The following is a 71,907-nucleotide window of genomic DNA, read 5'->3' on the forward strand; positions in this document are numbered from 1 at the left end:
ACACAGTCATATGCCATATTTTCACAGTGTTTGTGGCTGCATTTCCATATAAGGTTAGAATTTAATAGTTGCAACAGAGACACATTGGCACATGACTGCTAAAATATTTAGCCCTTTTCTGAAAAAGTTTTCTGACTCCTCACTTAAATTGTCGATAAGGGAACAGGACGAAGCAAATTTGAGACTGAAAGTAGGCAAGTCCAGGGGAGAGAGATGTGGGAGACCTATGAGAAGGGACATGAAATGTATCATCTTTGAAGAGTACATTAAAGTTCACCAGAAAGCATCAACCGCGAAAGAGACATGAAACAACCAAGTGGACCAATAACTCAGCCAGTAGATATGAACAGAAGTCTGTCTTTCATTCTTCCAGTTTCTGTGGAAGGGGGCTCATGAATGGAGTAGCCATGGTAGTGGGTACACTAGGAGCCTTTCATGAGTACAGTGGCACCATTTCTCTCTCATGTAGGCTCACCTAGCTATTAATTTGCCAACAGTACAGGCCAATAATTATCCCTGCATATGGTACCATTCCTTAAGGAGTCCCAACTCACCACTTTAAGTAAATTGATTATATTAGATGCCTTCCATTTTAGAAAGGGCAACATCTCACCAGGATTACATCTTCCATGTGGATTTGCCTCAAATCGCACCACTATCAAAAGGCTCCAAAAGTTCCTGACCAGTAACATCAGGATCCTACACTACATTTCTCCAGATCAAAGATCCACTTGACAACAAAAGAGATGGGCACAAGACCCTGGGATCCATTGACCACAACAACTATGACATCATTCAGATCTGGCAGCTGACAAGAACATTAAAGCAGTTATTATAACTATTTTCAAATGTTGTAAGAAAGTGAAACTATAATATAATGGCTGGTTAGATATTTAAGAAACAATAGGCATATGTTTTCATCTTCTCTTTTAGATATTTTAATAAATAATCATTTACACAAGATATAATAATATATTCTAGGCTTTATAACATATGTCCAAGTAACAAATATACAATATCATGTTGGCTGAGAGAGGACAAATGGAAGCACATTGTAAGGCATAGCTACAGGAACTATCCAAAATGAAAAACACAGAGAAGAAAAAAACAATTGTAAAAATGAAAGAACATCAGTAAACTGTAGAACAACTGTCTTTGCTAATTCTAACACCTGTGTCTGCTCTGAGTTGGTTTCTATTGATCAACTCTTCTCCTCATAATGAGTTGTGTTTTACAGTTGCTTGACATGTACTCATTTATTGGATGCCAACCTAGTTGGTGTTTCCAAAGGACAGTAGGAGGTGACATAAAAATGAATAACAAAATAATAAAATAAAATAAATAAAAAATAATAAAGTAAAGCAAATAACAGTAAAAATTTTCCAAATTTGACAAAAAATTAGCCCACATATCCAATAAGTTTAACATATGCAAGAAACAAAGAAAACTACACCAAGGATAGCATAATTAACTTGGTCAAAATCACAATTAATGAGAAAAATCTTTAAAGCAACCAGAGGGGGGGAAAAAGACATTTTATGCGCAGAAGAATGAAGATAAGGATAACAATAGTTTTCTCTTTAGGAAAAATGCAAGTGAGAAGACAATGGAACAAAATATTTAAAGAACTACAAGAAGAAAATTGTAGCCAAAAATTCTGTGCTGAGAAAAAATACTATTCAAAAACAAAGACAAAATAAAGATGCTTCCAAGCATACAAAAGCTGATAGAAAAAAAACAAAACTGATAGAATTTATCACGAGCAGACCTGCACCACAAAAAATACTAAAAAAGTCCTTTAAGACAGAAGAAAAATGATACCATATGGAGATATGAATCTGTACAAAGAAATGAAGAGCACCAGCAAAGCTAACTGCATGGTTAAGTATATGATTTTCTTCTTCTCTTTTACATATTTTAATAAATAATCCTTTACACAAGATAACAATGTATTGCGGGGTTTATAACATATGTAAAAGTAAGAAATATGAAATATCATGTAGGGTAGAAGGGGAAAAATGGAAGCAAGCACATTATAATAAGGATTTTCTTTTTGTTTGTTTGTTTTTGTGGAACCAGGGATCGAACTCAGGACCTTGCACTTGCCAGGCAGGCGCTGGCACTACTGAGCTAAATCCCAGGCTGCAATTCTTCTATTTTCTAGCTATGTAACTGGGAAATGTATTAAATTTCTCTGGGACTCAGTTTCCCCATCTGAATAGTAATGACAGTAAAAGCATCTGTCTCACAAGGTTGTGGAAAAAAAGAAGTTTGTATGTGTAAAGCACTCTGGCCCAGGACTTTCTTTTATTATACATACAGAAAGCTGACTGAATAAGTAAAGATGTTTACTATAACCCTAAAGAAACTTCTAAAATAATAAAACAGAAAATTATAGCTAATGAGCCAAAAAAGGAGATAAAATGGAAGCAGTCCAAAAGAAAGCAGAAACAAATTACACCTCACATGTATTTAATCACATTAAATATAAATGTTTTATATATGCCAATTAATGTCAGAGAGTGTCAAATTGGATGAAAAAATAAGGTGCTACTATATTCTCCCCGCCAAAAAAATGCATACTAAATATAAATACACATGTTTGATAAAAATCAAAGAATGAAAAAATATATACCATGCAAACAGTAATCCAACAAAAGCTGAAGTGACAATATTAAATATTACATGAAATAAAGTAGGGAACATTACCAGAAATAAAGAAGGACATTTCCTAATGAGGAAAGGATCAATTAATCAAGGAGACATAACAACCCTAAAAATTTTTCTTCTAATAAAAGAGCATTAAAATACGTGAAACACAAAGATGATACTGCAAGCAGAACTAGACAAATTCAAAACTGTAGTTTGAAATCTCCATACTCTTCACTCCATAATTGGCAGAGTAAGTAGAGAGAAAAACCAGCAGGGATGTAATAGACTTGAACACACATACAAACAATTTGACCTAATTGACATTTATAGATCAACTGTCCCAGTTTGCATGGTAGAGATTTCCTGGGATGCAGGCTTTTCAGTCCTAAAGCCTGAAGAATCCTAGGGAAAGTGGAATAATCATTCTACATCGATCATCTCACAACCAAATCCACGTTTTTCTCAAATGTACATACCACTTGGACCAAAATAGACCATATTCTGGGTCTTAAAAATGAGTCTCAAAAAATGTAGAGGATACCAGTGAATAAGAAGATTCTGAAAGGTGGAAAGAAAAAGGTAGACACTCTAGGGACCCCAAGGCTTGAGGTAGTGAGTTCTGTCAGTGCCTAATTCCCTTCCATATCGTCCAGACAAGGTAACCAGATGCCTCCAAACCAAATCCCCAACAAACACAGAAGAAAACAAAACAAAACACTTCCAAGAAAAGTCTGCTCTCTGTAGCCCAAGGTAGGAAAGGTATTCTCTAATACTGAAACCTTTTTGGCAATACTAGCTCTACTTCAGCCAAGCACCAATGGAAACCTGCAATTCCGCAGAGAGAGCAATTCACCACCCCACGGAAGCAGGAAGCATACTCTGCTTCCTCTGCTGGGTGCCATTAGCAAGGCCAAGTGTGGAGCTAACCTCCCATCTCCAGCCGAGTGGAAACAGGATCAGAGATTCCTCTGCCAGGCAGGGTCACCCTATGGAACAAGCAGACAAACAGATCTTCCATCTCCCTCTTGGCCAAGGCAGATGGTGCTCCAATCTTCAAAGCCAGGGTCATGATAGCAGGGTCTAAAGCCAAGCTGAACCTCCATAACTATCCAGGACATCCAGACTTAGCACAGCAATTTGAGGTGGACCTAGTCATCCCTAGGCTTCCAAAATACTCTCTGTGTCAATGGCCTTTGGTTAGGTAGGCCTCCACGTCCATCCAGTATAAATAAGGCAGTGCTGGACAGGGTCTTTGGTATTCCATTTCTTTTCCTTGCTAAAGTTAGTGAATCCAGTGGGAAGCTGGGTTCATATCCATTTAAAGACATCAAAGTGATATAAGTTGGTGCTTCAGTTTTGCTGGAAAGTAATCAGTGGGCCCCACAAGGACTTGAGCATATACACCTACTCAGTTATACCACACCAGGAGGATTGCTTGCTAAAACAAAAAGACCTAGTTGGATCCAGAGTCCCATAAGATAATCTCCAAAATGTCCAAGAGACAATTGAAAATCACTAGGCATACCAAGAACCAAGAAATTTGCAACATGAATGAGAATAACACCATCAACAGATGCCAGCACTGGAATGAATGAGACACTGGAGTTACTTGGCAAGAATTTTGAAGCATTTATCATGGAAACATTTCAACAGGCAATTACAGATTAGCTTGAAACAAATAAAAAAGGGAACATTTCAACAAAGAAATAAGTTATAAAAGAAAGAGCGAAGTAGAAATTACAGAATTGAATTATAGAACTGAAAAATACAGTGACCGAAATAAAAAAGGTTGCTGCAGTAGTAGAGTGGAGATGACAGAGAACAGAATCTATGAACTTAAGGACAGAATTATACAGTTCAAACAGCAGAAAAAAATAGACTGAAATATAAAAAATGACCAGAGCCTGTAGGACAATAACAAAAGAGGATGTGTCACAACAAGGTCCAGAAGGGGAGTAGGATGGCAGAGTGGAACTGAAAAGAACTGGAAGAAATAATGGTTGAAAATTCCCCAAATTTAGCAAGAGACATAAACTTACTGATATAAGAAGCTGAGTGAGTCCCAAATAGGACAAACCCAAAGAAATCCATGCTAAGAACAACATAATTAAACTTCTGAAAACCAAAGACAAATAAAACATCTTGAATACGGTTAGAGGGAAATGGCACTATATTAGTTGTGATGATGGGTTTCTCTTGTGAAATCACAGAGGCCAGAAGGAAGCATAATTCCTTCAAGTACTGATAAAAATCCCTGTCTGCTATAAATTTTATTTGTGATGGAAATATATATACCTGAGGAATGAGGGGAAATTAAAACATTCACAGAGGAAAGAATTCATGGCTGTCAAATCTACCCTTAAAGAATGGTTAAAGAAAGTTATTTAAACAGAAAGAAAATTAAATCAAAAGAGAGTTCTGAAACTCAGAAAGAAAATTGGTGTAAGTAAAAATATAAGTAAATAAAATGGACCATATATAATCTATATAGAGAAGCGATAAACTACGAATCATTAATTTCTAAAACCATATTTGATGGTTGGAGCAAAAGCTATAACATCACTCCTGTGGTAATCAATATACATAGATCCAATATTTAAGAAGTTATATATTTTAAATGGGAAAGATGAAAAATCTAAATAGAAGATTTCTACATTTTATCTGAAATGGTAAAGCATCTACACACAGAACAATAACAACAGCAAAATACTATGAAAAGATTCAAGTTGCACCATGTTCTGTAACCACAGTGAAATTAAATTTGAAATCTATTACAGAAATATCTCTAAGAAAATCCCAAATATTTAAAATATTTTCTGCATTAGTCAGCTTTCTGTTACTGTAACAAAATTCCTGGGATAATCAACTTATAGAATTATATAATTCACTCTCACTGTTTCAGAGCATTCAGTCAGGTCTGATTGGCTCCATTACTTTTGGACCTGTAGAGAAGCATCATGGCAGAAGCATGTGATGAGCAAAGCTGCTCATTTCCTGGGCAAAGACCAAGAGGGGGAGGGGAAGAGATCCGATTGGGCAATCTTCTTCCAGACCACGCCCTCTATGACGTAAGTCCTCCCACTAAGCCCTCCCTCTTAAAGTTTCTACCACCCCCAGTAGCTCCATGGGCTGAGGACCAAGCCTTTCACGCATGGTTCTCCTTGGACATTCCAGATCCAAACTACAGCATTATATAACAGACTTCTAAATAACATAGGTTGAAAAAGAAATTAACAGTTAAGTTACAAACTATTTTGAACTGAGAGAAACTGAAACCACAACATCTCAGAATTTGTGAGATGCCCTAAAGCAGTGCTTAGAGAAATTATAGTTCTAAGCACCTGTATTAGACAAGAAGAAAGCCCGTAAATCAATGGTCTCAGTTTCTACCCTAAGAAACCAGAACGAGAACTGATTAATTCAAAGTAGCCCAAGACCATCTCCGTGGAAGGAGCACATCCGTCCGATTCCACTCACGTGTAACAACTGGAGAATAGGCAGACAGATGTCAGTGACAGAAAGCACTTCGGCAGTCGTCTGGGATGGGGGAGAGGTGTGAGAGCGAGAAGAAAGGATTCGCCAGTGACACAAGGAAACTTTTGGGGACCTGGATACAATGGCTATCTTGACTACTGTTAGGGTCCCACGGGAGTTGTCTTAGTTATTTCTCCTCACTGAGACACAATACCCACCACTTACTTCCGAGAGGAAAGGTCTGTTTTGGCCCACTTTTCCCTCCGTAGCTGGCTGGCTCCAAGGCATGATGGGATGGCAAAGGGGAAGGGAGATCAACCACAGCAACTCCCTCCTCCAGCCAGAACCCACCTTCTCACAGCAAGCAGTCACACCAGCCCTGAAACCCAGTCACCTTTCAAAACCACACATTTGAGCACATGAGGCTTTGGGGGACAACTAGGTAAAAAACTAACAGGAATGTACTCATGTCAGACCGTATCAAATCGTACACTTTAAATCTGTGGATTGCATGGCATATCAATTCTGTTTCAATAAAGCTGTTTTGAAAAGTATGAGGGAAAAGCCCTCTTTTGGGTTGAACTTGGAGCTGTGCGGTGCATGGAAGCCTGAGGCTGTTGGCTGCCATACTGACACCGTGAGGGGGAAACCTGCCTGCGAATGAAACCAGCTCAGAAGGAAATGAACAAGACAGAAGGAAACTGAAAGGACAAATAAGACCAGATTCTGGCAATCCATTGGCGCCTGGATCCGGCTGTGCCTGAAACTGTCCCTAGCAGGCGTCTGTGTGTGTTCCTGTGAGCTGGATGCTCCTGTTGGAGCGGGGGAGTTCCAGGTCTCTGCACCACACACAGGGAGGGCAGCGGGAGGGCGTCCTGTGGAGCCCGTGTGGCGCTGCTCCCCTGTGCAGGAGGCTGGGCCTGAGGGGACGGTCCAGGCCCAGGGCCGGCTGGCGGAGCCCAGTCATGGTCAGCTGCACTCGGCTTCCGCAGAGTATTTTTAGCGGCAAACTGAGCGGTTTGCAATAAACGCACCTGCAAATAATCCACTGGCCACAGTCAAAGTGGGTCAGCCCGGCGGCACAGGAGGTGACCCAGGAAGGGGGGGCCTCCTCCGCCCTCGTGTGGCCGGGCCCTCGCGCAAGTGTCATCTCGGAGCACGGGAAGGGCTGGGCCCGGGGTCTGGCTCACTGGGGTCAGGCTCCCCTTCCTACCTTCCCATCCATTCCAGACTGTGCCTCCGCCGCTCCTTCCTTTCCCTCCCCCCCCCACCCCTCTTCTCCCCCCCTTCCCCTCCTCCCCCTCCCCCTCCTCCGCAGTGCCGGGGCTGAAACCCAGGTAGAGGAGCTTCGTTACTGAGCTGTCCGTAGCTCCAGCCCTGAGCTGCTTGGGGAAGCCCAGTCCTCCGCACCTCCAGGCCCCCGCATCAGCGTCTGCACACAGTAGCGCCCACTGAGTGAGCAAGTGGGACTCGGCCACGCCCTGCCACGCTCAAGCCACGGGGCTCAGGGGTCCCCGTCCCAAGGGCTCCCGGTTTCCGCCCCTCCAACTCGGTGCCCGACTTCTCTGGGCTCTCAGGGGTGTCCACTTCTGTTTGTGCCCCACAGCCTACGTGGTGCGCCCTGCCCTCGCTGCCCGCGGGGCCCTCGTCTGTGGGCCTCTGAAGCGCTGTGCTCTCCTCGGCTCTTCTTGCCCCGTCCCCTCTCCCGTGCACCACTTCATGCCCGGGCCGAGAGACAGGCGCAGGTATAGGAAAGAAGCAGAGGCTGGAGGAGAAATCCCTGGGAATTGGGCTTCCGGTCCTTGCTCTGCAAGGGAGACCCCGTGGAGGGGAGGGCGGCCGCTAGCTTCAGGCCGATACCAGTACCAGTACCGGAGGACCAGAGCTGCTCGGGGCCAGGCAGGGAGGGAGGGCAGGTCGGTGCAGGACTCCAGGCTCCCTCTGCTCCCTCCGCTCCTCCGCTCCTCCAGCCCTGAACCCTGGCTTCCTCCTCACTCCGGGCCTCCGGGCCGGAAAGCCCGCTCCCTGGGCCCCTGGTGACCCACAGCTCTTGCACCCAGTGAGAGCGCTGGGCTGGTCCCAGCAGAGGCCATCCCGAGACTCAGGCTCCAGGGAATGAGAAGGGGAAGTGCACGCCCACATTGCAGTGTTGCCACGGTGATGGTATTAAGAGGCGGGGCCTCCAGAGGTGACCACCTGGGCTCCATCCCTGTGCCAGGGGTTAAGGCTTCTTGTGAGCCTGACTGCTTGCTCTCTTGCTCTCCTGCCATGTGAGGGCACAGCCAGGGGCTCTCATCAGATGCCAGCATCTTGACCTTGCCTTCCCAGTCACCAGAACTGTGAGGAATTCACTTCTGTTTCATAAAGCACCTAGTGTGCCTGATAACTGTGATATCTCCACTTGACTGGATGAGAAACACGCAGGAGATTGGTAGAGCACACTTGGGTGTCTGGGTGGGCTGTGGAGATGCGACCTTGGGTGCTCTCCATGGTCCCTCACCCTTCCCCATGGTACTGTTCCCCTGCCAGACAGGAGCACTTTGCTCCACACACACACACACACACCCGCCATGATGTTCCTGCCTCGCAGCCAGGTGACCATGGACTGAATACCCTGAAACCTTGAGCCAAGTAAACCTCTCCTCCTTTAGGTTGTGAGCATCAGGTTGTGCCCACTAATAACCCAGTCTCAGGTTCTCAAGTATTCTGTCATGACAGCAGGAATGGGCCAGACAGAAAGGGAAGGGAGGAGGGCGGGGGCAGGAGAAGAGGGCTGAGGAGACCTGGCTTGGTCAGAGCAGACCAGTTGTTGAGCCAGTACTTAGCTTTTCCCTCGAGTCAGCTTAATTATTTTTAACAGTACCTTGTACTCTGGAGGATCCTGGCTCATCTACCTGAGGCCTTCAGTCACCCAGGGTCTGTGTGACAAGGAAGCCCCAGGCAGCCATGCAGAGCCCCAGGGCACAGGGTGTGAACGCAGCCACAAGTGGATGTGACTGGGCCCAGGGTAGGTGGAGATGGGTGGAGGGTGTGCTGGGCGGGGCTCCCCAAACTGTGTCACAGTCTGGCCAGGCTAGGATGGCACCTGTCACCAGGGTGTCTGCAGCACCGCTGTCAGGTATGTTGGGCTGCCCTGCTTGGTGTCACAGACACCAGAGCAGCACCCGTGTGTCACCAGAGCACAGGCCTGAGCTCAGTGACACTCCCTCCCCATCACAAACACGGGAGCACTTGTGTGGGATCCGCAGGGACGCTGGGGCTTCTGCCTGCCCGTACCTTGCCCACCCCTCTTTTCCGGGAACATCCTTGCCCTGTCTTGCTCCAGGGGTGGCCCGTGACTTAGTCCCGGAGGAGTTATTGATTCTGGGATGGGCATGGCTGCAAGGCAGCCCAGTGAGGTCCCTCGCCAGACCTCCTGCAGGAGCTGTTGGGGACAGGCACAGTACTCTTGTCTCCCCTGAAGACACCAGGCTGTCAGATGGGGACCCACTGTGCCATCTTGGAGGGTGTTCCTGCCTGAGAATGATACTAGGCATGGTAAAAAGCAGGGCCCAGAGTCAGAAAACATCCCCTTCACCCCTTGATCCAGCCATTCCTGAAGCCTCATGCATTCATTTCATTTGTTCTATCTATAGCCGAACAAATGCTGACTAATCTCTACTCAACAATGCTGTCTCGGAACTACTAGATATTGAACAGGATGAAAAGATGTTATGGCCCAGGACAAAACACATGTGGCGAACAGAAGGCTCAAGTCCCAGCCCTGCTACCGTGAAGGGCTATGGAAGACCTTAAACTCCCCAACAATGTCAGCGGTCTGGGGACGATGGGACCACAGGGACTGCCCCTTGGGAACACTGACCAAATGCTAAGGTGCTACAGAGAAGATGTGGAGCCCCGAGTGCACACAAACACTCTGACAAGCGCAGTTCGAAATCTGCTCTTTTAGACACAAGGCCGCAGGTACTGGGCACACAGAGCCTCCACGGCACAGCTGAAATGCGCTGTGGGCAAAACACACACCGGCTCTCCACGACAGCATTTTCTTTTTTTAAAAAATGCAAATATCCCATTGCTAACGATTGTACTGATTATACATTGAAACGATGACATCTGTGATCTACTGGATCAAGAAAAATACATGTTACAGCGAGACTCGCCTGCTCCTTCCCCTTGCATGGTGTGGATGGAGGACGCAGCGTGTTGAGCACCTGGGCTCCATTCGCAGCTCACCTTACCGCCTGCCGGTCCCGCTTGCCAGGGGTCCCGGTGGCTGGTGTGGGCTCGTTGAGGTCAGGGAACCACGAAGCCCCGAGGTAAAACACGGAGCCAGCCTCTTTGATCATCGTGGTTCCTGATGTTCCTGTGCAGAACGCAAACGTCCTCCCTTGCCTGGCCGCCCCACAGAAGGAAGCAGGCTGCATCCTCTGCTCCTCCCGGTGCAGCCCCAGCTGTCTGAGCTGATCCCCGAGTCCTTCACGATGTCCCAGACCTGTGACACCCAGGCTGGTCCTTCAGCAGCCACGCCCCCTTCCGGGAAGCGGCGCGCTTCGCTCTCAGCCTGGCTCAACCCACATGGAGACCCTGAGACAGGGCGTGGGTGCAAATGCTGTGGCAAAGGGAGACCGAATTGCAGGAAGCAGTGTGAGGGGACAAGGACACAGAGGGCCCGAGAAAGGCAGGGCTCTTAACCTCTGCCAGCAGCAGCCTCAGCTCCCTGCAAGGCCACTGTGAGAAGCATCTCAGAATTGGCCCACGGAGCAGTGTGTAACTGGAATATTTATTTACGGGCTCTTATTCCTCAGGGTGGAGGTCAGTCTGACAACAGCAACTTTCCGACTCTTCTAGCTTATGTGCACTACTGGGAACATGAGGCTCTCAGGCAGAGAGATGTAGGAATCTTTAGAGTATGTGGGAAATGTCTCCAAACAAGCTTCAGGAGGGCTGTGGGAAATGGCCAGAACACAGTGTCTGCTACACTGTAGAAGGCAGAAAGGTGCAATAGAGGAAGGGAAGTCCTGGGTAATAGTTCTGATCTGCTGGATCCAGCCTGACCTGAAGCCTAACTCGAATTCTCATTTACTTGCACCTATAAATTCCATGCACTGTCTAAGCTGGTTTGAGTTATCTGGTGTTTGCCACATGATTCCCAGCTTGTTCTCACAGCTGAGTAGACTCTCTGGGGTTTTGAAACCAGGACATACCATCATTTCTCTCCAGTGATAAAGAAATGAGGACCTATGTGGATGGTGGCCACTTTGTGCATGAAACCAGGATCCCTTTCAGGGGACTGGGCCTCAGCAGGGGCCTCACTCACCCCTCTCTAAACACAATCACGTGCCAAACTGAATGCCAAGCCCGGAGTATCAGCGTCTGTTCCAGAAAACTGAATTCATACCAAGAAAAGAATCTTGCTGTGAAAATAAAGTGAACTGAAAAGGTTTCTTTGATGCTCAAGGAATTCTCGTACGCAACAAGTGGAAAATAATTGAGGAATGATTCCATATGTTTTATACATAGGACAACCGTTTCCATGAATTATTGGAGGAAGTTAAACAGGAAAAGAAAGGAAAGGATTGACATTTGCATTTCACAGAGTTTTGTGCATCAAGATTTCGGACATCCGGGCTCCGAGGTTGGCCCAGAACCTGAGACTTCCGGCCGGGAAGGATGACAGAGACGGCGCCCTTCCGCATGTGGCCACAAGAGGGCGCTCCCAACTTTGGCTGTCCCTGAAAGGAAGCGGTAGCGCTGCCCAGGAAAACTGAGGAGGAAAACTTGATTTAAAAAGTGTCTTTGGATAAACCCCAGCCTCTTCTTGCTGACAAGCTCAGCACAATCACCGAACACTTTCTGTCTGCTCAGTGCACCCTCTCGGGATCCGAGAAGCATTGTCCTATTAAATCTAGGTCATTTGATTGTGGGCATCCGTTTATCTTGGGAGCTGCTCCTACATTCTCCAAGGTGAACTTCGGAGCAACAAGATTAAAGATTCAGAAAGCGGGAAAAGTGAACGCTGAGGCCTGGGGCCTGGTCAATTGACAATCCAGCCGGAATAACTATTTACCACCCCGAAGCTGGATGCTCAGCGTGCAATTGTTTCTGAAGAATAGCCCATCACCGCCCTTCCCTGCATTTGTCTGGATCCTTTCAATTCCGATTTGAATTGATTCTCCGGCTCTCTCTTGTATTATTATCATTTTGCCAGGGACTTTGGATCATTCTAAGATTGCGGGTAATGACAGACTATAATTAAGCTTAAAACAGATTTTTCTTTTCGGAGGGAGAAGAATCCACTCTAACTGAGACAGACTCCAGATTGCCCGGGTGTAATGTGCGAGCTGTCACAAAGGGGTCCTTTGCACACCGTGCATAGCGTGATGAGCCCGGCGCCAGGCTGAGGCTGCGCGCTCCCGCACCCTCTCCGAGCAGGGCCTAGACACTTAGGAGCTAAGTATAGCTGGGAACTGATTGCAGGCCAGCTCCTACCCTAGCATCATCAGCTGTCATTGTTGAGTCTCCGATTGCAATGGGACTTTCTCCTCGAGGCCTGCTTCCAGCTTGAGCTGGTTTCTAGGACTGGAGTGAAAGTGCCGAGGAAGGCTGAGGCCGCAGGGCGGGAGAATGGGACTTGGCCCGAAGAAGGGCATGAGCGCTGGGTTTGGGGGAGCAGCACCAGTAATCTCAGCACTCTGGCAGGCTGAGGCAGGAGGGTCAAAAGTTTGAGCCCAGGGCTGGGGATTTAGCTCAGTGGTTTCGCCGCCTGCTGCGCAAGTGCAAGGACCCGAGTTCCATCACTGGTACCAAAAAAAAAAAAAAAAGGTTTGAGCCCAGCCTGGGCAATGTAGCAACACAGTGAAACCCTGGCTCTCAATTTTAAAAAGGAGGAAAAAAAAACTGGCCAGGGCTGACGCTTTGGCTCTGCCCTTTCTAGCTGGCCTTGGTGTTCTTGTGTGTGCAATGGGTCTGTAATATTTCCTCTCCTGATCCCAGGGTAGATTTGAGGACCAGTGAGCTGAGATATATGAATACCATGGGAATGTGTATACTCCGAACACAGTCGCTCACACTCATTCACATGCACACAAACTGTAATACACGAAGTAGGTATAGAAACTGCCCGGTAGTAGTTTGTCATTATAAGCAGCATACATGCACACAGTTTCTTGCTAATAGAATTGGGATCGAATCACGAAAAGAGACAGAGCCTGGGCCCCACTGCCTAATCTGAACCCAGGAGTGGTGCAAATGCCTGTAATCCGAGCACTCAGGAGGCCGAGGCAAGGGATCACAGGTTTGAGCTCACCCTGGGCAACTTACCGAGTGCTTTCCAGCACTGTCCTCTACCCCAGCCCAGGATGGTCATGGAGAACCAGGGTTCAAATCATGGCACCAATACTCATCCACTGTGTGGCCCTAAGGAAGCCACGTAACCTCCCTGAGCTCTGCTCTCCTGTACAGAACCAGCTTCAAGAGCCCCATGGCATTCCCTCCCCTTAGAAAGGCCCCACTTGATGCCCTGCTTTGCTGCCACCATCTCTGCACATTGCAGGAGCGCGACACGGGTGTGCTACTGACCTCAGGTTTGGAGCCAACCTTAAAGGAGGAGGTGTGTCTTAGGGGCCCAGCCCAGGGCCTGGAGATGTAGTGCAAGGTTGTGTTTCCACAGTGTCCTCCCAACCCTTTCTACTTGGGGCCAAAGTATACGCTCTGCACAAATCTGACACATACCCCACCCAGGTATCAAGGACAGGGAGGCCACCAGATCCCACAGTCCTCAGTGCCGGGCCTCTCTTTCAGTCCATCCCCAAGACACACTGAACTTCCTGGGACTTCCATGCAGCAGAGGAATCCTAGAGGATGCTGCTGTGAACCTAGGCTCAGTACAGAAGCTCCAGGCCTCTTCTCCAACTTGCACATGTTGGCCTGGAAGGTGCGGGCTCCCACAGACCCCTTGTGAATACTCCCAAGATCTCTGGACCCCTGTGGGGACCAGCTCCGGCTTTGCACAGGCGCTGCCAGATGCGTTGCCTGGAATCTACCTGCACCCACCCTGGACCTGGGGAGGACGGACAGCCTCATGTCACCGTGCAAGTCACCCCAAGAGCCCCCAGCCCAGAAGGGAGGTGAATATGAGTAACTGGTTTAGCACACACCTTGCACACCACCCCCACCAGCCAGCTGGCACCCTCCCGCTGGACCCCACGTAGCCAGGCCTTTGGGGAGCCCATGCTCAGACCATCCCCTTGACTCTCCTGAAGTGAAATTCATTCCTAATACATGATAACCAATCTCAACACATAGTTTTTAAAAAATCAATATAATGTGCAAACTGTATTTTAATGGTGATGTAAAAGAAGAGAGGTATATAAATATGAAATAAAATGTCTTTCAATTTGTATGCATCTTAGAAAAGCAAGGCAGCGCTGAACCCACTGGTCCTGGGGAGTCGCCCTGGGGTGCTTCAGGGAGAACAGGGCAAGGGGCGGGACCCGGCCCCAGCAGCCCGGCTTCCCCCAGTCCTCTGGTGTTTTCCGCCGGGCATCAGACTCCTTGAGAATGAAGAGTGGCCAGAACGTGTGCCCGGGAGCCCCATGTACTGCCACGCGGACCTCTGTGGCTCCCCTCTTCTCGCATCTCTGGGACACCCGTTTCCCTTTCATCTTTACTTGTTTTTACCACGCATGTTTGCAGTACATGGTAATTTCATTCATTGCGGGGGAGGTACAGGCACACAACGTCTTGGTTCTTCTTATGGCCCCTTCTCCTCTCCTCCTTCCTCTCTCCCTGCATCTCTTGGTCTCTTCCCATTTGTAGGTCCTTCTTACTGTTTCCTATTGTCTATCTTTTATTTTGGTCTTTAAATTACAAATACTTTAGGTTTCTCACATAAGAGAAGCCATGCAATATTTGTGCTTGTGTGTCTGATTTATCTCACTTAACGTTGTGCTTTCAAGGTGCATCCATTTTTCTACCAATGACTCAGATGTATCCTTCTTTATGGCAGTGTAGTGCTCCACTGTATATAAATATGTTTTCTTTATCCATTCGTCTGTTGATGGACACACAGGCTGCTTTCAAGATGTCGCTGTTACATGCTGGACTGCCCTAGCCATGAGTGTGCCTTTTTCTTGCTGTGGTTTCTCTCCAGCTGTTAGGTCAGCCATCAGCCATGGAAAGAGCTAAGATTTTGCTGGGCAGACACATCTGCCAGCCGCTGATGAGCGACACACCGTTCCCACCACACAGGGCTTCGATCTGGGGAGCAGGTGGCTGCAGAAGCAGACACTACATGCATAGTGTGTGATCATGTGATCGTAGGGAGGGGAAGATGAGTCAGGGAAGGGGTAAGGGGGAGAGGTGGGAAGGATGGCAGGTTGCCAAGCAAGGACATGGCCTGATAGTCAAGGCAGAGTAGCTGGTACTGGAGCTGTGCCTTCAGAGCTGTCTCCCATCCAGTTGCCTGCTGTTCTTGTCACCACGGATGCAGAAGGAGTGGCCCTCAAACAGACAGGCTGAAAGTAATCATTGCCTTGTTCTCTCTGAGGCTTCTGTTAGCCAGGAATTCCCACCATGTGGTCAGATAGGGAGGAGGTGGGAGCTCACTGGCACTCTCTGTGCAGTAGTGGGCCTGCTCCACCGGGTCTCCCTGCAGGGGCTGGGTTGGACCTTAATGGTGGCCCCGAGTGCCAGGTGAGTGTCCCCGCAAGGTAGTTAGAAGCTGTAGCCCTCTCTGCAGTGGACACTCCTGAGGTAGACTCCATGGTTCCTGTCCCTGGTCATCTCCCTGTGTACAATCACCTCCTGGTGACGCTGGCAGGAACTGTGACCTGGCTCTAACCAATCACCCATGGCTCAGGGGACAGCTGTCACTCCCATGATGCGGTGTGCCCTGTGGGAAAGGTATTGGGTGATTTCAGATGTAATTAAGGTCCCTAATCAGTTGACTTTGAGTTCATCAAAAGAGAGATGATCTTAGAGGGCCTCACCTAATCATGTGCCCCTAAAAAGAAGGCACCAGAGCACTCCCCACTGCTTGCTGTGATGGGCAGAACCCTATCCCACTCCCAAGTCCAGATGTTAAATCCCTAGCCCTCAGAACCTCAGAATGTGACTGCATTTGGAGGTAGTCTTTAGAGAAGTGAGTAAATTAAAATGAGGCTGTTGGGGGGGGCCCTAATCCAGTGTGACTGGGTCCTCATCAGAAAAGGAGGGAGAACCCCAGGGCGTGCACACAGGGGAAAGACTCCGTGGAGATGCATGAGAAGGTGGACACTTGGAAGCCAAGGTCAGAGGCCTCAGAGCAAAGCAACCCCACTGATACCTCAACCTCAGACCCTCAGGTTCCAGAACTGTGAGCGTAGGAAGGTCCAGTGTCCCACCTCTCGGGCTGGGCGGTCTCCCTAGGGCAGCCCCAGCACGCTGCTCCATATACCTTCTGCAAACCTCACAGAAGTCGCAAGGAAAGGAATTCTGCACAGCTGTGAGGGTACTTGGGAGTGATTCTTCCCCAGCTGGGTCCTCACATGAACACTGCTCAGCCAGCTCTGAAGCTCTATCCGTGGGAGACCCTGAGCTCAGAATCCAGCTAAACCATGGCCGGACTTTTGACCCACAGAAAGTACATATTGGTGAGGGTTAAGGTGATCCACCAAGCTTCCGGACCTTTGTTACGCTGCGTGAAAACCTAAGACATTTTGGTGATGCAGCCGTGGAAGCCACCACACTGCTTCTGCTGCATTTTGTTGGTTATGGTTCACCCCTAAGCACCCCCAGATTTGAGCCTCAGGTTAGGAGGCATTGCTGTGGCCAAATTTGAAAACTACAGCCTGTGACACCTGCATGATTGAATTTTAATTTGTGGCTCATACTTAAAACTGTGGCTGGCTTCCTGTGTCTCTATCACCTTAATTCACGCTGGATGTTTTCTCCAGTTGGTCATCATGTGGGCTTCAGCGGAGACTCATGTGAGCTCCTCTCTGGGCACTGCCTGACCCTTTGAGGGCCCCTGGGTGCACAGTGGCAGCACATAGGGTAAGGCAGCCGTGCTCCACATGCCCTCCACGTTGGGCAACAAGGCCCTGAGGCATTTGCATGTGACGCTGAGCTGGTAGGAGCAAAGGCATGGGTTTCTCTTCATCCCACCTTATTCCTGGTCACTGCTCCCGTCGGGGAGCCCGGGACGCATGAGCATGATGTGACTATCTCACTACCTTCATGCCAGGGTCTGAGATGGGGCATCCAGCCAGTCCTCAAGGCTGAACCTGCTTTGCAAAGTCCCCAGTCTGGACCATGGGGACGGGGGATGACACAGGAAACCCAGGCCCTAGAAGCCTAGCCCCAGACCCCAGAGCCAGGGTTGTCCTTGGCTCTCCGTTAATCATGACACTGACTCCTGTACCCACCGAGAAGAAGGGCCTCGGGGACACTTAGGCCAACCAGACGGCTGCTGCTCAGTTGCCTTCTACAATATCCCCACCTAGTGGATCTGCCAGAGTGCTTCTCCAACAGGATAATAATCATTCCCATTTGCCCCGGGGAAGGATGGGGCAGGTTCCACCCGGAAGAAAGAGGCCATTCATCAGCCAGAGTCTCTAAACTGCCTTGACCTCTTTAGCAAGACAATAGCCTTGACAGCCAGCCACTGCCAACAGAGAAGGATTTTCTAAATTCCCTTAGTTACGTTGTACTGGAGCTTGGCTGTCTAGATCATAGAGTTTCACCTGGAGATGGAGAAGGAAGCCAGGCTGTGATACAGAGGAAACGGGATGTCTGTTTCCTTCTGATCCCGGAGGTTGTGGGAGGAAGGAGAGGAAAGCCAGCCAAGTAGAAAGGAGTCAGCTAAGTTCCTGGGTGTGACAGGTATGCTCCAGAGGTGAGGCCAGGAAGAACTCTGCAGAGCCAGTGACAAGCCCCTCACGAGTTCCAAGTTAGAGCTCTGAGTGGCCCTTTCAACATGGCGCCATGTGGAGACCACAACGGCAGACACAGCACTTCTGGCCCTGTTGGAACTCAACATGCAGGTATGTGCCCAAGCCAGGTGACCCGAGGCGGGGGGGGGGGGCGATGCTGAGAGGGCTGGCACAGGGCCTAAGGGGGAAGAAGCCACTGCGGGGTAGTTCCAAAGACTCAGGGAAGTAGGCAAAACCCAGAGAGGAGCCGTGTCCCAAACCAGTGGTATTTGCTTCCTACTGAACGCTTACTCAATGTGAGGCATTGTTCCAAGTGCTTTCCATTTATTCTCTCACAGTTAACCCTTGAAGTAGGCTTGTAAGGTGGGTACTCTTGTGAGCCCCAATTTGTAGGACAGGAATCTGATCGCCTTGACCTGAGTGGTCCCACGTCAAGGACCACATTCGGAGCAGGGCGGGGAACAGGCAGCATCAGAAGATTCTGCACATGTGTGGGACCCATTTAGCCCCACGCTCACTGCCACAAGGACTCTGCAAGTCCCCAGATGACCAAGTGTGCCCTCGGTCACCACAGTCAGGGGGACCTCCTGAGACTGGTTAGGTTGGCTGGTTAGACTGAGCTGACTGAGCCACCTGTGTGTGGCTTACTCACTACTCAGTGTGGTCAGATCCATGGGACATAGTAGCTAAATTAGAGGGAAACGTCAGAAGCATAACAGTGTGCATGTCGAGTAAATCAATGACATGATTTCATTTCTTAGTCTGGCGATCTCAGGGGCTATTTGGTCTGAACTTCAGAGTTGGATGGTTTTGGGTTTGAATCCGGCTGAACCACTCTTGCTGTTCGAACAACCTGCTTCATTGGAGAGCTTTATTTTCTTCCCATAAAAAAGACAAGGGCAAGTATATTTTGTTTAGAGACCACAGACATTTCCTGTAACAATCTAGTGAACAAATGAGGCTTTGCCAGTCTCAGAGCCTCTGTTATCACTTAGCAGCTCTGCCTGCTGGAGTGTGGAGCAGCCTCTGGCGGGAGACAAATGTGTGCAGGTGGCTGTGTTCCAATAAAGCTTTATAAAAGCAGAGCCAGATTTAGCTCAAGAGCCTTAGTTTGCCAACCCCTGGACGGACTGTGATGTGGGATATGCAATAGCAGTGACTCCAAAAGACTGCTTATTTGTCTCCCTGTTAAGAGCCTGGAAAGGGCCCACCTGGGCCACATTGAGCAAGCGGAATTATCTTGGGCTGCATATAAAACATATAATATTGTCAATGTCTTTTACTAATAAGACTTCTTTGTTAAAAAATAATTTTTATTATAAAATTTGAAAAAAATATTTTTGATTCGACCCACTGTCTGTGTCAGAACAGGAGGCAGAGTTAGCGCTGTGCCCTCCTAGGCCCGGCATTCTGTTGTCACCTACATGCTCCATGCCTGAGCACTGTGCAACTGAGTCAGGAACAGCATAGCTAAAAGCTTATAGCCTTGTGGGTCCACATTAATCGCTGTCTAGACCAGAGTGTGGCTCCTGAGTTGGAAATGCCTGATCCAGGCACAGGGCAGTTCTGCTCCCAAGGGCCATTCAGGATCCAGGTTCATTTCCTCATCTGCTCATCTGCACCCAGGGACTATTTAGTAATAGCAAGGACAAGGCCGAAGTGGCTAAGGTTAGGCGATGAGGATGTGTGTGTGTGTGTGTGTGTGTGTGTGTGTGTGTGTCCTCTGTTGCCCACTGTAAGGATCTGGCATTAGCTCTGTGAATGGTGGGAAACCCTGGCTTTTCTCTCACAGGATCCCCCAGCCACTAAGCAGAGAACAGACTGGGGAGAGTCAGGGAAGCAGCCATGGAACCATGAGGTGGCCTTGCAATGATCAGGGCAAGGGACAAGAGTGACTTGAACCAGGATAGAGCTGGTCAGATTCTGCACATATTCTTCGATGCTTTCATTTAGTTATTTTTGTGCTGAGAATTTCCATGACTTTGTTTAGCTTCTCAAAAGTTGATCCTCCAAACAATGACAAATCGTGGTATTGCCAGTCACATTTGGGATGTGACTCAAATCTTTGGGGACTGCTTGGTTTCTGAGAATCCTACAAAGATAGATCTATGCAGACAGGACCTGAGCATCTTTGGGCAGATATTGAATGCCCAGGGCTCAGTGCAGTGTGTAACATGTAGCAGGCTTTTAATAAGGATTTGCAGAAGAAAGAGAAGAGAGAGGGAAGGAGGGAGGGAAGGAATTTCCCCAAGAAAATACAGCACACTGAGTATCAGCTAATGCAGCGTCTGCCAGAAAGCCAACCTTCATGCTACCTTCCCCAAGATGCCCACATTTCACTTCAGGGCTCCTACTGCAGGGAACGGAGGACCAGGGTAACAGGAAACCTGGCCACAGGAGGCCCCACCCAGGCTTGGGGTCTGCTCACTGGGCTTCAGTGACCACTTGGAATTGAGAAGGCTATTGCTGCAGACCTGGGGAACAGGAGTAGCATCTTCTACTTTACAGACAAAGCACGGCCAGGAGGTTCCAGGTCTGTAGCCCGTGAGCATGACTCATCACCTGTGGCCCTCGGCCTCCTGCTTAGAACATGAGGGTGTTGGGGCAACAGGCTCCAAAGGATTTCAGGTCTTCAGCTGTGATTCTGGACTTGGGCCTGGTGGCTCTTGTTCCGGTGGCACAGGCAGAGGCCCACATCCGGCACTACTGGTGAGTAGGTACAGGAGAGCATGAGGGACAGCAGAAAGGGCTGGCCTTGGAGCCCCACCCCACTGCCACACCCGCAAGCTTCCTTGCGGTGGGATGACTGGAAAACTTGACTCTAGAGTCAGGCACAGCAGAATCAGCGTTTAGCCTCTGGCTGTCTGTGCATGCACGGATCAGAAAGGGCATGGTAGAGTGGATGCAGCACAGACCCTGGCTCAGTTTCCCAGGTTCAACCCAGGCCCTGGCACCAGTCCTTAGCCTCTCATATCTCAGTGACTCACCTGTGAAATGGGATAAGGGCTGGACCTGGGCCGACTCACAGAATTTATGAAGACTGACTTAACAGGTATAGAGAGTTTGGAATCACACCTGGCATTGGGTGAAGGCCACTTGGGACCTAGATATGATGACTATTTTCTGCATCACCTCGGGCAAGGGATGTGAGCCTTCTGTCAAATGAGTTGATGATTGTGGTCTTTAGGCATAGGATTTGTGTGGTTTAGGATTAGATGCAGACTTCTAGATGGGGTGTAAACTACTCAAAGCTGCAAACTAAAGTGGGGATGGGCTCACTTTCCCTGGCTGCACTGAGAATCCTGACAACAGCACAGCTCAGTGCAAAGGCTCAGAGAGAAGTTTCGGGGCGAGGGCACCAGATTTAGTGGAAAAAAGACACTGTTTTTTCTAATCAGAAAACAACAAACATCTTTTTGCTGTAGGCACAACCCATGCAATACGTGGAACATCCTTATACTAAAATACATGTTCGGTGTTTACCTGAAATACGAATTTCCCTGTTCTGGAGGTGAATTCGTGTTTGTGCTCCAGCTGCAAACTTGATCAAGTTTCCTCTGGGCCACACTGTTCTAGTGTTGCCACTCTTTAACTGAGTGACACAGTGAAGCCTTCAACCTCCTTGTGCCTCCATTTTCGGATCTGTAAATTGGGGGCATGAACGTGCCTGCTACATAGAAGAGTGGAGAGAAAAGGACTGGTGTGGTGGCACATGCCTGTAATGCTAGCACTCAGGAGGCTGAGGCAGGAGGATTGCCTCGAGTTCCAGGGCAGCCTGGGTTACAAAGCAAGATTTGTCACAAAAACAAAAACAAGTCAAGAAAATAAATGAGGCAGGGGCAGGTAACACTCTGCCCAGCACCTGGCACTTTGCAAGTGCCAGCGCCTTCTTCCATAAGATCCCTCTCAGCAACCAGAACTGGGGAGCCCTTTGGTATGGATCTGCTTGGGGACACTGGTGACCCAGCCAGACACAGCCCCAGGCACGGGAGCTTCTCTAGCCATGGCCTCCTGCCTCACCCACCCACAGCTTCTGTGGTTCCTGGATAATCCAAGGCCGTGTTCACACCTTTAATTTCTTCTGAGCTCAGCAAGCATTGGTTTGAACTCACTTTTTTCCTCTTTACAAGGGTCCATTTTTCCCTCCTCTTGGCCTTTGTGAATATAAATCATTGTCTATGATTCCATGCTTAGAAAGAGCCAGGGCTAGAACCTACTCATTGGAGAGTTTTACTGGGCTATTTATTGTGACAGAAAAGGCAAATGCTGTGGCAGTCAACAGAAGGGAGGAAAAACTGGCTCAGCAGAATGTGCAGGACGTCAATGCAGATGGGAGGGGCATCGTTTTTAGTAAGTAGAGCAGATACTCCACTTGGCTGAGAATACCAAATACCAGAAAATTCTCCTGACTTTCTGTTATTGAAAGAAATGTAAAGCTGACCTGCTTCTTTCAGGACCCCAGAATGACATTGTATTTCACTATCCTTAGGGCTATGCAATGTGCAAAGCTGATAAAACAGCAAATAAAAAGGAGAAAGGGATTGTGCGGAGGAAGTGGGCTGTGCTGAATGATGTCAGCTCCGGCCTCATCACCTGAACAGCAGACACATCCTCTCTAGGTGCTGCCAGATTTCCTCTTTCTGGCCTGTTTCATATCAAAAAGATTTTTTTCCAACTGGTTAAGAGTGTATTTCCCTTGTAAACAGAGTTAAGAGACAGGAGTCTGAGCTCCACAGAGCTGCTCACGGAAACTGAAGCATCTCTTTGTCCTCAGGAGTGGAGACTGGCCGGAAGAGGCCCTTCTGCTCCGATGTTTCCTTCCCCATGCATGGAGCCCAGCCAGGGGAGCATAATAATCCCACCCCTTTCCCTGGGCCTCACTTTCTCCAGCCCCAACAAAGTGAGGCGTCCTGACATGAGGGTGACTGAAGATGGAGAAGCTAGGCACACTGAAGCCCATCTGCCTGCAGAGTGCAGAGGTGTCCTTGCTCCTCCGTGCTACAAACCTGTGACTAGATTTGTTTTGGGGGTCACTGTTAGAAAATCCACAATGTAACTCTTATCGGGAATAAAGGTGAAATGCTGGTGTTTCCCCTCCTTTTCAAGGGGCATTGTATTCAGACTGAAAATGGACTATGGCAGGGTTACCTTCACCTAGAAGTTGACAGACAGTTGATAGACATCTATAAGTTATCTTAGATGTTGTCTTAGTCATTTTCTCATCACTGGGACACAATACCTGACACCCACAACTTCAAGGAGGGCACTTTTATTTTGGCTCATATTTTTAGCCCATGGATGCCTGGGTCGAAGGCAGGAAGTCATGGTGGTACAGTCTGGCAGAGGAAAGATGCTCACATCATGGCGGTCAGGAGACAGAGAGAGAGAGAGAGAGAGAGAGTGAGCGAGAGAGAGAGAGCAGGAAGGCAGGAGCCAGGAAACACCATAGACCCTTCCAGATTACACCCCACTTCCCACAGCAAGTCCCACCCATATTTCAGTCATCTTCCAAAAGCCCTGCCTTAGAGCACATGAGACTCTTGAGGGACATTTAGATATAAACCACCACATGACTTCAGAGCAACCTCATTTTCCTCGTGACTGGCCACAACCCCAACACGCAGGCCAGGAGACCATATTGTCACTAAGACATGTTCCTGGGAGTGACTAAGGAAGTTGAGGTGATTACTCTCCTTTTCCACATCCAGTTCCACTCAAGACTGCTGAAATGCCCTTTAAAAAATCCCAATTTTTTAGTGAAACTGAACATTTTCTCATTTTGGTTTCAATATGGTTTTTTACTAGTGAGGCACATAGCAACCTGGGCTTAAATTATTTCTGAAAATGGCACCTCTCCCTTAAATGTGTGTGCATGCCTTGTGTATGATGGTGACATGGAATGGCTTGGTGTGACAAGTGTGTATCTATTTCTAAACCTTCTCAAACTAACAGATTCATTTGGTGGCAACATCAATCCTACAAGCCAAGAAAAATGGTGGTGTATTAGCTATCCACTAGTACGCAATATTCCTCTAAATCTCAGCAGCTTAAGACAATAAGTGCTTATTATCTCACAAAGTTTCTGTGCATCAAGAATCTAGGAGTAGCTCAGTAGCACAGAGCTGTTTGTGAGGGTGAGTGACACCACTGACCAGATTTGTGGTCATCTGGAAGCTTGACGGGGGTTGACATGTCCACATCCAAGATGGCTTCCTCATGAGGTGCTGGTTGTTGGCCAGAAGCCTCAATCCTCCCATGTGGCCCTCTCAACACCCAGAACATGATGGCTGGCCTTCCTCATACAGAGTATCGAAGACTGAGACAGAAGGATGCCTAAATACCCTTTAAGACCTATTCTGGGAAGCCATACCCCAACATTTCTGCCGCATTCTACTTTCTAGAAGCAAGTTGCTTAATGTAGCTCATCCTCTAGGGACAAAAAATCAGGCTCTACCTCTTGAAAGGAGGGGCACTGAAGAATCTGGGAGCCACTTTCAACCCCCATACATGGGCAACATGGTATGGAAGGAAGGGGAGAAGTAGAGAAAGACAAAACTTAAATGTACTGCCTTGGCAATAGTGGGATTAAAATACATAAATATTGTCTACTCGGGGAAATGGAACCGAAGAAATGGGAAGGGCCAAGCTTGGGTGGGTGGTGACTATGGAGCCTCAGAGAGAGGGGACCCTGAGCTCTGGGGGCTGCTGCTGAACGCCAGTGGCTGGGGAGCAAGCGGCCTGGGGAGATGGGACGTCAGAAGCGGCACGTGGGAGCAGGCTTCCCTCTTCTCTCAGGACATAGAAAAGATCAGAATTACTTGTATTTACTGTTTGGTTTGGGGATTGTTTCATTAAGTGCTACACCATGGTGAGGTTGGATCATGTGGGTCATGTTATTTATTCAGCTTCCATTCACCTGCCCCAAGAATTTCTACCATGTGTAAAATGGCAAAAAGCACCGTTGAGTTTATCACATGCTTCTCTATCTTCCTGAAGACTCATATTCTCAATAGTCACACAGCCTTGTTCACATAACACGAACTCAGAATTAGCTAAGAAGAAGCAAATGAAAAAGTTGGTTTGGATTTTCACATGATTTATGAAGCAAGATGCTATAATGTTGTAATGTTCCAAGGATTCATAGATGAGTGAGGAGAAGCAGACTTGGGAGGCTGGGGGTGATGTGGAGCAGGGAGGTAAACCCAGGCCAGGGCAGTGTCGAGAGTGAAGCCCCGCCCTACTTTCCCAGGCCCTGAGCAATCGGGGAGATGGCAAGAATGACCAGGCTGGCAGCACAAGCCAGAATCTCTCAGCCCTGCAACAGGGAATGCTACTCCGAACTCTGCAGCATTGGGGAGATGACGGATCGCACAAAGTGGGGCACACTGAGCTAGACTTGCTTCTCCCTGCCCTAACAGTCATCTCTTGGAGCATGGAGGGAGCTTTGCTATACTTTGCTCCTGTCTTCTAGAAATCTCCTGGAGTGGACCCTGGAGGTGTGTGCAAGGACATAGATGCAGCCAGCGCTGGGGAATCTGGGGCAGCAACTCAGTCCCTGTCAGTCCTCTTGCCACATTGCCTCTGTTTGGTGTCTGGCTCCAGCCAGGAACAAAAGTTCACATTTAACAAGAGGCTGCCTGGAGCAGAGGCCAGGAGGTGGGGCTTGTCTGTGGCCTTTTGTCTCACCTCTGCTACCAATTTGTGGGAAAAAGTCATTTGTGCCAATTAGATCCTGGTTAGTAAAAGGTTGTCCTGTCTGGGAGGCAGGTAAGAAGCCAATTGCAAGGACAGGTGATCAATGAAGGTGACTCATGACTGTGCCTCCAATCCTTCTCAGACAGGTGGACCTCCATTAGTGCTCTCAGAAATACAGAAAGCGCCCTGCCTTATCGGGGCTGGGAAGCATACACTGAGTCCTCACAGTCCAAGACAAAATGCACAGAGACACTAGGATTGGTCTCCGCTTTATTAATGAGCTCCTGACTGCAGTTTTCAAACTTATAGTTCTTCTCTGCACTTCTTCACAAACATAAGCAATGATTTAATGATAAAACAAGAATGTAAGCATTATGGTTTATATCTAGTTGTCCCATTAAAGCCTCATGTGACACAGGCAGGGCCTTTGGAGGGTGACTGGATTATGGGGGTAGTTGCTGACTTGCTGTTAGGAGGTGGGGCCTGGTCGGAAGAGCCAGGTCACTGGGGGTGTGACCTAGAAGGTTATAGCTCCCTTCTCAATTCCTCTCTTGATGTTCTCTGCTTCCTGTCTGCTGTGAGGTGAGCAGCTATTCCTTTTGCCATACCCTTGTTCCATGCTTTCCTGACCTGGAGCCAGCTGACCACAGACTGAAATGTGAACCAAAATAAACCTCTCCTTTTAATTGCAAGTGTCGGGTTTGCTGTCCCAGTGACTAGAAAAGTGACTAAGACCAGAAAGAACTAGGCCTTCCTCTCTCTACTGGACAAATGGGCACTGCCCCAGCCTGCAGTGATCTTCCTTCTGGGGATTTATTCCCTGTGCTCAGAACTCCCAGTCCCCTGGGTCCAGGTGAATGGCTGCTGATGGTTAGGATCTATTCTGAGCAACTGGGCACCCAATCTCTTGGCCCGGTGCCTGCATCAGACACCTGGTAAGGTGACTTCCCAAGGTCCATGAATCATGTCCTTGGATAAACTCCCGAGCAAAGGTGGAATCCGTAACTTGCTTCAAGCTAATAGAACGTGTAAAGGGGATGGGACGTCACCTCCAGGTGGCCTGAAGAAGCGAACAGTGAATCTGTCAGAGGACATATGGAGAAGGCCACACTGCAAGGACCTGGGGTGGCTTCTGGGAGCCAAGAGAAGCCCCGGCCTGTAGCCAGAAGGAAAACATATCATAATCACAAGGAAATGCATTCTGCCAACGTCTCGGCTCCCTGCCGAGCCTCCAACTGATGATGAGCTCAGTCTGATGCTTTACCTGCCACCTGGTGGCAGCCAGGTGAGACTTTGAGCAGAAGACCCCACCTGGTCCGTCCCTGACTTTAGCCCTCAGAACTGTGAGCTGATGAGCAGGGTTGTTTTAAGCCACTACACCTGTGGTGCTTTATTACATTACCACAAAAAACCAATTCCATCCCAGGCCGACAAGGCACTAAATTCTTGGTCATCACCCCAGTTTTTGCTCAATTAGTCACACAGTGCTTTACAACGCAGAATTGCCTCTGGACCTCATATTGTTGCCCACAATTATGCAATTATGCAATTCATGCAATTATGGCTTTCTTGACTGGATCAGAAGTCACACGAGGGCCACTCTGCTGTTACACGTTTTCAAAAGCCCCACAGCACAGCAGAGCCCCTACCACACAGCAGGTACACCATCATACGTGATTCCAGGTCTTGATGCTTTCTTCTCCCAACCACACCCAATGGCTCTCAGATTAAGATATATGCAGCAAAACTTTCCTGCATACTTACTAAGTGCCAAGTTAGATCCCAGACATAGATCAGAAGTCCTGCCCTTGAGGAGGACAAGGATCAACCCCATCAATGAGGTCTAGCAATCTCTCCTCTTATCACTATGTTTATAGAATCAGAAGGCACCCAAATATCCCCAGAGTTCTTTGCCAACCCGTCAGCCCCAGATCAGGGGGAGGAATATTCAAAGATTTTCCATGACTTTTTAGTTTCTAAGTGAAGGAGCCAAAGGCCCCTATGGTACCCCTCTCCCATTCGAACAGAAGTGAACCACAAAGATATCGCCACCCCCCATAGCCCATCATGGGTGTCTCTCCACTTCTATGACCCAAGTGGACATACCTGTATTCAAGCAGACCAGAGATCAATGCTACATGAAGCATGAATTACCTTTTATTCACAGGCTTACAGAACGTATGGAATTAAGAGGCATATCATGTTAACTCTATTTACCAAAAAGAGCTAAATATACATATATATACAGCCTTCAAATGCATCATCCATGTTGTCTGCATACTGCAAAACTTATTTTAATATACATACAAACTATTCTTATTTTACCTAAGTTATGCATTTAAAATACATAAAAACAGTACCAAAGGGCATATTTTATCACAGTTCTTTTACGTTCCTGATGGTCAAAGGGATGGATAGGGAATGCATAGTTTTCTACTAGAAAAAGGTGGCTTCTGATACAAGCAATGGAATACAGTAAGAAGAGGGCCTAAGTTCAGAGCTCAGCAGCCTTGAAGCATAATTCTTATTTGAATAAGCATTACAATGGGTTATTTCCAGTAATCACTGGGACGCTGTTAATTTGCCTGGTCATTCTACCTTCTCCTTGCTTGGCTGCAGCAAAGACAATCATGACCACTTTTTCTCTTCTTCCAGGTTAATCTCTACTTTCCTGAAACAGCTTCCTCCCCAGCCATCCGCCCTGCATTTCTGCCTTTTTCCTTTCCGTGGCACCTTGAACCCAGACCACCTTTCTCATTACAACCAGATCGCTGCACTCTATTCCTGTGCGCTGTTGAACAGAATCCATGACCACTGTCTAGTTGAGGGACTTTCTTCCCAAAGCTGCAAATGAGGGGCTAGCGCAGCTGCGAAAGACTCGCGCAGCCTGCTAAAGAGATTTTCTGTAAGTGGCCCACAAAGTGGTGTGTACCTTCCGATCTTCTTCTCTCCTTCATTAAACGCCGGCCAAAGAACTTTCCCTCATGCCTGTTCCTGGCAGCCAAACCTCCAGCATCTCACATTGATTTCCTTGCTAAAAATACCCAGCTTCTCACTCCATGGGGAAGAAAAATGCAACATTGTCCTGTTCCACATGCTCCCTACAGGCTGACGCGGGCTCGGATCAATTCATCATTGCTAGTGCATTTGGGTTTTAATTTCTCTCTCACAAAACTCATCTTGTTTATCTGGTGGACACTGTGACAAGCAGCAGATACATCCAGACCTCAGCATCCATCCACATACTCCATATCTGTGTGAGAGGAGGATGGACGGTGCCAGCTAGAAACCCTCTTTAGGACAATAGAAAATTATCTGAAATTTCTGGAAGGGTTTCATGAGTGGGGCCTTGCAGGTCACAGCAGTTCTAGAAGGTTTGTGCATCATTACACGGACCAACTGATGGAATGGTGTCTACTTGGCTGGTTTTTCTGCTGGCTATGCATATTTTGTTGCATGTTTTATTTTATCTCAAGGTGCTGCTGTGCTCAGGAGTATGATGTCAATGAAAGTCTCTGGGAGGGGACAGCAAAGTGTCACAGAAAGAAAACACAGTGCCTGCTGTTCAGAGAAGCTCTAACTCTGCCACACCCATCTAGATAACCATAGGCAGGTGATCCATTTGGATTCTGTGGCTTTCCTTCTCCTTGAGATTAGAACAACACTCTCCCTGCAATAATTGAAGAACTATTTATGACAAATGAGATGGACACAAAGGGACATGAAAAAACAGAGAGCTTTGCAGAAATGCGAGGTGATCTTGTCCCCGCGTGGGAACTCAGTGCTTTTCACCTCTGAGTGTTTTCTGGAGTTGTCAGAGAGATGTGCTCCTGGCCCTACGGAGTCTGGGACAAGTCCTTGCTTTCAGACAGTGGGCTTCGAGCTCATGGCTGTGGGGGGCGCTGAGTCTAGGAGCCTAATCTCAGGAGATTATAAAGGCCAGGCTGAACAGGTGTCCAGCAGTGGGTGACAGGAAGGGAGAAGCGAGGGCAGCCCTCCCGGCACAGATCTCCACAGGGGATTGGCCCACATGCTTCTCTGCTTTTTTTGTCATTGTTCAGTTGGGGTTTCATTTTACATTATTACTAGGAGAGAGCGTCTTGCAGAAACTGCTTAAAACTTCAGGGAGCCTTGGGATGGAACAGTAAGATTAATGAAGCAAAGCTCCCGCCACTTTGTGCCAGGAACATCTATGCTCTTTTGCTAAGTTGGATAGAACAAACATCTCTTCCCCGACTCTACAAACTGCAGACTCTAGTCTTGCATAAACTTCTTCAAAGAAAGGAAGAAAATCTGATTGCTGTTGAGTGCATTACTCCTCTCATGTGCTACCCCCACTGCCAACGTGGTCTTTCTTTCACCCCCAAATGCCACCTCTGGACTCTATAAATCCCCCGCAAGGCCAGAACCCTGTTCTTCCAGGTTCTCCACATTCTAAGCAACGGTTACAGCATGATGAGTGTGGATGGCCAGTTCCTAACTTCACCCCTCAGGTACCACTGAGAAGCTGGTGCATTGCTTCATGGACAGAGAAGTGTGAAAAGACACGCCAGGTGCCTATTCTATAAGTAGTTAGAATTGGGAAAATCATTTCAACCTGGTGCAAGAGCTAGGACTGTCCCGATGTCCCCTTTACAGTTTGCCAATGTCTGTTTGGCCGTCCACCCTGGCTGAGGGTCCCATGCACCGGGACAAATAGAGTTCCTGCTCTACAGCTGGAGGGATGGCAGGGATGTCCTGCTTTTAGTCTCCAGTGTGAAGACGTGGGCATTTGCCACCAATTCAAATAAACCAAGAAAGCGAAAGAAAGAGTGGTTTGTGCATTAAAAAAATGAAAACAAACTCTGTTTTGCTTGGTATTTTGTAGAAGAGTTGTAAGCAACCACACAACCGAGTGTGGGTGAGTGAGCTCAGTATACTCCCGTTCTCCTGTGCTGGAAGCCTCAGACTGCAGTGCCAGAATGTACCCCAGAGGGGTGACAGGACACCAACACATCGTTCTTGGAGTGCCATTTATTGCTCTCTCTGCATTGCTTAAAGTCAGGAAACAACAAACACATTCACACTCATGGAAAAACAGCTACCTACTTATGATGTGGTCAATAATCATCAAAACATACAGTACAGTTTAATGGTCCCACTTTCGTGGCAAGAAGAAATGTGTGGGGTTATTCCTTAAAAAGCTACCCCTAAAACATTTGCCTCGTGTTCTCTGAAAAGAACCAGCTACCCAGGCAGAACATCCACTAGGAACCTTCTGCAAAACCAGAGCCAAAGAGCTTCCCTATTGTCAACCCCAGAGCTTCATTTTGAATTAGGCTCCCTGAGCACAGACATGGTCTTGGGATTCAGCTCCTTTGGATCCAGCAATCAGCCTGAAAGCCCTGGCCTGCACAGGGTGCCTTGCACTGATACATGGCCCTGGGGTGGAAGGGGGGCCTGGCGCTAGAATACAGGGAGAGGAAGGTGTGCCCCCATCGTGGGAAGCCTGGTTTGGGATTTGGCATCTATAGCACCTTCAATGCTAGCTGCAGCAACACCAGCAACTCAATGAATCAGAACTGTTCCAGGAGAGGAGAGGTAGGCAGGTGGGCAGGCTTAAGGTTAGTGCTATTCAATTACTTGAAATATTAAGTTGTCCAGAGGGCAAAGACATGCATAAATCAAAGGGCCACCTCTGGGTTTCAAAGCACACATTGCGATCTGTGTAAGTAAAGTCCCCTTTGACTCTGAGAAATCTCACTTCAAAAGCACCTAGCAAACGCACATCAGATGGAAATACCCGTTCCACCCCTCTGAAGGACAGAATAGAAAGCACCGTTCAGTCTTTGGCTGGTCTGCTGGTTACCCACAAACTCAAAGGATAGGTTCGGGGAAGCAGGTAAGTCACAGACCACATCAAATAGGCGCTGTCACTCTGGCCAGCATGAGGGCCAGCTTTGAAGCGCATGGGTGAGGGGAACTTTCTTTTGTCTCACTGCTGAGCCCAGAACCCCTGCTGCCCTAGACGTGTGTTGCCAGTGTTTTCTCTGTGGAAGAGGAAGCAATGTCAAACATTGAGCTGTTAACACACCCATGATGAGCATCCATCCACACGAGCCAACCAAAGAAGAAAGATTCTGGAATTACAGAATATTCTGGAAGGCTGGGTGTGACTTTCAGGAAACCAGGATGGCTCAGAATAGCGCTGCTGAGTGCTCTGGGATTTCTGAACTACTCATCAGCAAATATTTTCAGCTGACTTTGGCTTTAACAGTTCTTGCCCAAAAGGTTGCTAAAATGGAATGACAAGTGTCCATAGGTTTGGTTTGGTTTATTTATTTATTATTATCATTATTATCTCATTAGAAGAGCTACCCCATCTTATCCATTTTTCTCCTTCCTCGTTAAAAAGAAAAAGCACATTACTTTCTAGATGGTAAGAGTAAATGCTGCACTCTTCTCTTGGAAATCAAAGGCACCAGGTGCCTTTTGAAATGACAGAATGGGCATGTCATGCAGTTAGCCAATAAATGCAATCCCTGATTAAAATGTGAATCCTAAAAGTTTGAAAACTTCTAACTATTTCCCCAGTCCATTTTACAGTTGAACTTCAGAGCTCTGAGCCTGGCTTATGTTATTTTATTATTTTATTTCTTCTTGGTCCTCTCTCATGAGAGCTAACGCTACATGATCTTTTAAAATTCACCCATGACACCTTTACAAACTTAAGTCAACAATGATGTGTTCAAAAATCTTTGTTTTCCCTTTGAAACTGGATGCAAAAAAGAAATCTCTCCTGTCGGTGGAGACAGCTGTGAACGAACGCGGTGCCTGCACGTAGATCTCCTTGAACTTCTTGAACAGCTGCTTCTCTTTATCCCACTGGTATATCTGCGAGAACGTGTAATCACTCCCCAGGGCCAGATAGTGATTATCTTTAAAAGAAAAGGGCTGCAAGGTCATGGCGCCCCGGGATGGCAGCGCCTGCACCTCCACGAACTGCTTACTGTTCCACCTCATGACCCGAGAGTCCCCGATGAAGCGGGTGAGCGAAAGGTACAGGGTGTTCTGCATCCTGAAGCTCTTCACAGCCAGCACGTCCTCCATGTTGGGGATGTCGCCATGGGGGACGAACTTCTTGGAGCTCTTATTCCACTGGAGGATGATGGGCACCTGGGAGCGGCTGGACAAGATGAGATGTGATTTCCCATCGATGTCGACGAACTCTGCGTCTGTGTCGCGGAACCACTCATGCAGGGACTGGTACGAGTAGAAGCCTTTGCTGTTCCATTTATAGACCGTTGACAGCCCAGCCTTAGAGCTGTCTGCGATGATGAAGAACATCTCGTCGTCGATCTGAAATAGCTCGATGTCATTGGGCTTGGAGATGCGAGACACTTCGATGTCTTGGAATTTGACAAACTTGGTCCAGCTCTCATCATATTTGTAAATGTGAGAGCCTCCAAAGAGCTGAGCCACCACCACAAAGACCTGGTCGTCAATGAGGATGGCTTTGCAGCCCACGATGGACTGGCCTGCGCTCCAAGAGAAAGAGAGGATTTAGTGTGGCTGCCATGGAGAGGCCCCTCCACAGTGAAACTGGGACTGTCTGATGGAAAACAGTGTGGTAGCTCCTTGAAAAATTACACAGAGTGGCCATGTGACCCAGCAATTCCACTCCCAAGGAACTGAAAGCAGGGACTCAAGATCCTATAGGCCAAATGGTTTTGTCCCCCCAAAGTTCTTCCCTTGAACCTAATCTCCAAGGTAATTGTGTTTAGGAAGCGGAGCTCTGGGAGGTGACTAGGTCCCAAGGGTGGAGCCCCCATGAATGGGATTAGTGTCCTTATAAGAGATTCCAGAGAGTTCCTTCTACGCTCACATGGGCAAACTGGGGCTTCACAGGGCCAGGGATTTAGCTCAGTGGTTCTCCCACCTGCCTCGAAAGCACATGGACCTGAGTTCAATCCCCGGTACCAAAAAAACAAAACAAAAACTGGGGCCTCACAACAGACACCAAATCTTCTGGTATCTTGATCTTTGACTTTTAGCCTCCAGAACTGTGTGAAATAAATTTCTGTTGTTTTTAAGCCATCCAGTCCATGGTGTTAAGTCATAGCAGTCCCATAACAGACTTAAGACACTCACATTCATAGCATCATTATTCACAATACCTTCCACAAGTGGAAGCAACCCAAGTATCCATGGATGTGACAATGGATAAAGAAAATGTGGTCAATACACACAAAGGAATATTATCTAGCCTTGAAAAGGAACAAAATTCTGACACATCTACCACATGGATGAACCTGCAGACAATGTGCTAAATGAAACATGCTGTCACAAAAGGACAAATACTGTATGATTCCACTTATATGAAACAGTCAGAGGCACAGAGCCAGAAATTGAAAGGTTGGTTGCCAGAGGCTGGTGGAGGGAGAATGAGGAGTTGCTGTTGAATGGGTAAAGAGTGAAGAGTTCTGGACATTGGCTGTACAATACGGCTGTACCTAACACACCAAAAACAGTCAAGATGGTACATTTAGGTTATGTGGATTTTACTGCAATTTAAATTGTTTTTCAAAAATCTTTAAAAAAATGTATCGCTGTAAACATGGGCAGAGATTGCCAGGGGCTCCGAAGTCTTTAGGGTCAAGTGTGCAACTCGGGACACTGCCGGACTTGGAAAGGACTCTCTCCATGTGAGCCAACAAGTATATGTTAATTAGCTCAATTTAGCTCTCCCACAATGTACACATATTTCAAAACACCTCACAGATGAAGAATATATACAATTTTTATTTGTTGATAAATATACATATTAAAAATTTATATCCTTAAAAAGAAGAAGTACTTCCTGATTCTGTGTGACACAAGGACAGAATTAAACAGGCTGCTTCTCCTGGGCAGTGAGAGAGGATAAAAGGGCAGGGTGTTAACAAAGTGGCTGTCATTCGGAGATAAGAGAAGCACCTACAGACTAGCAATGCTCCGAGTGATCTAGCTCAGGGGGCAAACGGAACCCTGCAGGAAAAGGGGCCCAGGTTCAGTGGTGACTCTCCTCTGGCTCTTCCCTGGCATCCTGTCCCCCCACACCCCTGAACGAGCACCTCATCCCATTCCAGGCCAACAGCAGGTCTCAAAGACGACCAAGGATCCATCTAGACCACTCTGTTAAAAGTTATTTCTTCCTCTTAGTTTTCTAATTTGGACCAAATTGAGTCTGGTCTGTAAATTACAAAGACAATTACCCAATATCTGCCTTGAAGATTAACTCTGGGAGCAGAGAGTGGATGGCTTTCAGAGTGGTATTTCCTTTTTTCTTTCTACTTTGGGCTTCTTATAAGCATCTAACCCCTTTCCTTTGTTTAAAACAAACTATCATATTGGTTTCCTGAGTATGAAAGTGCTAAACGTTCACCAAAGCAAAATCTGAAAATAATAATAGCTAAAACTTATAAACTGGGTATTGAGGAACAAGTACTACTCTAAGAACTTTTACATGTACCCACTCAGATAATCTTTATAACCAGCATCAGAGGAAGCCACGATTCTTACCATCATTTCCGTTTTACAAACAATGACACTGAGCACTGAGAAGTTCGGCAACTTAGACAAAGCCACACAGCTAATATTTGTGCGATTCAAATCCAGGTGGTCTGGTTCCAGTCTATACTTCACCACCAAAGTATCAAAAAGCACAAAAAGAAAATTTTAAAAGTCATCTGTACTGCAAACATAAAATAACATCTATCTTTTTCTTTCTTTTTTTTTTTTTTGGTACTGGGGATTGAACTCAGGACCTTGCACTTGCAAGGCAGGCACAGTGCCACTGAGCCAAATCCCCAGCCCCAAAATAACACTGTCATGATGTATTTGTTTAATCTTTATACACAAAATTAAATAAGCTTTTGTGGGAGTTTTTGTTTCTTTTGGGGTTTGGGGGGGTGTTTGTTTTTAGCAGTACTGTGGATTAAACCTAGTCATGTGGCACGAAGCTACATCTCCAGCCCACCTCTTCTTTTTTTAAATGGGTGTAGACTATACCCAAGCTTTTTAGAAACTTCTTTTTTTTCACTAGACTATTTTGTTGTAAATACTTTTCCTAGGTTATGGAATCTTCTACAACCAGATTCTTTTATTCCATTACACAGTATTCCACTGCATGGATGCATCATATTTCATTTAACTAATCCCCTATCATTGGACATGGCAGTTATTTCTAGTTGTTCATTATTGTTAAATAACATGTTTCCTTTAACATGTTGTTAAAGAGCATGTTTTGAAACCATCTGGCTGTTGTGGTAAATGTAAGAACTGCTGGGCAAGTGTGCATATTTTTAAGGCTTTTGGACATAAACTGCCAAACTGCTCTTGAAAAGCTGCCAGAATTTCCACCCTTCCACCAACCAAGAGCTCATGCTCCTGTCTCCTCCTGAGCAGCCTAGCTACTGAGGAGACCCTGCTACCCAGAAGGGTTCTAGAGGGCAGCCTGTCAGAGCCTAGGGCCTCATGGGACAGAAACAATTCCTTTCTTGAAGATGCTTTCTAATACCTCTGTCCAGGTAAGCATTTTTAGCCTATGGAGTCAGCAGCAGCAGCAAAGATCACAGTGTGAGTGTGTGTGTTTGTGTGTGTGCGCGCATGCACACGCACATGCATTGGAATACATACAACATGCAGAAATCACAAGGCAAACAAAACTAAAAGTAGGTAAGCTGAGAAGAGATGCGGAGAGAACAAGAAGGAAGAGACAGCTTTGGCATGAACATGACCGTGGGTTTTTCTCTCCCTGGTGAAGACAGACAGACAGCTGGAGCCACCCCTTTTGCACCGTGGTTACCAGGGCCCCTAAAGGGGAGGCAGGTGCCCCTCTGATTCCTCGGAGTCCATCTTTTGACTGAGAAAACCCTGCCCTGCCTTGCAACTCTGGGAAAACCCTATGGCCAAATAAGGTGACATACGAGGAATGCACGGCACAGGGAGCAGAGAATCCTCCAATTCTCTTTCCGGTTCAAGGCAAGTGGCTCCGAGGCTGTGCCCTGGTTTATCCCTGCGCTGCAGGCGCTCTTTGATGCCAGGATGAACTGCAGGCACCAAGACAGCCACACTCCCTCCTCCACCCACACCTGTAACGCCCTCTTCCCCAGCCTCCCTCTGGAGGTCTCGGCCATCCCCATACTCCAATGAGCGCTCCCAGCTCAGAAGATTTACACTTCAAGACTGAAGGGCTGAAGCATCCTTAGAATGTAGCAAGGCCCAGCTACAACTCCAGTCTTGGCCATGGCCACTCCTGTCACTGACCACGCCCACCACAACCATACTGGCCACGTCTGCCCCCAAATCACACGGGCCGGCCATACCCACTCCACCAGCAGTGGCCACGCCCACTCCATGGGCACTGACCACGCCGTGCCACCGCCTCTCTGACCCCCCACCTCGTCCCGGCGCTTGCCTGTGGCTTCACAGGGCACTCAGGGCAGTCGGCCAAGGCCTCCCAGGACCCCAAGGCGCCTTGATCAGCCTCTGACTGCTATGACTCTCACTGCACCTGTCCCCGGGTCACTCTGCTCACCCGATCCTGTCACCTGAGTGCTCCTCACACAGGAGAGGCGCCTCTTGCCTCTCACCTCAGCCTGGAACTCGAAGCCCCCTGCATTCCACGGAGACCAACCCTGTCCCTCCAGCCTCCCAGGCTCATTCAACTGATGCCGTAAATGAGGCCAGAGTTGCCTTCCCCCAAGTTTCCATCCTCCGTGTCCAGCACTCCCCACATTTCCTCCTTAGCATGTGGCCCTCTTGTACTTTTGACACGTCACAGTTGTGTCTTTCTTTAACTGCCTCCTTGAAGGCAGAGGTTTGTCTTCAACTTGTTCACTGCTATGTACCCAGCACCCACAATACTCCTGGCTCAGACTAAGTGCCCAAGAAACCTTTGTGAATGAATGAATGAAAGAATGGATGGATGAGTGAACTGGGGGCCACTGGCTACAGTTCATGGTGAGGGCAGATGGAGAGTGCGGTCTTCCCTTCCTGGGACAGGGGGGAGCCGTACAGCACAGTGACAGATTCCAGGCTCTGTCCCTGAAGGAACAATGACTCACCCCCTGTGAGGCTGTGCTTTGCGCTCAGAGGCCTCCCACCTCCTGGGAGGCACATGCACTCCTGCATCACAGACAGGAAGCCAGGCCCACGCTTCCCGGCATGCAGCAGAGGGCCACTGTGTGTGCTCTTTAGGGCCTGTGAGCTGCCTGGCTCTGCAGAAGAGGCTGTGTCTTCTACGTGTGGGCAGGCAACCCCCAGTCACGGCTCTGGGGCCGACATGAGTTGCCAATGAGAGAAAGCCTGCAGCCGGCACCAACCTGGCCCAGTGCGCACTCACGCTTGCTATTCAGGACACTGAGGCAGGAGGATCACAAATTCAAGGCGGGTCTGGGCAACTTAGGAAGACCCTGCCTCGGAAGAAAAACTAAAAAGGGCTCACTGTTAGAGTGTCTCTGGGTTTGATCCCCAGTACCACAAATAAGAAGAAAAGAAAGAAGGAAAGGAGGAAGGGGGGAATGGGAGGGAGGGAATGAAGAAGGAAGGAAAGAAGGAAAAGAAGGAGGGAGGGAAGGAAGGAAAGAATGGAGGGGAAAAGGGAAGGGAAGACAACATGGCGCTAAAACTCCTTCCCCTGGAGCAGAGCTGCAGGCCACCCTTGCCCTCACCTTAGGGAGGGAAAAGGGACAGGCGAGCCCACGTTTCCCTTCACCATCTCCCAAGGACAGAAAAGAGGAAGCAAAAATTCATTAGGATGTGGAGAGTCCCTCCTTCACCACCCTCCCTCCTTTACCAGGACTGGGTCTGAGGTCCTAGAGCAGTGATGGCGAACCTTTCAGAGCTGTCAGTGATAACAAGCAGCCAGCTGCGACATGTGCTGTAGGTTCGCCATCACCATCCTAGGGTCTTGGTCTGCACTTCTGAGCGGCCACTCTCAGCAAGGTGGGCTTAGCACTTGGAGACCAGATGGGCACAGCACCAGAACCAGCACCAGCACCGGCTTGTCCGAAATGGCATCTTCCAAGCTCCAGCTTCTGAGCTTCAGCGCAAGTCCAGCGCTCTCCAGGCCGGGAGACCAGGCTTATTAGCAGCTCCTCCCTTCCAGGTGGATGATGCTCTCTGGTCTCCTGAGTCCCTGCTCCTGCTGCAGAGCCACCTCATGCCTGAGAGAGGCCTAGGGCTTCTCCCCAGACACCTTACGGACAGCATCCTCAAGGGGAACTCTCTCACCGGGGGAATCCGGCTCACACAGCACTGTTTATAAAGTTGTCATCCGTATGAGACTCCACTTTGACAACTGAGAAATCTTTAAAAGATTATTTTGATTTTAATTTTCTCTACTTACTTAAAAAGCAAGCAAGCAGTCTGCTCTTAGTATCACTAAGACATTGGGATCCCACAACAGCACTAAAAGAATCATTAAATGAAGTCCCAGAGGCCTGAATTTAGGGGTCTGTTTATTCTTATTTTATATGTACTTATTAAAGACAACAGTAATCACCAAGATGTAACAAGAATAAGCTACAGGGCGTGTAGTGTGGTGTGTGTGTGTGTGTGTGTGTGTGTGTGTGGTGTGTTAGTTTTTGGCTTTTGTTTTCTTGGGGCTGAACTCAGGAACCTTCCCCTGAGCTGTATCCCCAGCCTTTTAAAATTGTTTTACTTTGAAACACAGTCTAAATTGCTCAGGCTGAGCTGGAGCTTGGAATATTCCTGCCTTGGCCACCCCAAATGCTGTGATTACAGCACCACCTCACTCAGCTTGTCTTAGCACAGTTGTTAATAATCAGCTTAACAAAAGGCAAAGGCGTGATTTCACTGCCAAGAAGCTGAGGCAGACAGGCCGCCAGAACTGCGCAGGACCATGAGCTTCTCAGGGTGACCTCTCACGCTTCCAGAAGATGCTTCCTCCCACCTCCCACTGGAGCCCCGTCCCTTTCACTGTCAAAGGGCTCCCCAACAATAAATAGGGTCACCTCCTGCACACACACGGCTGTCACTGATAACTGGCTGTGCCCAGGACACACTGCAGTGACCATGAGGGTGGATGGAACACGGTCACTTCAGGCCATCTCAGAGCACCCAGCTCTCCCTCCATAGGACAGCGGACAGTGCTTTTCTTGAGGCGATGCTAAAATCATGTCAGCACATCTGATGACAGCACAACACACCTGTGATGTTGTCATAGCTCCGGAAATTCATTTCGATGTGGTCCCACTCCAGGACCATGCAGTTCTCCATGCTGGGCTGTGCAATGGCCACGTACACGTCATTCTTGGAGTTGAATGTGTCCACAGACACTGACTGGTAGGGCAAGGTCTGGTGAACCACGAAATCTGGGAGTGGGTGGTTAGGAACAAAAAACAGTCATGAAATCCCTTGTGTGGATCATCTGGTCCCATCCCCCTTCTGTCCTTTCCATGATGGATACCAGAGAGGAGGAAGGCAGGCTCGGAGCAACACTCATATGCATCCTGGCCCAGCACACCCTGGAGGTCCCTGGGGGGTTCTGGCCTGCACAAGGCTACCTGGCTCAAAGCACACCTTCTGAAACAGCTTCCTGTGGGTAAGCAGCTCCACATGTTTGGCAAAAAGATCAACATTTTAAACAAATTTGGTGAGACCTGGCTTTCCAAAATCCAAGACAGGACAGAGGCCACAGAGATATTCTCAAAGCTGTCAAGCTACTCACTCTTCGAGGCAGGGCCATGTGGACTGGTGAGTTTGGGAAACTGCTCTTCTAGCCCTCTCTGAACAGCCCCTACAGGAACGCAGGCTGCTTAGCTTTGCTTGATGTGAGGATCCTTCTCAGACTTACCTGATACCAGCTCTACCAGCTGTGATTGTGCCACTGCTACACACACACACACACACGCACGCACGCACGCACGCACGCACGCACGCGCGCGCGATGGGAAACAGTGCTCCCACAGGCTCAGAACGAACATTGCACTCACCAAAGGGCACACTGGCCTTTGGAAACCAAGTCAGACTTGGGTCTCAGAGGTCCCAGGGCGGTGAACCTGTGTGCTTACTGCAGGCTACTAGATGGCTCAGTGGTAAGAAGGAGCCTCAGGTACGACAGGGCATGCAGTTCAGTGAGCAGATGAGGAGATGTGCTGGGTTTCCAAGCATCACGCCCCACGGTTTCCTCTTTCACATGCTCGGAAGCCCACACTTCTGACTGTGCTTGCTGAGCTACAGATCCTGAGTTGGATCTCGGTAGGGACACGATTGACTGCCAAAGCCCGAACAAGCATGACCCTAGAAGAAAGGATAGCTGGTGTGTGGGGTAACTAGAGAAATCTAGAGAAGGAGGAATCTTCTACAAAAACCACACTAATAACAGCTAAGAAATGAAGGTTATTTTTCCAGCCAGACATGCTTCAATGTGCATTGCTCCTTGGTGACACAATGAGGCTAAACGTGGGTCACAGTGGATACCTGGTTAAGTCCTTCCTAGGAGGAATCCTTGCTCTGTCCAGCCCTTTCTCAGCCAGGTCTGGTCCATCCCCACCCGAGTCCCATGTCCTCTGCAAGACCTGCCCTGACCAGCCTCACCCATGAGACTCACTGGGCTCACTATGCACTGTACTTAAATCTTACTAGATTATTGTCATTAAACAATAACATCAGAGTCCAGTTCGGAGGTAGAGGGGGGATCTTAGAGCCTTGAGCTACTCTTCAGTGCTCAGAGGCTCAGTGCCTGGCCATGGCCACACAGCCTGCAGGTTGTACTTCCTGAACCAAGGGCTCCCTGCCGGCAGGTCTGGATCCTAGACTTCCTCCAGCCTCCCACAGGTGCTATGCAATCCTTCAAGAAGCAACTGCTGATTGGGAAGCCTGATCAAAGATGTCACCCCTGGGCATGGCTGAGTAGTGAGTAAAGGAGGGAGAGCACAGCAGGAATGGAGGCAGAAAAGGAGGTGACGCCATCGGGCAGGGGCGCAATGGGAAGGGAGGGGAGGGGAGGGTGGGAGAAGGAGGTTAAGGTTAAGAGAGTGAGGGCTGCATGAAGCCAGAGAAAGAGCACCATGCCTGAAGGCAGATGGCAGCTGGGCACATCCCACCTGAGACCCCAGGCTGGCCACTTCCCCGTCTCAGTTTACATATGCAGACTAGAGACAAGGAGACTAGCTCCTGAGCTGGATGGCTGGACCAGTGGGGGCGGGGATGGAAGTGCCTGCCTCAGGTTTAGGCATAGAAATAAATACAGAATTGAGGTCCAGAAAAGGAACCCCTCTTCTGCCCTAACCCATCTTCTGGAACGCTGTCCGCTTTAATGGCACCTAAGGCAAGTTGCTGGAGCTGAGCAGCCACTTTCCTGCTGAATGACCTTGGACAAGTGACTTAACCTCTCTGTGCATTAGCTTCTTCTGGGTACAAATGCTAGCTCCATCCACCTTAACTTGAAGAGGTGCCCCTGCCCCATTCTAGCCGCACAGTGGGCGCTTAATAACAAACGCTTTCTGGCCTAGCGAGTGGGGTGGTCTGCTCACCCAAGGCCCACTCTGCAGACTGCCAGGGGAGGGCCACTGGCCCCAGCAAATTCAGTACTGCTGACTGCCTGGGCGTGAGCAGCTGAAGGAGCAGGAGGCAACCGAGCGCAGGCACTCCTTTCCTGGCCGTAACAGAGGGCTCGGAGAACACAGCCGCACTCTTTCAATTACACCCGGGACGGCTATGCAGTCTTCCTCTCTGTCTCCAGTTGTACTTGTCTCATCCAAGTCTGCCAAACGTTCTGAGCAGCCCCTCGACTGCCGAAACTCATGCGTCCCCTTGCTCCCATTAGTCTCCCAACTGCACTCCGAGGTCTCAGAAACGAGAGCATTTGCTTTAACATGCAGGCTGTTTAAAGTGCACACCCAAAAGTTTCCGTTCCTATTGAAGAACAACCCCAAGATGAAAAAGAGATGCCAGAATAGACAGCATTTTCCAAATCTATCTTTTAGTGGCCCTATTTTGTTTTTCCAAACCAATGGTTTCATAATATTTTCTATATACTGTCTGACATAACACAGATGGTTAAATCACTTGAATGACAAATCAAACTTTTTTTTTTCGGTACTGGGGATCGAACTCGGGTTCTTGTGCTTGCAGGGCCGGGGGTAAATCCCGGGCTAAACCCCCGGCCCCACAAATCAAATTCTTAATAGTTCCCTGCCTCACCATAGAAGGAAGAGAAGAAGGAAGAGGAAGAGAAGGAAAACAAGAAAAAGGCCAGAAGACGCTGACGCATTTGCATTTGTTCCTGAACAAGGAAGGGATCAGAGGAATTTAAACATCTTTTCTCTCCCCCATCTTACTTTGCCATTCCCAAACTGCAAAAGCATATTCATTGTGGAAAGAGCCCAAAGAATACACATACTGATATGCCATCAATTCACTAGTGTTAAAATATTAATGGCATTCCCTGCCAAAAGAGCTGCCACTTCCGCGCACACTGAATCAAGTTCATGATGTCAGTGGGTCTCACAATTTAGGCCTGTCTCCCACTAGAATCAACAGATTTTTACATAGCTATTTATAGCACTGGCAGAAAATAAATTATACATGATGCCGATCCTATGGGGAGAGAAAGTGCACATTAATGCATTATTTCTCTTCGCATTTTCATCAGCCTCAAAATAGGGAAGCTAACAGGACAATTAGGATGCAAAACTCACTCCCTCTAAGGAATTTAGTGAATTATCCACCTAACACAGGGATCATCGGTAGGTAACAGGGATTTTTGAGTGGTTAAAAATAGACTGGGGAGGGTGGAGAAACTGTGATTAATCTGAAGAGCAGAAGCAGCCTGGTGGTGGCCACGCGGCATTAATTATTCCCTATGCCAAGGAAAAGGTGGTAAGTCTTTGGGCAAAACAAGGAGAGAGCTACCTGAAGACATTTACTCCTTTCCTGAAAAGCTGGGCTAAGAGGAAAACAGTCCCCTGAGAGAATCTGCTCCTTCTCAAACCACAAGGAATGATAAAATGACTATCGCTTAGACTTGGCTTTCTGTCTTCCATTCACCCTCACTCCTTTCCTCCCCAGCCTCTGATAACGCAGTACAGGCCAGGGCTTGATCTGAGCAGAAGACAGGAGCCCAAAACACTCACAGTGCATTGACCTCATTCTCACATGGCAGAGACCAAGTCTGGGGGCTGCTCATGCTTTGTTGCGCCATGTTTTCCTGACGGGAGGAACTGTGAGCAAGAGCTAATGTGTTCAGAAGTCGCAAAGCAATTGCAAAGACAGTATCACCACCCACAAGCCTTTCCGTATTTGAGGAGGAAACTTGCTAGCAAAGACAATACACATGCAGCCAAGCCTGTGCTGGGGCTCACACTGCCCCAGGGATTCTGGGTTGCAGAAGTTGCTACCTCAGTTCCAAACCATCTCCTTTCTGATAACAATTCTCAGTCCCTTGGGACCTGGCAATGTTTGCACATGCTTAGGCCAGATCTGAACGGGACAATGGAGCTTGCTAACCTCACTGTGGGGTGTGGAGAACTATCCAGAAAGACTGGAGAAAAGGCCAGAGAGGCGCCCATAGAGCTCGGGTTTAGCATTTAACACCACATGGTCTCAAATGCCACCTTTTGGTGCAAATGCCACTGATTATGACCTCTGATTTATTGTGCTGGTCCCTACAGTACAATAAATAACCTTTTAGTGGCCTCAGCTGGGCGAAGGCTACCTGCCAATTACACAGCCGAATAAGCCCCTATTCGATGATGAAAGACAAGGGTACTTCCATGAGACTGCAAGTTTTCTATGAAAGAACAGAATGTGTGAGGTCCTTTACCAGCAAACAAAGACATCTAGAAGCCACTGTTAGTTTGTGGGATTTTGTTTATTTGTTTGGAAGGTGGTAGCAGGTGGCCTAAATATGATATTTTGTTCTTGGAATTTTTATGTCTATTGAGTTTCTGTAACTTTTCTGATTTCCCGTCCGGGCTGCTTCTCCTGACATGCCTTGAGGCTGTGTAGATATCAACTCTCAGCCTAAATGTTTATTTTCTTGAACAGCTAGAAAGCAGGTTTCATGCTGCAGATTGTTGCTCTCTCCTTTAAAACCTGGCTTCAGAAGCTGGAGAAACTTTGCCTGAGCCTTTCATATGGAGATACTCACCTGCCCTCTATGTGCAGTGACAGTTGAGGCATTGGTAATTTTAATTCTATTCTATAACCTGGAGAATGTATAAACTGAAACCCTGAGGCAGACGCTAGAAAAACAAGATAAAACTTCCTTACATTTTTTCCATCAACATCAGTTTTTTTTTCTTTTGATAACTGATTGCTAACTTATATTTTTCTATTTTTCCATAGGTTATAACTTAACTGTTGTCCCTTCTTACTTAGACCTATGAAAGCAATGTACTGATTTTTAAAGTCTGGTATAAAATTTCCAATAAACATCATCTTATTAAATCAAGAAAACAGTAACAACAAAATAATTCAGGCCTCTCTGTACTGGCTTTCCATGCAACCTAGACGGGTCTGAAGATGTTCTCATGTTAAACTCACAAGCTTATATTTTGGCCTTAAAAAAAAAACTTTAGAGGGCCAGGGATTTAGCTCAGTGGTTCCGCTGCCTGCTTTGCAAGCACAAGGTCCTGTGTTCAATCCCCAGTATTTAAAAAAAAAGAGAGAGAAATTTGAATTTTGTAAAGAATCAAAATCAAAGTCAGTGAACTAAAAAATCCTTCTACACTATTGAGACAATTTGCTAACCACATCAATTCATTTCTTTTAGAATGCTTAAACTTTCTGTTAAATAATCTTGGGGTAACAGACATTTTATAGACAAAGAAGTAAAAACAGTAAATGAACATATGGAAAAACGTTCAACATCACTGGTCATTCGAGAGATGCAGATGAAAACAATGCTGAGATCCCACCTCACCCCAGAAAGAATGGCTGCTATCAAGAAATCAAGAAATAACAAATGCTGGTGGGGGTGTGGGGAGAAAGGAACCCTTCTCCATTGCTGTTGGGAGTGCAGACTGGTGCAACCACTGTGGAAGTCAGTATGGAGATACCTCAAAGAACTAGGGGTAGAGGTCCCATTTGACCCAGCTATTCCCCTGCTGGGTATCTTCCCCAAAGAATTAAAAGAATCATACCACAGCGATATATGTGCACCCATGTTTATAGTGGCACAGTTTGTAATAGCTAAAGCTTGGAAACAGCCCAAGTGCCCATTAACTGGAAAATGGATAAAGAAGATGTGGTTTTTTTATAAAATGGAGTACTACTCGGCCATAAAGAATGAGAAACTAGAGACATTTATAGCTAAATGGATGCATATTGAGGCCATCCTCTTAAGTGAAATAAATAGGACACACATGTGTAAATACCGAATAGTTTCTCTAGTGTGAGAAACTGAAAGTGTAAATAAGGATTAAAAGGATTGAAATGAATAATTGATAATTTAAAATACGAAGAAAAGGCTTAAAGGGGTGGGAGTGGCAGGAGTGGAAGGGGAAATATCAGAGTTACAGGCTGGAATCTGGAAAGAATCCATATATAGATCGTGTTTAAAACTATAGGAAGAGATGTAGATAGAGATTAGGCTGGAGCTCATCAGTGGGTTGGGAAGGAAGAGTCACTGAGATCAAAGGAGAGGAGGGTGTGTTTCGAGAAAAGCACATACAACTATCTACAGTGCCCAGTACTCAACAGTGTGATGAATGACTGTTACTGTTTTACGTACTTATCATAACATGCTGTGCTTTTCATCCTCTAGAGCCTAATCCTACTTATATAAAAGAGTTTACTGTAAAACAGTGTGCTGCTATGCCAGTGGTAGCCTCATGTATCTCATGTTTAACTGCGTATTTGGATAATATCAAGGGGCCATCACAGATGATTGACGTATACCTTCTCAGTTTGCACTTAGAAGTTGGCACTCTGTGTGGAACTTTGTGATACACACAGATGAAATTGCCTAATGACATATTTCTCAGATTATATTTCCATCACATGTCACATGACTGTATTGAAATTGAAATTTAAAAAATTTGGCCTATGTGGAGTCTACAGTTAATTAGAATTTTTTTTTCCAGACCACTATCTGTTCAATATTAATTTTGAAAATCCTTCTAAAACAAATCACATCCTTTGAGGTCTTGTTAATGCTTGAGATTTTTTTTAAATTATATGGAAAAATGTTTAAGTACTTTTCAGTTTTGCTTTGGTTGAGTTCTATTATATTTGAATATTATTATAGTTTTTTTCCCTTGCATTGCTTTTCTTTGAATAATTTTAATTTTTGTATCTGTGTGTGTTTAGTGAATGATAATAAAGTTTTTAAAATTATAAAAAAAAATAATCTTGGGGTAGAAAACTTCTACATTCACTTTTCCCCACACCCTTCTGACAATCTCCAAGAAAAACAAAGAGATTCTCCCATCCATCTTTGATAACATGGCCTTTGAATACCTGTAGTAGTACATTCGTAGTCAAAGCTGGTCACATCATTAAGCTTCTTCTCCTGATATTCCGGTGGGCTGATGCACAGTACATCAGAAACAGTGGAATTTGTCATCTTCAACCACAGATACAACCACTTGGCTTTGCAGTCACATTCAAATTTATTACCCCTTAAGTCTCTAAAACAAAACACAAATATGAGTACAGAGAAACTGACAGACCTGACACGTTTCGGTAGTGACTTGAAACACCAAAATTAACATCTTGAAACGTTTAAAACTCTTTAAAAGTGGAATTTTAAAAACTGTATTTTCATGCATCCTAGCTCTTGTACTTATTATTGTCTGTATTTAATGTACCTGTGTTTTAACTGCTGTAGCATACAGGAAGCTCTCAGAGACAATATACCACCATGTCTCCAAGCCCTCTTGAAGTTGTCCCCATGCCACGGTGGAAATGGGGAAGGGATGAGAGAAGAACACTCCCAAACACAGGATCTCATAAACAAAAACTGGACATTATAGGCACAGTCTTCCCAAACACGGGTGAAACTTTTAAGATCTTATTAAACTATGTCCAATGAGAAGTGATGTACACTAGAATATAAAGCTGACACTATTTTAGCGCATGGTGCCTCCCTCCCAGCAATCCCGATGAACCACTGGCCTCATGGTACTAAGTATATCATCAAATGGCAAATCCAACACAACACCCACTGCACGCCGTTTCCCAGCATGCATTACTTGGTTATTGATTTTTAGCTACCTCATAGAAGAAATGCAGGAAAGAAGCAGCAGGAATTGACAGATATGATTAACTGGGGCCCAGTGACAAGTACACACAGACTTAATTTGATTACTTACAGCTCAATCAGAGAGTCTAAATCACTGAAGACGTCCCTTGGTAGTGCTTTAATGTGGTTATTGGCCAAAGACCTGGAAACAGAAAGTCACATTTTAATGTGGCTCTTATCTTCATGCCGGGTCACTCTGAAGTCCCTTTATAGACAGCTAATGGCTTAAACAGTGCTTTCAACCTCCTCATCAAAACGTGATTCAATTCCTGGCTCTGATCATCAATACTGAAAGGAAGACATGAGATCAATTATACAAAGATGACATTATAGACGCAGGATAACAATGTCAGCTTTTTTGCCTTTGTTTTTAAAAACAAGCATTTATTAAGCTTCTTATACACATCTGTCAAACCTCAGTTGGCTTCCTTGGTTTCTTAGAATAAGAGGCAAACTCCCTTTGATGGTGTGCAAGATGCTCTGCTGTCTATATGGCTCCATTCCTGCTCTCCTGAGACCACCTCTTCCACCACTCAGGTCCAGCTACCCTGGCCTCTTTGCTGGTCCTCAATGGCCTCTAGGCCTCTGTACCGGTCTGCTCCCCTGGAACATGTCCCCAGATAGCCACATGGCTTACTCCATCACTTCTTTTAGGTTTGTCCTCACCCATCACCACCTTCCCTGACCTCTGCCCATCTCTCTTCCCTGCTCTGTTGAGCTCCATTGGAAGACACTTTTTGGCACAACACATATTCTAGTTATCTATGTATTAGCTGTGTGTCCTCCCCATGCATAAGCAACATGAGGACAGGGATTCTTGTCTGTCTGTCCTTGGCTATATCCCCAGTCCTTAGAACAGTGCTTTGTTCCCAGAAATCCTGTTGAACAAATGAATTAAGAACCAAAGTGAGAGTGATGAAAGTCATGTCCCAAGAAACTCCCCAGTGATCCATCTAAGTGAATTCTAACACATATGACTCTAAAAAGGATTCAGTGAATACACTTTTATACAAAGACTCTCAGCTCTAACCCTTAAGGATAATATAACATCTCAATGAACCATAATATTTAGGGAATGAACAATTTCATTTTCTCATTAACAAAGTTTGATGAGAAACCATTTTGCATGTGTGGACTTAGTGTTGAAGATCTTCCCAGGATGCTGTGGTCCACTCTGCATGTCCAGGAAGTAGACCAGCTTGAACAGCATCAGCTCCTGATGATTCAGGATTCTGCAGCTCCCTGTCATCATCCTGCTGAGGATGAATGTCCATGGTGCAGGGCTGCTGAAGGAAGATGCTAGGTGTAGAAACGGCGGAAACCAAGTCTGTGATTTCCCTTGGCACCACGTGCTACTAATGTGAGTCAGCCCAGAAACTGGAACCTAAGTCTGTTTTCTTTTATTCATATGAGTACAAATGGCAAAACATAAAAATGATAAACACGTAGGCAATTCAGCACCAACCTCTTAAAAATACAACCCAGAAAAATGGTTACAGAAATGTGCACTTCTCCTTAGAGTCAGTCAGCTGGACAGAGTAGGAAGCTTGAGCTCATTTTTAAATCCCAACAGTCTTGCTTCAAGGCACCAACTGAACATGGAGAGACTTGTAGTTTCTGAATTATGGTCCTTCCCATGTAGGTAACCATAAATGGATTAAAATATCATTTCAAATATTTTTATCTTTCTTTTCTAAATGATTTATTTGTACATTTTTAATGTGTTGGAAAATAGGCTGAAAATATAAGACTGAACATAGTCTTTTTGAGATTTATGAAAAGGTGTGTTTGTTTGATATTTTTCAGGCTGATGGTAGCTTTTTCTGGAAAGCAACATCCAAAAAGATAATTAAAGGTTAATTATTTAGCTAGAAATTTTATCTAATTGGAAGTTATTATAGTGAAGTGATAAGAATATATGGAATGGCTAAAGCCAAAAGAAGAAAGTACAATGTTTAGCAATTATTTCAAGTACACAATTTAAACTTTAGAAAGCAAAATTATTGAGATGGATTACCCTTGCCACTCACACTAAGTGCTTAATATCTCCCTTTCATTTTGCCTACAAAATCATGGCACTTACTTCATTTCTAAAACTCTTTAACAGCTCCCTGTCCCTTGGGTGTTATAGGACTGCTGGAAAACAATGTCCTAGATTTTAGTTACAGATTGACAGGGCTCCCTCCTCCAGTGCTTTGTACCTCTCTATGAGTGTGAGTCTGTATATGTTGCAAAGTTCATAAAAAGATAAAGATCAGATACTTAAATTAAATAAGCAAATTCCAGAGAGGGACTTCTGTTAAGCACAGGAGTGAACTTATGGGCTGATGTCTCCTCTTTATTAAAGGTTTAACAAAAAAGAATGGAGGGAGATCAATTCATTCTTTGAACAATATAAAAAATGCTTTACTAAATATATCTCCAACCTAGAGGAACCAACTTTAAAAGTCATCAGACTTGTAAGGGACCTGAAGAAGTCCAACTCAGTAAGAAACTTGTTAGTGGACCAGCAAATCCGAAAGTGTGCCAGCTGGCTTAGCACCCTGCCAGGGAGAGGAGAGCAGACCTAATGGACCATCTGTAGGGACCCTGCCTTCAGGGAGCTGTCCACACTGCTGGGGAGAGAAAGCAGCACAGAGAAGAAACAACAGCCACTACTGTCCCAGCCAACAGAAGGGAGGCAAAAGAGATCGGGAATGGCTTCATGGAGGAGACAGATCTAATCTGATGAAAGAAAGGCAGACTCCAGAAGACTGAGGACAGAAGAAACAGTATCTTGGGCAAGCAAAGGATGTGATGTTGGCCTTTGGGAGTAACACTTGCTGCGAGGAGCCTGCTCCTCCAATGCATTCTGGACCCCAGCGGGAGATTCCCTTTGTTTGCTCTGTATTTGTGCTGTCTGGGTGTCACACGCAGAAGGAAGTGCCTCTTGTCCATATGCGCACATGATAACCCATGAAATAACAAATGTACAAACACACACACATAAACACACTCATGCACTCATGTACATAGTCCATGTACCTGTGGACACATGCACACAAAGATACGCAAATATCTATGCCTAATACCTACACACTCACACCCTCCTCCTGACGGGGCAAATAAACTCGCTATCCGGGCTATCCCAGTCAGGCACATGGCCTTTGCCTGATGTTCCTAATCTGCCCAGAGACTGCTCAACTTCTAGCCTCAGCTGTTCCTCTCCAGACACCCACAACTGGCCTCTTAGTAGATCCTGTCTGGCCAATCAAACTGCCAAGGCCACTCAGCAGTCCATGGAGAAAATCAAGACTTCTTAATGAGAGACAGAGAGAATGATGTTCCTGATGACCATGACCACAATGCCAACCATACCTTGAGCACTTACCACAGGAAATGGGCTAGATGCTTTGCAAGTGAGCATTATTAACCCATTATGTACAGCAACCTTAAGAAATCAGTAATAACTTTCTCTCATTTTAAGCATGAGGAAACAGGGGACCCACAAAGTACTATCAATAAATGATGGCCTTGAGATTTGAATGCAGGTCTATAGGACTCCACAGCCCATCAATTTTAGTCTCTTAGGAACACAGGGGACCTGGCATGGAGGCCAAATCTGAAAAATATTCAAGGCTTTTATCAGAAGACAGGAAACCCTGGAGCCACAGTGCCAACAGCAATCGGACAGCTTCCGGTCTGGACTGCGCTGATGCTGACGTCTGCCTCATCGCCTCACTGGGTGGGCTCCAGCTTGGGCCACACTTGGTGGCTATCCTGGGGCTGGCTGGGCCTACTCACGCGCCTTTGCTGGTATGGGGCTAGGCGACCGTGTCCACACCAAATGAGTCAAGATTGCACCCGAGGCACCACCACCCCTCCCCAACACCCACATGCAAAGCCCCTGTGTGTTCCCAATTCTCATTTACGGTAGGCAGGCGGGCTGCGGAGACGAGACATGTCATCTTACTTGGAAACACAAAATCTATCACGCAAATGGAACCTAGTTCCTGGCTAACAAATCATTCCCACCCAGACAATGACTGTTTGTGTTTTTCATAAAAACAGCCACTATTTTTTCCAATTTTATATATTCACTAAACGTGTGTACTTGCTTCATTCTGATATGCCAATTCAAATCAATTTGTTTAATATTTTTGTCTCCAGAAAGCTATTAAGGAACCAGAGAGCTTAGCAGAAGGCACAGATTAATCCAACATGAAAGAAAAAATGATTCACATTCAAATGAGAAGAAACATGAAAATGTCTCTATTCCACTTTGTGCTAGTTCGGATCCTACATTTGACATTCCTCAATGGGCCGTTTAGGCCTCAGTTCTCAAATCTGTAAAACAGGGACTCACAGATGATCACAGAAGAGAAGGTTCACTCAAGCACCCAGCCTCGAGCCTGGCACCAAGTAGGCACAAGGCGTGTGCCAGTTGCCTTCCCATCTCTGCCACCATGAGGCCCTTGAAGCTCAGAGGGCTCCTTACTTCGAATACCAGCGTGTGCTCTTCACACTGAGCAGGGTCTGTCTGGCATCACAGAAACCCCTTGGGCAACCTGGAAAGGAGCTTCCTTCGGGGAACACAATGGTGCAGAAATCTCAAGGCGGGTGATGCACCAGGGGCAAATCTCCCTCCACACCTCAAGGGTCTTTTGATGGTGTTTAAAGACTTACAGGTGAGTCAGGTCACGGAGACCACGGAAGGCATTTCTTGAAATGGTTTCTATTTTGTTCCCTTCGATGAACCTAAGGAAAAGAGTAGTATAAATCAAGCGAGTTTCCACTTAACATCTCTAAGAAATGATTTGGTATCCTTTTGGAGTAAAATCTAAAAGCATTCAGGAATTATGAAATCTCTGAAGATGATGTTGGCTACAACAAATTCCACGCAGGCAGTGTGTGTGCAAAATCGTGTGCACGTGAGCACATCCCGGTGCTCCACAGAGGCAGCACAAAGTCTTCATATTTAGGGTAGCAGCGCGGGTAAAACACCTTGGGGCCACAGTGGGAGGCACACGCTGTACAAAGGTCAGAACTTCTCACAGCTCTGCCAGACTGGAAAGTATCCAGACACTCTCCCTACTCAGCTCCGATACATTTCCCAGTGCCTGGCTATTCATACTTTTGTTAATGTCGTGGTCCCTCCAAGGAAGGCCATTGTTGAAGATTTCTTTTTGTTTGTTTTTTTGGTACTGTGGATCGAACTCGGGTCTTTGCGCTTGTAAGGCAGGCATCGGGACCACTGAGCTAATCCCCGGCCCATTGTTGAATATTTCTGAGGTAGAGTCCCATTAAGCTTGGCCTCCAGCAACCTTGAGCTCCTCATTCCCTACACAGTCTCATCTCAGAGCAAATTCGGGACAAGGCAGGGATTCTCTCACTACCTCTGTGCCGCCAGGAAGTGGGGCGTATAATAAAGGTGACAAGGGCTGACTCTCTCTGGACTAAAATGGCACAGGGCTTGCACATGGAATCTTGCAACAATAACACTGGCATGCTTTAAACTCTTTGTGGGAAAGCTATGACGTGAATGCACTGTGGCTGCTCCAGGGCCAAGGAGAGCTCAGTTTTCATTGGCAGCATGGAGCTGCATCAGACGCCAGGGGTCCTTGGGTGAGACTGTCCAAGGCAGGGGCTTTGGCACCTCTGCCACACTATGAATGATCCATCCGGTTCTTGGTTCCTGCACTGAGAGCTTTCTGATGCCTGTTTACAAGATCTGGTATCTCTTTAGTACTAGACTTCAGCATGAACTGACTAACTTTCTCCCCACAAACCTAAGCAGGAAGATGAACTGCCAATCAGAGAAGACTCAGAGGCTCACCTCTGCTACCTCCATCACTCTTCCTGTGTTTTGAGAGAGCCTGGCTGGGTTTTGCCACTGTCCCCATCTTATGCCTACTGTCAGAGCAGTGGATGTGGAGAACACACACATGATGTCTACTCTGGAGGAAAGTCCTGCGGCATCGCTCCCCACAACCCCAAAATCAGCAGACAGCTTTCCTAAACCAGTACACGTCTAGAATCCCAATATCTACCTGTTGACCTCAGATAAGAAAGCAGAGGAAGGGCTTTAAAGATCTGGCGGGCCAGTAAGTAAGGAAATCCCATCTGATAGAAGGGTTGACATTATTACAAATTCACAAATACAACGATGCAAGAACTTAAGGGGGAAAAAGGACATGAAAGTGAGACAAAGCAGAAATCAGAATGAGGACAAAGCTCATTCTTGGGAAAAAATTTGCACATCTGAAGAAGGAGAAATCCTTTTCTTCGTGTCTTTTTATGGGAGAGTTAAGGAGAAAGGAAAATACAATTAAACCCTCAGCAGGGCTTACAGGAGAGGGATGTGGGACAGCTGATGAAAGCATGCAGTTGTGCCCCAAAGAGGGAAACTTTGTTTAAAAATAAGTAGCCCTTAGAACCCTTTGGCTCTATTTCTGGCTGATCAGCAAACTCATGCCTAGTTATGAGATGTAAAAATATCCAACGCTTTTTCCAATTGTGCTTACTACATGACAAATTAAATGTCAGCAGAGAATGAATGAGTATTTTTCCTTGTCTCCTTTCCTCCCTTCATCTCCAGCCTCCTCCTGCTCCGCATGTTTATAAGCAAGTGCACGATCAAAGGTCAGGGCTGAAAAGAGAGAAGGGTTTTCTCCACCCCAAGGGCTCCAGAGATGCTGTCCCAGGCAGGGTGGCATCCAGCAAGTCCACTGAGATGCCAAGTGCTCAGCACACAAACCTTGACACTTACAGGTATTCAAGGTGAAAAAGTCCAGCAAACGCATCATCCCGGATCACCGTGAATGAGTTAGAATTCAGCAATCTGAAAATAAGACAGAGTGCAATGTACAGGTATAGCACTTGAACTACAGGGAGCCATTTCTGATTCTTTTGCAAGGTTCTGATCTGTGGGCAAATGGACTCAGCCTAAGAACCACACCTTAGGCCCCAGCCTGACTCTCACAGGCTGCAGATGGAGACTGTGGTGAGTGGGTTCCTTTTACGGGATTTTTTTCTGGTCACCTCCAACACCCTAACCCGTCATCCCCTGGGGTCTCAGTCAGTATGAACTGATAACTGTTATTTGAAAACATTCTGTTGCTAGGCACAACTAAACAGCCAACACAGGCCTTCTGAAACATACATAATCATGGGACTAGAGACACAAAAGGATCTAATCCAACTCCATTTTTAGAGAAACTGACCCCAGAGAAGTTAAGTGATTTGACCAAAGTCATACATTTGGAATAATAACAAAAAAATTATTCCCTTCCACATATGCATTCCCATGAGAAGTAATCTGTAAAAGTTTAAGAAATCTTCAGAAGAGTCTATCACTAGAAATTTTCTACTTGAGTCTACTTAAGTCCTTTTGGTAAAAGTCTATGTTATCTACATAGTAACCACTTTATTTAAGAAAAGACTATCTAAAATTATGTTTCTATTCCTACCATTATATAGAAAACATTGTAACATCATTGCAATTCTAAGAGATTTCAGATTTTAAAATGGTAAGTATAATGCTAAAAGTAGGAGTGTTAATGTTAAGTATAATGTTCAAAGTGGAGCCGGGGATGTAGCTCAGTGATGCCGCCCTGCCTGGCAAGGAAAAAGTCCTGAGTTTGATCCCCAGTACTGGAAAAAAAAAGTAGGTATATAATACTTCAAGAACAAAAGCATGAACAGGAAGTTTATTTAGACGAGTAGTGATCTTTGTTTCCCCTCTATTCTTCTGCAGCTCACTGTTTAATTACAATCTCAATTCCAAATTAAGAAACCAACAGGTAAAGAGAATGAGCTCCATACTCACGACTTTGCCTGTCACAGATTTGCTTTTGTAAAGTGCTTTTTGGATTTATCTGCTATCAACTGACCCAGGTTACAGGATATGTGGGTATCCACAATGGTGACTTGGGCACGGCTCACTGAAAAGAGCTGTGAATGTGGGTTTTGGACCAGGGTTCAAATCCTGGTCCTGTGATTTGAGGACAGTTAATTAACTCCTCTGAGCCTCAGTTTCCTCATCTGTCAAATAGGAAAATAAAAATATCCCCCTCAAAGGGATAATACACCGATGACATAAAATCATGCACCTAAGTGCAGAGTGCGTTGCCTGACTTAGTAAATCAGAAATGCTCTTATTTGCAGAGTAAGCTAAGATTTTAAAATGTGAGTTTCTTTTAAAGTGAGAGGTTTGGGGAACAGTTCATTGAGATGAAGTTCTGGTCACGAACCATGCAAATACCACCCCAGTTACTGCATCTGGGAGTTGGGAATCTACAATCAAGCCCTCAGAGAAACCACTGTCCAACATCAGATGAGGACCTGGAGTGAGGGGGTCTTGGTGCTTTGCTGAGGACACCGCTGGGAAGGTTAGCACTGAGAGCAGCCGCTGTCTACTCAGGGAGCTGGCGGAAGCTCCCTTTAGGAAGGCTGATACCAAAGAGGCAGCAGCGACCACCCTTCAAGGACTCCCAGCTTGCAGAGGGACTGTCCATACTCACAGCAGCTGCAGGGAAGGCAGATGGGAAAACATTCGGTCCTTGATTTCTGAAAACGTTCCATTTACGAGGCTCCTACAGGCAAGAGAAGGACGAAACAAGGCCTACGTCGCCTACATCTCTTTCAGGAAGTACCAGGCCGCTAGGTAAAGGCCTCCCCCATCCTGCCCTCCAAGCTCTTCCTCTTGGGGGTGGGGGTGTGCACAGCTGGCCCTGTCCTTCCCGGGAGGAATGACAAGAGATGAGTCAAGTTCCATGCACTGGATCTATAGGAAAAGGGGTCTGGACACTACAGACCTGCACCAATCGTCCGGTTCCTTTCAGACAGGAGCTCAGGCAGCTTAAATCAATCCCCTCCGGCCTTCATCTAACTACAAGAGGCCCCCCGGCTGAAAATGGATAATGACTTCACCCCTGCCCAAGAGTCTGTTTGTGCAGACACAGAGTTAATGTTGGCCCACGAAACTCTGGGGTTGTATTAAGCATTCCCCTTGGGAGCACATCTCTGAAGACACTCTGAGCCCTTCTGATTAAATGCACCGCGAAAGCCTTGGGGAGAAACTCAGAGACACCTCAGCTTGGCTGAGCAGTGGGAAGCAATGCCATCTGCCAGATAAAAGCGGTTAACTGAGGGCCAGAGGCTTGGCTGTGTTTCTGCCCCAGGGCTCCCTACTCTTTCTGGCCCCAGCAGGGCCTGGATACATTGTTTCCCTTAACAGGTTGATCAATTAAGCAGCTTCTGGTCTAATGGAGGTAAACATCAAGGGGAATTCTCATTTCTGGAAACCTACCCCATGTGAGTTGGCAATAGCAAGAGGCAAACAGGCCCTCTGTCCCCCTCCACCTGCCCCGCCAGCCAGACTCTCTTGACTTCCTATAAAGGCAAACAGGAGCCCCCTCTCCTGGGTCCAGGCCCCTGCCTCGCCTGGGATGGGAGACAGGGAACAGGGACTTGTCCTATGTGAGAAGGCACAAGCAACTTCACCCACGGGACTCCCTCCGCTACCACACAGTGGGCAGCCCAGTGCCTCTGCTGGGAACAAGGGAGTCAGGCTGGCACAGCTTATGTCCAGACAGTAAAGTGGTGGCCCAACAGCCCCTTCCACAGACACTTTGCCACTAGCCATTTAGTCCGAGGCCTCGGGAGGCCAAGTTGAAAGCATCCCTCAGCAAGGGGACAAATGAGGCAAAGCCTTTTCCAATCAGTTACTCCAGGGCCGAAACAGCGGCCAACATCATCCCAGGTTGAGGAAGGAGACAAGAAGCCTTCTTGAACTCAGAGCAAGAAGTCAGGCTGACTTCCGCAAGCCCTGAGCTGGGCACCCAACATGCCTCAAATCTCTGCCAAGCCCACTGCACCCCCCCGGCCACGTGGGGCTACCCCTCCACTTCCAGAGGCTGCACTCCTCAGCCCAGGCTTTTACCAGCCTGCAATGTGGAGAGGTCGGGAGGCCGCCACGGTGCCAACCTCGCCTCACAGACAGGGCAGCGAGGCCTCACCGTTTGCGGTTGCAATCAGCCCGGTCCTGTTCAGCTGCTCCCGCACATGCCCGCACACAATCACCCACCCCACATACACACGGAGCCTCTCAAACTTTAACGCACCCCGGAGTCACCCAACGACACCAAGTGCAGACCTTCGGGGTCCAGAGCCCTTGCCTCACGGTGGGCCCCGATTCTGTATTGGCACCAATGCCCAGGGTGGGTCTGATGCAGGTGGCCCATGGGCCACACTTTGAGAAACACTGCCACAGGGACCCGGGTCCCTCTATCCTTCCCGGGGGCCAGGCTCCACCCACGTCCCGTCGCTCGCCCCCACCCCAACGCGAAGCGAGGGACCGGGATGTGGTCGGGGCGCTACCCCAGAGCTAGAGGCAACTCCCAGGCGGCGGGCGCAGGGTGGGGTCCCACTCACAGGGAGCTGATGTCGCCCGGCACGATCCTGGGCACCCAGGAGGAGCCCACGCAGATGATGGACTCCTTGGTACAGCTGCAAGTGGCGGGGCAGCGCGCCAGCCGCCTCACCTGCGCGCTCCGCGGGACCAGGCACGCGGCGCCCAGCAGAAGCAGCAGCCCCAGCGCCCCGCCGCCGCCTCTCCGCAGCGCCATGCCGGGTCCCCCGTCCCCGCCCGGGGCCCGCGCCCCCCTGCCGCCGCTGCGCCGCGCGCTCGGACCCGGCGCCGCTGCAGATGCGGGCGCCGCTCGCTGCTCGGACGCCGCCGCCGCTGCTGGCGAGGACGCGGGCGCCGCGGGTGTGGGAGGCCGAGCCGCAGCCGAGCAGCATGCTGGCCGCCACCCCCACGCGGCGCCCCCCCACCGCACTCACGCCGGCCTGACATCAGCGCTCGCGCCCGCGGCCCGCCCCGCGCGGGAGGGGTCCTCGCCCCGGCCCCGGAGGGCAGCGAGCCGGGAAAAGTTGCGCGACCTCGGGGGAGGGCGGGGCCGGCCGGGCGGAGACCCCACCCCCACCGGGAGCCTGGCCCGGCCGGCGGGATCAGATGCCCGCAGTCCCTGCGCGGGCTGCGGAGAAGTGAGGAAGACGCGGGGCTCCGAGAGCGGGGGCCAAAGTGAGCCCGCAGAAAAGTCAGGGCGGGGAGAACCGCTCGCTCCCTGGGGAGGGCACTGTGCCCGGAGGCCACACTGCTGAGCAGCCTTTTTAATTGTGAAGGGAAGAAGCAAGTAAATGCTGCCACGGGCTCAGCGGGCTTGGCGGGTCTGGCTTTGCCCGCGTCCCCGTGGCCCCCCGGGTTCCCGAAATCAGCCCCTCTTCCGGGCTGAAGTGGGTAGAAACGCGACCCTGCCACGCTGGCCCTGCGCGCGCTTGCCAAAAAGCCTGAAAGTTTTCCCTAACTCAGCATGGTAGATTCCTGGCCACCCCATCCACCCCAATTAAACCACGGGAGATACAAACTGTTACTAGAGATCGAGGACAGCTTGCGTGTGGCCGTTGTACAATTCATCTTTTCCTAGATCCTGTACTTAATTTACTGGTGAGGAAATGGAGCCCAGGAAGCCTCGGTAACTGGCACCGGGACTAGGAGGAAATAAAAGGGTGGGCAGGGCAAGGACTGGAGCCCTGGAGGGGCCTGACAACCAGCCCTTACTGAGCCCCTTTTCTACTTGAGTTTGCCGCACTGAGCCTGAACTTTACCACAAGGAAAACGACAAAGTGGAACAACAGCTAACGGTTCCAGCTGCCCAGAGGTGGAGTCACGGGCTCGACCAGCAGGCTGCACACCTAAGAAAACCATCCCTATACTCAGATAGAGCCAGATGGCCCGGGCCCTGCAAAATCTTAAGATCGGAGGGCTCATCAATGCCGTGGGTTCTGCAGCAATATTTTTAGCATCAATCCTGAGGAAAAGACCATGTCGGCCACTGTGGGAGGGGACAGAGCAATGGGCCTGATCCTCAGGGAGCCACCGCCTAGCTCCAAGGAGGTGAGACTGACCAAAAGAGGCTCAGGAATTAGAAGTGAGCTTGTTGAGGCAACTTCGTGGTGGGAGCTAGATGGTCATTGAAGGTCTGGCATGGATGGGAAGGAGTTTGCAGCAGCATCGTTTATTCCTGTCCCGCTGCCCACCACTGCCCATTTTATAGATGGTAACATTGTCCTCAGAGATGTTTTCCTCTCACCCTAGGTCACACAGGACTCTCCAGAACTGGCTGCTGAGCCTGGGGAGGGTAACAGACCCCAGAACAAGCAGGTCTGGGTTTCCATCCCAGCCTGCCACTTACTGCTGTGTAATTGTGAGCAACTTTGACCTCTCTGAGCCTCCATCTCCTTACCTGTAAATGGGACTTTTCCAGACCCAGGTTCCTCCATTTATATCAAGGTGGAGGCGCAGTCTGGATACTGCTGGACATTTATGGACCCTGGCTGTCCATAAGGGTGATGCAGGGAGCACTTGGCCGTGTCTGGAGATGTTTGTGGTTGTCAGGGTGGGGAGAGTACTATTGGCAGCTAATGAGTAGAGGCCATGGATGCTGCCAAATATCCTGGAGCACACAACAAAGAACGATCCGGCTCAGAATGTCACTAGCACCTGGCCTGGTGTCCTGGAAAGACCCTTGGCATGGGGAATTCTGGAGCCTGTGCTGCCACAAACCTTGCTCATGTCACTTCATCACTAGCTGCTTTTTTCCACCTTATTACATGGGGATACAGAGGCCTTCTCTTCCATCCTTACCAAGCTCGGGCCAGTTCCAGCCTGAGCCTAAGCACAGTGCAGAGAGGAGGCTGGAGTGGCAGAGCTGGCAGAGCTGGTATTTGTTTCGGCTCTGTTATAGACACTAAGTAAGTGAATGCTTGTAAATTATGAGGCACAGTTTATAAATTAAGATATAAAAATGGAAATGCAGATTACTTTGGTTTGGTTCCAAGATCTTCAGCAGCTTAAAAAAAAAAAAACTTAATAGACAATCAGAGAGACACAGTCTGTTTCCAGGAAATAGCAGGTATTTTTGAAAATGTGAAACTCGTTCAGATTACTTACTCAAGCTGAGCCTGCAGATATGAACCCACATTCCTGCAGGGGACAAAACAGGCAGGCAGAGTGGCCTTCTCTGGGGTCTCAAACTGGATTCCCCTATGTCACTGTATGAGCCAGCAGCTCAGAATAGTGTCCATCTACACACCGCCCATTCAACCACAGTCACAGATCAGAATCAACAGAAAGTCCATGAGTCACTGGGCATCAATCCTAAAGCAATGGCAAAGACAGGGTCCTCGCCTTCACCGGATACAGACAGTAAGTAAAAGAGTGCACAACTAAGTATGCAACTGCAAACAATGGTTGTACCATGAAGGAAGAGAGGAGTGGGAGCGGCTGACAGTCTGACTGAGGACTTTCCTGAGAGCTTTTCGGGGAGATGGAGCCAGGCAAGTGAAAGGGGGTCAAGGGGGGAACAGAGGCCTGGCAAGGGGTGGTACGGGCAGAGAGCCCAGCACATGCAAAGCCCTCAGCTGGAAAAAAGAATTAGTGCTTGTAAGGATCCCAGTGAAGGCTGGTGTGGCCAGAGCACGGGGACTGAGGGGGAGGGAGATGAGATAAGATTCGAAGGTGGGGAGGAGCCAAATTGTGCAGGACTTGGAAGGCCAAGGCAAGGTGCCCGTCTGTCATCCTGAATACCATAGAGAACCATGGAGGAGCTAATAAGGGAAGAGGCATAATAGCACAATTTTCTGACTGCCAACTAGAGAATGGGTTGAGCTAGTGCTGGAGACCAAAGATGGTAGCTGGGATTCAGCAAAGATGCAGAAGAGAGTTGCGGATTCAAGATCCATCTTAAGGGAAGGATCAGCAGGCTGACGATGGGTGGGATCTAGGAGGAAGTCGAATGCAATGTCCAGGATGCCTCCTGAGTCAAGCTAGACGGTGGGTGGAGGTGCCATTTCATAAGATGAGAACATCTAGGAGAGAAGAGGGTTTGGAGGGGAGTGGTATCAAGTTTGGTATTGAAGGTGGTGAGTCTGAATGTTCTCAAAGCACCCACGTGAGTTGGCAGCGGAATGACCAGTTAGGGAGAGACGGGGGTGGTGATGGCAGTGTTCATACCCTAAATGAAATGTCTGCTCTTTCCTCAGCAGATCCTCCGTGTGAGGCTGGGTGACTGGGTGAATAAGATACATTTCAGAAATACAGACTCAAGAGAGAAAGTATCTCAGGTACAATCAGCATGGAATGATAGCAATGTTACCAAAGTATGAGCCCAAGAATACTGCAGTCTGAGGATCTATTTGAGATCACAAATAATCTTCAAATCCTAAACCAAACTATAAATCTTGTGAGGATGTCAGAGACCTCCTCCTGCTTTTGATCTCCCTCCTCTACTTTCCAACACACTCTTCCCCACCCTCTGTGGTCATCTCACAGAACCTCAACCTTTGGAAAGCCTTCCTGACATCACATACATCTGGCTTGAGGCTTAAAACTGAAAAAAAAAAAATTCATCCAAACCACAAAGGTACTTGGTTCGAATGACTATAAATTAGATCTTTGGGGTTTTTTTTTTTAAAGGGTGTTGTCCAATTTTTTCACCAAAGAGTCGGCCAGTCCCTTTGACCACACCACCCCAATATGCCACTCTTGTGGTTGGCTGCTGTCAAATGTAGATGCATTTCTGGCTTCCCATCATGGTCCTTCTTCAGAAACCCAGTGAGTATTGGAGGCTGGAACTCACCCTGAATCTGCCCGATTTGCCTCTTGAATTCAGTCATGCTTTTGAAAGGCTGCTTGTGGATGTCTTACTCAGCTTCCTAGGTCCAACAAGATACTCAGGACCCTGGCCACAGTTTCTGGTGCCCTTTGTCACCTCTTCCTCACCACAAATGTAATGGACTTCTGTACAGATTTTTGTCACTGCACATCAGCTGTCCCTTCTCATGACAACAGGACATGATTTTATGTTGGAGGGAATTGCACTTTCTCAGCATTCAATCCATGTGGCACATTTCATGATGCCTTCATCTCTGAATGCACCTGTTGTCTAGATGAGAACATTCCAGAATATTCCATTCTCCCAGCCACAGTGACTGGTTCAGGGATGAATAGAGCAATCTACTTTGAAAGTAGAGCAATCTACCCCTTGAAGGAGCTTTTTCTTGAAAGATTGGGAAGCAAACTCTTTTCCCCTGGCCTAGAAGTTGTGTTGTTGTGTCACCGAGAACACTGTTAAGGTTTGGATCTAAACTGTTCCCCAAAAGTCTGAGAATTTTATACATATCGGAGGGCCAGCCTCTGTCTTCAGAAGTAAGGCTTTTTGGAAAGTAATTGGAGATTGAGCCACTGATGAGATCTAATTTTATGGCATTACTGAGAAGTGACAGAAACTTAGGATGTGGAGGCCTGACCTTGGGAGCTGTATTTGTCCCCAACTCTTTCCTCTCTGGCTCTCTCAGCTTCCTGGATTCCTCTCTGGCCTGAGGTGATCAGCTTTCCTCCATTTGCCCTCCTACCATGTTATTTCTGTTTTGGAGCCAGCCAACCATGAACAAACAATGAGCCAGAAGAAACTGTTCTTCCTCTTAAGTTGATTTTCTCAAGTACTTTGCCACAGCAATGGAAAGCTAACAAAAACCCCCATAGCCAGAGAAAGGTCCACCCCTTTCCCTCTTTCCATATGGGAGAAGGACCCTGATGGCATTGTTTAGAACACAGATCAAGCCACACGTTCAACTCTTTAGTTATGTGAGACAATCAATGCCATTTTTTACATAACTAGTCTGAATGTGGGTTTTGGTCTACTATGACCAAACAAATTTCAACTAATGCACTCATCCATCTCCACCAAACTGAGAGGTAGACAAAACTCAAACCCAGTGTCCCCAGCTGTACCTTATGTGCTTTTCCCTCACCCCCCAATTTGTGGTGTCCTATCCCTTCTCTGTGTTAAAGAAATTTTGAAATCCTGCCTTCCCCATTTTGTCCTTTCTATTTTTCTCTTGAATAATACTTGTAGAGTTTTGTGAATTTTACTAATTTTCTGAAGGAACCAAGTTATGCCATTGTTGATTTTTCTCTATTCTACCTTGGTTTTCTTGGTTTGTTTCTATCTTTATTAATTTTCTCTGTTCTATCTGAATTCACTCTATGTTGTTATCTTTATCATCTGCTTTCTGTGACTTATTCTGAATTCTGTACTGTGTTAAAGTAATCAGAATCACTTTCATGTCACTTTATTTTATGAGTCACTTTATTTTACATGTTATTTATGTCTACATGACAAAATGCTTTGAGCTACGTTCCCAGTCCTTGGGGAATATGCCCGATCTTCTAGTTGGGTTGATTGGTATAGAGGTACATCTCTGAGGTCACAGACAGTGGGTCTAAAAGCAAAGTCAATCTCCTAAAACAAACAGAGTGCTCTACATAACAAATATTCACAGCCTCATGTTTACAAATTGACATAATAATTTTATGGGCAATCTTTTTGTTCTTCTTAGCAAATAGACTTAATAGAAATTCTATTTTAGGAGAACAAGTTATGAAATAAGTAGAGATTTAACTTAAATTTATAATACTGAGTCTGTAAATATCCTCTAAGCTCCTCTTTTACCCATAAACCATGGTTAATCCAATGCTCTGGATACTGAAAGGTCTTATATCCTCTCAAGATCCTTGCTACTGAAGACTGTGGCCTTTGGTCTCCACTTAATTTTAATCAAGGCTAAATCAAATACAGTTGTGGCTTAAAATTTTCCATTCTACAGCATCTGAGTTATTCTGTGATCTTATGCCCTCTTTAAGCTCTCCCCAGACCACATCAAAATGTGTTTTTCAGGACGTGCTTGAAATGCATCCACATTTAATCCCAAAGACTGCTTCTTTGTTGAGCTCCCCTTGCCAGGTATGTTTGTGTGTTAACAGAGTTCTCAGGCTTAATGCAAACACCAAGGTGGGTGATGGCAGACAGAGTTCCTGAAATCAAAAGACAGACCACTGGTTTCCACAGCCACCTGCCTATGGGTTTCTCTTCTTCACCTGTGTCTTACAGGGAGAGTTGGAGGTGGAGCTTATCTTCAGATCTCTCCCTGATGCCTCCCTTTCCTGGGCTCCCCTGAAGGAGAAGTTGGTGTAGAAGGTAGCATGGGATGTCCAGAGTCCAGGATTTGTCCCCCAGTTTCATCATTTACTTCCCAGGTCTTGATTTCCTGTTCTGCAAGTGGGGGTGGACAGCGCTCATCCCCCTGGACCGGTAGAAGGGTGAGATCAGTTGAAGAATGTGAAGAGTGTTCATGAGCAGTACACGTTAGTTAAGCAAGTGGTTAGTTAGTTGGCCTCTACCTATTTGTTGAGAGCCATGGGTACCCATAAATTACTATAGATATAGAGACGGGTGTTGTTATGGATAAACAGACATGGTAAAAGTACTGCTGATATAAATGTAGATATATAGAGATAGATAATTCTCCTAGAGAACCTTAAAATGTACCTAATAAACTAAGTCTATGTCAGAAGAGGCTCATGGACCTCAGATGTGCCTTAGTTCTTCTCCAACGCAGAATCTGTGCATTTATCTGAAAAATCTGAGTTTAATTGTTCAACACATATTTCCTGAGCAGCTCCTACGACCCAGGCTCTGGAATCCAGTGGTGGACAAGATGACACCTGCTGCCTTCAGCCAGTCCCAGTGGACAGCTTGCTCTCTCACCAGCAGTCCAGCTAGAGGGCAAGATGGTAGCGAGTCCAACACCCCACCCTACCCCTACTACTGCCTAACCCAGGCCAGGACCAGAGCTGTCACTGCACTGAGATACATTTCTGTCCCTTAAACAAACCTCAGGACTCCTTGTTCTTGACCTTTAAGAGGATGAAGGAGATTAGAATTTATGTGACTTGAAAAGACCGCTGATTTGGTAGGAGAGTGAGTGATCCATCACTTAAGGAAGGCCAAAGGGTTGAACTGAATGCCTTCATGCAGGCACGGTCACCAAGGACGGGACAGCTGTAAATCCCACACTGGTCCTCAGCAAGCCATTTTAATGAGTGTCAGAGGCTGGCCCTCCACTATGGATATGGTTCTCAGTGTTTCTATCTCAAGCACTGAGCATTGCTGAGGTATTACCTTCCCTAGAAAGAGAAGTAGCAGTTGAGGGCACAATGACAGTATCTGATGTTGATACAGTGATTTCATAGCTTACCAGAGGGAGAAACTGAGGCTGGGACAGGTCACGTGACTGCCCCATATCAGGCAGCTAACATCAAAGTGCCCCAGACTGCCAGGGACAGCATTCTCCTACTCCATCCACAGGGCTCCTAGAGGGCATGGGGTAAGGGGAGGAAGGTTTCAATGCCTTGCACAAGGTGCCAGAAGGCAGGAGCCTTGCCGTTCCTTCCTCCATCTTACCCCAAGTTTCTCGAAGGCATCTCTTTGATGTTAGAATTTGTCCGAGAGCAATATTAAATATGACCATTCTTTCAGCCCTCAGCGGGTGGGTCTTGACTTTCAGACACACAGGAAGTACAAGGCGACCCTGTCCACACATCCCAGGAGGCACCAGCTGGGAGGGGAAGGGACAGTGGCAGAATGGGAGCCCTCTACTGCCCCCTCCATGCTGGTGAGACCAGGCTGGAGGCAAGAATCCTCAGGAACCAGTAGAGACCCACTGAAGGTTGACAAGGACAGAGAGGAAAAGGCACAGTCACCCTTGGAGATCAGAGCTCATTGGCAAAGCCTCTAGACCGGAAAAGGGCCAGCTGGAGAAGCTGTCCCCAGCCACCTTCTACAGCCCCCACCGTCCAGAACCAGCCTCGGCCGTTCCCTGAGGCACCATCTCAGATGGCACTATTTATTTTTATTTTTTATCTTCTGAGAGGAATAATAGGATTCATCAATAATGTCTCAGTTTTAGGCTCATTTGGGAAATCAGAAAAGTTTGCTATGAGAATTGCATCCTTTTGGATCAATTTTACTACAATATTTTGAAAATGTAATTATGGCTGGACTCCCCAGGAAAAAAAACAAAGGAGTCCTAGGGTCCTTTCTGGGGTGGGGCTAGGCCATGAGAAAAGGACTCTGATGCTGGTGGTGTGGCCAAAATTCATCCTGATGCATCTGCTTGGGGTTGTTTCTTCACCTGCCATAAGTGTGCCCTGCCCTCTGGCTCTTTCTGAGTTCTCAGGGAACCCTGGCCCACAGAGGGGTGCTGTTTGGGATCCTTGGGAAGCAGAGGCTGAGCTGGAGTTGGATGTAAAAGGCTTATTAGGGAGTGGCACCTAAAAATGGAGGGGAGACGTAGCATAGGCAGGGGACTCAGCAGACAGCGAAGCGGACCCCCAAATGATGGCTCTGCCAGCCCAGCAGGGAGCCCTAGGCCCCACATGGTGTGGGAAGGGCTGTGCCTCTTCCCCTAGGACTTGCTGGGTCACAGTCCTGGGGTCCCTAGAGAAGAGGAACCTCAGCTTGCAAGCTGAGGAGGGTCTCAAGAGTGAACAGCAGGAGACTGTCGTCAGCTAAGCATGTCGGCAGCCCGGGACAGCCAGTCCTTCCCTGGGGAGAGGCCTCAGTGCCACCCTTGAGTCTGTGACAAAGGATGAAATCAGCATTTGGGCTTGGTCTGTGGACTGGAACTGACAGGAAGTCAGGAAAGGCTGTGACAGGTCTCCGGGCCTTTCTGGGCCCATGGGAACATTAGCAGAGATTCTCCTTAGAAATCCACTCCTTCAGGGGAGTTGGTAAAGCTTTCTTACTGAATCCTCTTTTTTATTGTTCTTTGGTTCATTCCAGAGACATCCACCGCAGTAGTTTCAGTAAATACTGCCAGGCTCTTTGAGTTTGGGAATAAAACCCTGAGGAAAGGCTGAGATGTAAGTGCTGCCTGCAAGTGTGTGCACTTCAGCAACAAAACAACAATGTTTGAGTCATTAACCCAGTGCAAAAATTATGGGACAATTGCAGTTGAAATTCAGCAAGACATCTGGGATTGAGCAGGTGACCCAACCTGAGATGAATTAGGGAAAAGTTGTTCCAGAAAATCTTTAAGTCTTTCCAAGAGCGTATGAGCAGTGACCCTTTCTTATGAATTTACTGCTTCACAGGAATTGATAGCACAGAGAGTCATAAAGGCAAAATAGAGGGCTGGGGCTGAAGCTCAGCGGTAGAGCACTTCTCTAGCACATATGAAGTCGTAGATTCGATCCCCAGTGCTGGGGAGAAAAAAGACACAAAAACTGATTTCTTCTGATTCACAAGATCAAGACTGGCTTCCCAGGGCTATCACTGGAGTTGCGCCATGAAGGATGAGTAGCATTTAAACCAACTGATTAAAGCTACCAGCTAATAAGCACAGCTAGAATAACAGCTAACACTTTTTTAATGTCTATCATGTGCTGGGCGCTTTATGTAAGTTTATCTCAGGTAAGACTTGCAATGGTTCTGCTGGGAGGTGTTCTTTTCCTCAACATACACATCTAACGCTCAGAGAGGTTAAGCAATTTGCTTAAGGTTGCACAAGCAGCTGCAGATTCAGCTTACAGAGCTGGATCATGTGATTTGAAAGCCCATTCCCAGCCCTACATTGCATTCTACTCTGGGCAAATTGAGGCCAATGGGACTCTAAGCCAGGGAGGGCACACAGCAAAACAAGGATGAGGAAGAGGAGTGCTTCTGAGGAAGAAGGGCATGGGGTTCCCCTCTGGGTTGGTTGTCTGTGGACCCTCTGGGTGGGCATGTCCAGGTGCCACTTGGAAGTTTGAATTTGCATTGCGAACAAGATGCTGGGGAGAAGAAGGGGTTTGGGGGAGGTCTGGGGAGAGGCCACTGCTGTGTTGGGAAGTAGAGACCTGAAAGGGGTTTAGAAACATCCACCAAAGGTTGTTTGGTAGAAGAAGAGCAGAAGATGTTTTCCCAGGGGTGGTGGTGAAATCAAGAAGAAGAGGGAAGAAGCCAGAGAGAGAGGGGAGAAAGAGGAAGGAACTGTGCTGAGTGCCTGGCCAGCACTCCCCAGCCTTCTTCAGAGAACACCCCAAACACTTAGGATAAGTGAGACCAGCCAAGCACCCTCACACCAAGGCTATGGCCTTGGAGCAGGAGCCAGGCTGAGGGACCCTGAGGACCAAACCCAAATGAATCCAAGAATCATGGGTGGGCTCTGGCCTTTCACAGCCAGAGATTCCATTCGGATCTGCCACATTCTCTATGGTCCAGGGAGGCCTGAGGACAGGCTGAGGATGGAACTTCCCTTCAGGCCACATCTAAGAAGCTGCAGAGGAGACCATGACCCATGAAGGAGGAAGAAAGGACACAAGAGAGAGGACAGAAGTAACAGGGAGCAAAGGAAGCACCCAGCCTGGCTCTGTCCTGAAACAACTACTGGGCTCTGGATGAGTCATCTGAAGGCCTCAGGGTCTCTTGTTCCCCCCCACACAGGAGCCTCATGGTCCATGCCCCTGAGCCTCTGCCTTTGTCGTACTACAGATTCTGGGTAGAACGGATAGGAGGTACGAGCAGAAAAGCTGTGCCTTCCCAGAGGAGGGGTTGGAGGAGGCAGCTCCCAGGCTGTCTGAGCTGAGCCTGAGGGGTTGGGGGCATCACATTCCCCAGGGTTTGATGGAAGTGGAAGTGGAAGTGGAAGTCCAGATCACCTTCTCCTCCTTAGGACACTGAGCAGTCGTGATTCCCGTTTTACAAAGGTGCTGAACCCAAGTGAGTTTGGTGTCTCTACACCAACATTGGGTGGCTGCCCCTGGGGTGCCTGCTGGCAGGGCTGCCTGCTTCTAGAGGGCAGCACACTCTGTCCTGGCTGCTGACCCATTTCCTGGGACCAGGTGACAGGAACCCCACTGCTGACACTCAAGGCTTCAGGGATAATGAGGCTGTGATCAAGCAGATCTGGGAAATGAAACTCCCTCTCCGGCACAGATGAAAGACTCCCAGAAGCTGGGAGGGATACGAGCTCCTATGTCGAGCTCCTTTTGTCATTCTGCCTATGACTGTCCCAGCTGGCTCTCCATGGTCCTCTGGCCCCCAGCTGGAAAGGACATTTAGCAACTTCAGACTGGACTTCATTAGCCATGGGGTGGTCTGAGAGCTGCTGAGAAAACTCCACCTGGCTGATAAACGCCCCATCTGGGGTCGGCAGGCACTGAGGCTCCACCAGATGCCTGCATTGCCCTTGGAAGAGTGGCGGCCCAGCACGGTATTCACTCAGCAACCCTTACCTGCTGGGTTTGGGCCAGCAAACCCTGTTAGAGAAATGAAGGAAGATGCAAGAAACAGAGATATCTTTGTTGGAGAAACCAGGGGTCTCCACCAGAATATAGTGAAGCCCTAAACTGACTCAGACCCCCAGATTTATTGAGAAACAACAAAGGTGTAAAGTTTTGCTGAGTGCTGATGTTTGTTTTAGGTAGCAAAGCAGGCAAGCAAGGCATGGTGACAGTTTGGCTGAATAATTAACTTTTATCTGACTGTCCCCTCAGGAGCTTCCTTGTTTACCCCTTAAGGTCCATCTCTTTGAGAGCTGGCAGAACATCCTGTCTTCAAGGTGTTTTGACTCCTAGGAGTTAGCAGTCTTCTGCCTCCCGAGTCAACCCAAACAGACATTGACCCATTGGATGTCGCAAGGAACTCCACACTCAGTCACTTAATCCAGATCTTCTCTCCAATGTCCAGCATTCAGCAAAACTTTCACTTCTCCCCCCATCTGTAAGCCTCCACCTGCTCATGCAGCTCTCTTTTCCTAAGTGGTCCTGACAATTTGGCATAGCAGAGATTCCTTACTTCATTCATTTGCTTAGCATTTGTTTTCCTCATTAGAATGTCACCTCTGGGGTGGGAGGCAGAAACCTTGCTGTCTTGCTCTCTGCTCAATCCTGAAGGCCTAGAAGAGCCCCTACTGGAGAATGAGTGGCTGTATGCATGGCCTTGAGCCTGCAGAGTGAGTGTGCAGATGACTTGAGGCTATGTGTTCCTGAAGAAGCCCAGGGCAGAGCCTGCAGTGTTGGATTCCCTGCTGCAGCCCCATTGCCTAGCACGGTCCTGGTGAGGCAGGAGATTAGGGCAAGGCAAAGCAGCTGGGTGAGCTGGCATGACCTGTCAATCACAGAGATTCAGGACGTGCACAGAAGCCCTGCACCTGACACCAGCCATCTTCAGTTCTGCCACAGATCAAGCAGGTTTTTGATAGGACAGCCTAGACCTGACGGCAGAATGGGGAATAAAAGACAGCGGCCGTTGGCCTTGGGGCCGCTGCCCTCCTTCTTTCTCATTGGCCCACTCTGCATGCAGAACATATTTCTTTTTCCCACACTCACTCTGCAGAGCACTTCTTTCTTTTCTTACCTTTAATAAATGTAAAACCATGTTTTTGTGCAGTTTGTCCACTTCTTTGAACAGAACAAGAGCCTAGACGGGACCCCCAGGCTTCCCAGTGCCCTTGTAACACTGGTGCATCAAATCCTCTCAGAGACTTGCTAGATGAATAAATGAAAGCCTGAAGGCAGGACCCAGTCCACCCCAGCCTTCTCCCGGTGTGACTGAAAGAGTGTCTTGGACAACACTGGGACTTGGAGCACCTGGAATAAGTGCTGTGGAAGAAGAAAGGCCTTGCAAAGAGAAGCCAGGGAGAATCAGAGCTCTCCGGAGTTATTTGGATCTCTGGGCCAAGACAGACACGGTCCTGTCATCATCATATGAAGGTTGGCCTCTGAAATTCTACTTTCAATATAGGGAATGAGGCTTCATACAACAGATAAACTGTCACGAACTCTCTGTGCACTGAATGGCATACCCTCTCTGTCTCCATAAATGGTTATATGAGTGAATGAATGAATGAATCAATCAGTGAATCAATGAAAACTCCATGCTGTAGGACTTTTGGTGGAGCATTGAAGTAGAGGGGAATTCAGTTGCCCAAAACTTAGATTGTCTTGACAATTTCCTCCTAGGCTAATCAGCTACATTTCCATTTTCTAAAGAGTAGAGGGAATTTTTTCTTAAG

The 71,907-nt window shown here is 47.6% G+C and overlaps 1 protein-coding gene across 1 annotated transcript; it reads right to left on the minus strand.

Annotated features, from left to right (window-relative positions):
* Window positions 1–32,035: 32,035 nt before the first annotated feature.
* Window positions 32,036–58,735, minus strand: Lgi2 (leucine rich repeat LGI family member 2). The gene is made up of 8 exons (XM_004847200.3): window positions 58,381–58,735; window positions 56,469–56,540; window positions 54,716–54,787; window positions 52,633–52,704; window positions 48,038–48,109; window positions 47,184–47,353; window positions 39,926–40,090; window positions 32,036–33,250 (listed from the first exon to the last, which is right to left on the minus strand). The coding sequence occupies exons 1-8, from the start codon at window positions 58,572–58,574 to the stop codon at window positions 32,433–32,435; spliced, it is 1,635 nt and encodes a 544-aa protein (XP_004847257.1). The 5' UTR covers window positions 58,575–58,735; the 3' UTR covers window positions 32,036–32,432.
* Window positions 58,736–71,907: the final 13,172 nt, after the last annotated feature.

Source organism: Heterocephalus glaber, unplaced genomic scaffold (genome assembly GCF_053883595.1).
Source record: "Heterocephalus glaber isolate CG9 unplaced genomic scaffold, H.glaber_assembly_v1.0 deba00001509, whole genome shotgun sequence".
Lineage (NCBI taxonomy): Eukaryota > Metazoa > Chordata > Mammalia > Rodentia > Bathyergidae > Heterocephalus > Heterocephalus glaber.

What these genes read in the sequence shown, in the direction of transcription:
- Lgi2 (XM_004847200.3), bottom strand. Translation starts at nt 58,574, where the DNA reads ATGGCGCTGCGGAGAGGCGGCGGCGGGGCGCTGGGGCTGCTGCTTCTG. An exon ending in CTTTTTCACCTTGAATACCT is followed by an intron (nt 52,705 to 54,715) that starts GTAAGTGTCAAG and finishes TCTTTTCCTTAG; the next exon opens with GTTCATCGAAGGGAACAAAA. An exon ending in GAGCTATGACAACATCACAG is followed by an intron (nt 33,251 to 39,925) that starts GTGTGTTGTGCT and finishes CTTGGAGCGCAG; the next exon opens with GCCAGTCCATCGTGGGCTGC.